Source organism: Microcaecilia unicolor, chromosome 1, assembly GCF_901765095.1.
Source record: "Microcaecilia unicolor chromosome 1, aMicUni1.1, whole genome shotgun sequence".
NCBI classification, from domain to species: Eukaryota; Metazoa; Chordata; class Amphibia; order Gymnophiona; family Siphonopidae; genus Microcaecilia; species Microcaecilia unicolor.
Window position 1 is genome coordinate 651,496,686 of NC_044031.1, and position 72,089 is coordinate 651,568,774.

At 46.3% G+C, this 72,089-nt stretch overlaps 2 protein-coding genes across 2 annotated transcripts in view; one reads left to right on the forward strand and one right to left on the reverse strand.

The window, feature by feature from the left end:
• The first annotated feature begins 12,922 nt into the window (after positions 1–12,922).
• LOC115460573 (solute carrier family 35 member E4-like) lies at positions 12,923–30,810 on the forward strand. Its single transcript, XM_030190342.1, has 2 exons — positions 12,923–13,974; positions 29,523–30,810. The coding sequence occupies exons 1-2, from the start codon at positions 13,386–13,388 to the stop codon at positions 29,936–29,938; spliced, it is 1,005 nt and encodes a 334-aa protein (XP_030046202.1). The 5' UTR covers positions 12,923–13,385; the 3' UTR covers positions 29,939–30,810.
• A 37,107-nt stretch (positions 30,811–67,917) lies between these two features.
• Positions 67,918–72,089, reverse strand: part of TMEM134 (transmembrane protein 134) — a 23,168-nt gene continuing 18,996 nt past the window's right edge. The window contains exons 6-7 of the mRNA XM_030185914.1: positions 70,737–70,790; positions 67,918–70,298 (exon numbers count right to left, since the gene is read on the reverse strand). Of these exons, the coding sequence (XP_030041774.1) occupies positions 70,216–70,298; positions 70,737–70,790 (137 nt within the window). The 3' untranslated portion in view covers positions 67,918–70,215. The remainder of the gene's footprint in view (positions 70,299–70,736; positions 70,791–72,089) is intronic.

Consider the following 72,089-nt stretch of genomic DNA (forward strand, 5'->3'; position numbering starts at 1 on the left):
CTAAGGTTATATATTCACATGTGTATATTTGAAAATATGAGCAAAGGTTTCTCTTCACATGATCTATCAGGTACAATCAGTACAGGGAATGTTTCTAACCTTTTTAGTTTATTCTACATCACAGCCAGTACGTGCAAAATGCTCTCTCTGGAATGAAATATTGGCTATGTGCAAAGCACAATTAACATATCTTTTCTAAATTCTTTAAAACATTAAACACATGAGTATTGTCTATTAATTTGCTACATTAAACACTGCTAAAGCAGATAAATATGGTAACCTTTTACCACACTCATTACCCATAAATAGTTTCTCTCTGGAAAAAAAAATGTTTCTCTCTGAAAAGTATTTCATGGCACTATACCATGACTCTGTTTTTGCTTATTTGGTCAATGATTAAGTAGATATTGTGGTATAGGATTGATAGGAATAATTATTTTCTTTTTGTGTATTATTATGATAATTGCATACAAATATGCCTTTCTTATTTCTAATGATAACAGTAGTATAGCAGTTCCATATTACCATTCTTGTTTCTGTATTAGAACTATCTGTCCTTCTATTATTGCTAATGATGCACTGTTCATAGTAAGTGATTTTAGTAATTACAGACCAATGCTGCAGTATGTTTCCAATGATTTATCCATACACACCCCTGAACTACCCTCTATGTCCAGCAATTTCTCCTCTCTCCCTGAGCCCTGCCCTCCCAATCCATGCCCATCCATGCTCCTCTGTCCCCTGCCCCCTCCATTCATCCCTTTCCAGCAATTCCCCTCTCTCCCTGAGCCCTGCCCTCCCAATCCATGCCCATCCATGCTCATCTGTCCCCTGCCCCCTCCATTCATCCCTTTCCAGCAATTCCCCTCTCTCCCTGAGCCCTGCCCTCCCAATCCATGCCCATCCATGCTCCTCTGTCCCCTGCCCCCTCCATTCATCCCTTTCCAGCAATTCCCCTCTCTCCCTGAGCCCTGTCCTCCCAATCCATGCCCATCCATGCTCCTCTGTCCCCTGCCCCCTCCATTCATCCCTTTCCAGCAATTCCCCTCTCTCCCTGAGCCCTGCCCTCCCAATCCATGCCCATCCATGCTCCTCTGTCACCTGCCCCCTCCATTCATCCCTATCCAGCAATTCCCCTCTCTCCCTGAGCCCTGCCCTCCCAATCCATGCCCATCCATGCTCCTCTGTCCACTGCCCCCTCCATTCATCCCTATCCAGCAATTCCCCTCTCTCCCTGAGCCCTGCCCTGCAATCCATATCCATCCATGCCCATCTGTCCCCTCCATTCATCCCTATCCAGCAATTTCCCTCTCTCCCTGAGCCCTGCCCTCCCAATCCATGGCCATCCATGCTCCTCTGTCACCTGCCCCCTCCATTCATCCCTATCCAGCAATTCCCCTCTCTCCCTGAGCCCTGCCCTGCAATCCATATCCATCCATGCCCATCTGTCCCCTCCATTCATCCCTATCCAGCAATTCCCCTCTCTCCCTGAGCCCTGCCCTCCCAATCCATGCCCATCCATGCTCCTCTGTCCACTGCCCCCTCCATTCATCCCTATCCAGCAATTCCCCTCTCTCCCTGGGCCCTGCCTTCCCAATCCATGCCCATCCATGCTCCTCTGTCCCCTGCCCCCTCCATTCATCCCTTTCCTGCAATTTCCCTCTCTCCCTGAGCCCTGCCCTCCCAATCCATGCCCATCCATGCTCCTCTGTCCCCTGCCCCCTCCATTAATCCCTATCCAGCAATTCCCCTCTCTCCCTTCCATGACCCCCCCTCGCATCCATGCTCCTCTCTCTCCTCTCGCTCCCATGTCCCAGCCTGGCCCGCCCTCTTCTCCCCCCCCCCCCTTCGCATCCATGCTCTCGTTTCTCCCCTGCCCTCCCGCTCCCATTGTTCAACTGCCCGCCCTCTTCTCTCCCCCCAACATCCCTTTTCTTTTTTTTCTTTTTAAATTTACCTCCGTGGCGGTTCCGGCATCGCAGCGTCAGGGAAGGAGGCGGCGCTCCCGACGTCTATCCTTCCCTTCGCTGTGTTCCGCCTTCTTCTGACGTCATCCTTGACATCAGAAGAAGGCGGAACACAGCAAAGGGAAGGCTAGAGACGTCGGGAGCGCCGCCTCCTTCCCTGACGCTGCGCTGCCGGAACCGCCACCACGGAGGTAAATTTAAAAAGAAAAGAAAAGGGATGTTGCGGGAGGGCGAGCGAGATGAGCATGGTGCGGCGGCGCCCCCCAGAGGGAAGCGCCCCCCTGCCATGCTTACCTCGCTTACCGTGTTAGCACGGCCCTGATTCACAGAGTATTTTCCTTGGAATGTCAAATGCTGAGAATAGTGACTGCATAGATTGTTTCACACCATTGTGGTGGTATAAATTGGTCAATTGCACACTCTCATGCTATTGATTTGGCTAGCATACTGGGTAAGATATCCTGTGGCATAAACTTGGGAGCAGCCTACGCCCCTGAACAGGTGACAAAAGAGCTGGTCTCTGGGGCATGGCAAGATGACACCTGTGTGGCTGAAGTCATATAAAGTGTACTTGCAAGCCTATTTTAAACCAGAGCAAAAGCCAGACTCTGCCACCTGACTGAATAGAAGCCTAATGAAACTGACCACAGAAAACTTAACCCAGATAGCCTAACTTTCAGTCATGAGCACTCCCCAGCTGTATCCCCATTCCCACCCCCAACTCATATTCAGGCCTTGACCTTCCCCCCCCCCCCAAGTTATAACCTCTCCCAAGACACACATCTTCTACTGTCTACAACCCCTCAATAACAGCCCCCCTCTCTGAGGCAGATACCCCTTTGCTCTCCCTTCCTCCTGAGGCACAGCCCCTCCAAGGCACATACTCCTTCAGCTCTTTCTCTTTCTCCCACCCCCACAGCACCCACCCAGACATCCCCTTCCCCGGGGGACTCCTGACAAGGGGCAAATTTTCCAATATTTTTCCTGTAAAAGTCAGTGAGGAGTAAAGCGGCTGTGTACTAGGCCTTCTCTTCCTCCTCCTCCTTCTCCTCCACCATGCTAGGAGACAGCGTAGAGCCCAACAGTTCAAATGCTGCAGTAGACCCCAAGAAGTAAAGAAGGAGAACATGGTCTAACATGCAGTCACTTTCCTCATCAGCTTCCCACAGGTAAGGCAAAATATAAGAAAGTTTTTGGCTGATATTCAAAACTATTTAAATGACCAGAAACAGCCATTGACCAATTGCATCGCTTGTTCAGGGCTATCCACCAATTTTCAGTGGTGCTTAACTGGTTATCAGCACTGAAAATGAGCAGTTAGTGCATAAGTGAAAACCAGCTATTTGGGGGTTATTCCAGGGGTAGAGTCAGTAGTTGGCCAGTTAAGTGCCAGTATTCAGCACTTAACCTGCCATGGTAATCGCATAAATGGAACCTCATAAAACACAGTCCTATCTTTTTGCACTAACCCATAAGTTCTAAATATCGACTTAAATGATGCTAGCGAGATCCGTATATACTGGATATGCAGTGCTGAATATCCAGGAATAACGTTGGCAGCGTTCAGCAAAATGTCCAAAGGAGTGAACATCACAGCTGTCACCTGGTGGTTTCTGTGAAGAAGGGAATACGGTACAAATTCTGCAGTGCACAGTGGTGCAAAATTCCCCCAGAATTATGCATATAAAAGGGAGAATTTGATTTTGCCAGATCTACTAATCTATGGATAACAAGAATGTAAGTGCTCTCCAGCCATAAGAACATTTGTATACCCATACTGAGTCAGACCAAAGATCCATCAAGCCCAGTATCCAGACCAATCCAGGTCATGAGTACTGAGCAAGATATCAAAAAATAGTAAGATTCTATTCTGCCGACCCCCAGGCTTAAGCCGTGGTTTTCCCCAGGTCTACCTTATGGACTATTCCTCCAGGAACTTGTCCAAGCCTTTACTAAACCCAGTTCTCTAACTGCTTTTACCACATCCTCCAGTAACTAAAGTGTGCATTGAGTGTCAGTGAAAATAATATTTTCTCCTGTTTGTTTTAAATGTGTTAGTAACTTCATGGCACTTGAAAGAGTAAACAATCAACTTGTGTTAACACGTTCGAAAGGACTCAGTATTTTATAGACCTCTATCACGTCTCCTCGCGGCCATCTCTTCTCCATCCTTAATATCTCTAGCCTTTCCTCATAGGGGAGTCATCCTAGCCCCTTAATCATTTTGGTCGCCCTTCTCTGTAACTTTTCTAATTCAGCTACATCTTTTCTGAGATGCGGCAATCAAAATTGCACACAATACTCAAGATACCGTTGAACTATGGAGCAATACAGAGGAATTATGATATTATTTTATTCTCTATTCCTTTTCTAATAACTCCCAATTTTCTGTTTGCTTTTTATATCCACTGCCGCACACTGAGCAGAAGATTCCAATGTATTGTCTGAGATGACGCCTAGATCCTTTTCCTGAACACTGACTCCTAGATAGTAATTTTCTAAGGAGGCGCCTACTTTTCTCTCTAAATTACTAGCATATATAGCAGAACCCATGCCTACAGTTCATGTGGTGCTGTAAATGCCTCCACCTTGGCATCAAAAGAACATGTGTAAATGATAAAATTTTAATATCGAAATGGGAAATCTATAAAAGGTGCCTAAATATAGACGCTGAGGGCCAAATTCTATATATTGCATCTGAAAAATCGGCGCCAATTAAAAACACACTTAGCGTGAATCTATAAAGAGTATGCTTCCTTTATAGATTCACGCTTAGCTTCCTTTATAGAGTCACGCTTAGCATTAAAGTGCACCTATATGTAGGCAATTGCAATTAGGCCTGCTATAAATCAAGCTTATATAATGGCGACTAAGTTAGGTGCACGTAGGTGTGATTCTGTATCAACGCACATAAAATCTGGGAATGCCCCCAGGAATGCCCCTAACCACACCCCCAAGTTGTTATGCACAGTAGGGTTTAGGCGTATTCCATTATAGAATCGAATATGTGCATAAATCCTAATTATTGACAATTAGTGCTGATAATTGGTTGTTAATTGCCAATGATCAGCATTGATTGGCTTGTTCAATTAAGTTGTGCGCACAATTTGGCCATGTGGCCAAATTAGGCATGCACAACTTTAGGTGCCTGTGAAGAAATGGTGTGCTTTAAGCCTGTAAAATGTATTAGATATTTTCCTGTCTTAAATATGTCTGAAGTGTATTTCTCCTGTTTATCCAGCAGATGGTGCATGTTTATGCTTAAAGCTGTTACAGAGGATTGACTTCTCTTTCTTTTATTTGGCCACACAGATATTAGGAAGTACCTGTAGTGATGTAACCAGTTGGACTTAGACATCATGTCGAAAATGCCCCTCCCTGTGCCTTTTTCTTCCTAGCTCCTCACATTTGGAATACTCTACCCCTTCCTCTCGACGTCTCTTTGCTACACTGAACTCTCTCCTCAAAGTACCTTCACCTCCAACTCCACCCCCCACCTTCGCGGAATATGTTTGGCCTGGGCCTCCAGGATGGTATTTTTGAACAGCGTCCACGCCTGTTGTACAGTTCTTACCCTCTCAGTTGCCCCCCTAAGAAAACACAAAACAACAATGAGAAGAAACAGTGGACTGGGAGGAATTCCTTAATATTTGTGCCTCATGCAGCCATACTGCTCGCACAACCTTGGTATGGTGCTGCTATTAGCCAGGCTTTAAGATGGCTAAACCTTAGTAAACTGGGCAGTTGCTAATAATCCCTCTGACTCTTATGCTTCTCAGTTTCTCTCTTTAGCATCCTCTTTCAATCTTCAACTGTGCTCCACTACCTCTACTCACCAGAATGGCCACGATCTTGTCTTCTTCTCCAACTGCTCACTCTCCAGTTTCTGCACCTCAGCTCTTCCCCTCTCTGACCATCATCTGATAACTTACACACTTAAACACCCCCCCCCCCCCCCAGTCCTGTCCAATCTTCACCAATACATTTAGGAATCTTCAGGATATTAACTCTTGCACTCTCTCCACCAGAGTTTCATCCCTCTTCTCAACCATTATGTTATCCAAGTCTGTCAATGAGGCTGCCTCTTCCTATAACACTATTCTATCCTCTGCTTTGGATACTCTTGCTTCTCCCATTCCCTGGCTGACCTCTAGATTTCGCTACTGTGCCCAATCTACTAAACGCCTTTGGCTGAAATCCTGTGCCCATGCTGACTTTCTACATTTCAAATTCTTGCTGACCTCCTTCCAGTCTGCTCTTTCACTTGCCAAACAGGACTACTACATCCACTCTCTTAGCTCAAACTCTCGACATCTCTTTGCTACACTGAACTCTCTCCTCAAAGTACCTTCACCTCCAACTCCACCCCCACCTTCACTTTCTCCCCAGACTCTGGCTGAGTACTTCCATGATAAGGTTCATAAAATTAACCTTGAGTTCTCATCCAAGTCACTTCCATCTCTCCTATTGTTATATCCTCAATCTTTCACTTTCCACTGTGACAGTTCCTGATGCCTTCAAAAATGCCATAGTTACACCACTCCTCAAAAAACCTTCATTGGACCCTACCTGTCCTTCCAACTATCACCCCATCTCCCTACTCCCTTTCTTATCCAAGATACTTGAACGTGCTATTCACTGGTGTTGTCTTGACTTTCTTTCATCTCAAGCTATTCTTGATCCACTTCAATCTGGCTTTCTTCCTCATCATTCAACTGAAACAGCCCTTGCTAAAGTCTCCAATGACCTGCTCCTGGCCAGATCCAAAAGTGTCTAGTCTATCCTCATCCTTCTCAGTCTATCTGCTGCTTTTGACACTGTTGATCACCACCTATTCCTTGATACGCTGTCCACACTTGGATTTCAGGGCTCTGTTCTTTCCTCATTTTTTTATCTCTCCCATCGCACTGTATACTGTGGTGGATCCAGTGGCGTACCAAGGGGGGGGGGCGGTGGGGGCGGTCCGCCCCGGGTGTCAGTGGGTGGGGGGGGTGATCCGCTTCGCTCCCGCTGCTCCCACTTTACCTTTAAAAAATATTTTTTGAAGCATCGTTGCAGGCAGCGCCTCACATCTGCCCTGCTCGTTGTAAAAGAGTAAATCTCTTCGCTTCGTCGTCGTCGGGCCTCACTATGTCCCGCCCTCCTCTGAGGTAATTTCCGTGAGGGCGAAACATAATGAGGCCCGATGACGACGAAGCGAAGAGATTTACTTCTTTTACAAGCAGGGCAGACGCGAGGCGCTGCCTGCAACAACACTTCAAAAAAATTTTTTAAAGGTAGGGTGGGAGCAGGAGAGTCGGGGTGGGGTGGGGTCCTCAGATGGGAGAGGGGTATTGTGGGGGTTCTCACATGGGGAGGGGAGGGGGTTTTCATATGGGAGAAGGGGACTGAGTGGGGAGGGGGTTCTCAGATGGGAGAGGGGTGTTGTGGGGGTTCTCACATGGGGAGGGGAGGGGGTTTTCATATGGGAGAAGGGGACTGAGTGGGGAGGGGGTTCTCAGATGGGAGAGGGGTGTTGTGAGGGTTCTCACATGGGGAGGGGAGGGGGTTTTCATATGGGAGAAGGGGACTGAGTGGGGAGGGGGTTCTCAGATGGGAGAGGGGTATTGTGGGGGTTTTCATATGGGAGAAGGGAACTGGAGTGGGGAGGGGCTCTCAGATGGGAGAGGAGTGTTGTGGGGGGTTCTCAGATTGGGAGGGGAGGGGGTTTTCATATGGGAGAAGGGGACTGGGGTGGGGAGGGGGTTCTCAGATGGGAGAGGGGTGGGGGTTCTCAGATGGGAGGAGGGGGCTCTCAAATGGGAGAAGGGGGCTAGAACTGGGGTCTGAGAAGGGGTAATGACGGAAAATGGGGCATGCGGATGAAGGGGGCTGAAACTGGGGACTGAAAGGAGGGTAGGTGGGATAAGGGGGCTAGTACTGGGACTGGGGGCTGAAAGGCAGCAGGGGCTGAAATTGTGTGGACTGGGAGCTGAAAAGGAGACAGGGAGAAGTGGCTGGGGCTGAAGCTCAGGACTGGTGAGAGAAAAGGGCTGGGGTTGAAACTGGGGGCTAAAAAGGGGACAGGGAGAAGTGGCTGGGGGCTAAAGCTCGGGACTGGTGGGAGAAAAGGACTGGGGCTGAAACTGGGGACTGGTGGGATAGTGGGGCTGGAACTGGGGGCTGAAAAAAAGGGGCAGAGAGAGGGGACAGATCCTGGATGGAAGGGGGAGGAGAGGGAGGGCAGACCCTGGATGGGTGGGAGAGGGAGGGCAAATGATGGATTGAAGGGGCAGAGAGAAAGGGCAGACAGTGGATGGAAGGGGGAGAGAGAGAGGGCAGACAGGGGCAGATGGTGGATGGAAGGGGCAGAGATAGAGGGCAGATGTAGATGGAAGGAGCAGGGAGAGAGGGCAGACATTGGATGGAGGGGACAGCAGAGAGGGCAGACACTGGATGGCAGAGAGAGAACAAAGACAGATGCTGGATGGAAGGAAGACAGTGAAAAGAAGATGAGGAAAGCAGAAACCAAAGACAACAAACTGTAAATAAAATATATATTTTTATTTTTATTTTTTTGCTTTAGGATAAAGTAGTATTGTAGCTGTGTTAATGTTTATAATAGAACATGTAAACAAAGTAATCTTTTTATTGGACTAATTTTAATACATTTTGGCTAACTTTCAGAGAACAAAACCCCCTTCCTCATGTCCGGATAGGATATTGTAACAGCACTATACTGTATTGACCTGAGGAAGGATGTTTTGGCCTCTAAAAGCTAAATGTATTAGTCCAATAAAATGGTATTATTTTATTTTCTATATTTGTTTTATTTCTATTTATTAATTTGTAAAGTGGTGATTGGTACTTGTTAGTTTTTTCAAATTTACATCTGCTGTCTTTATGCTTTGCACAGTACTAGGGGACATTTTCTGTTTCTGTGGTGTTGCATTGTATGCAGAGACTGGCATCTTGGGGGTTCAGTTTATTTTTTGTCTAAATAGAAAGGTTATTATTGCTTATTCTATAGTGGATTAGGGTGTATCTGTGTTTGTGAAAAAGACATGGCTTTCGGTTGGCATTGACTGTGCAAGATGGACGATCTGTGTTATTCTGCCTGGTTTCGTTTTACAGTAGGTGAATTGATGTTCTAGTGCTCACTGTAGTGTTTAAGATGCTTTCCTTTTCCTTGTGTGACTTGTAGAAATTACTGCTTATGGTATGCTAGAATTGCTCTATAGGTCCTGAGTGTTTTGTATTCTCGGCATGCCTAGTACTAGATTTTGGAGGGGGGGGGTGTTAAAAAATGACCGGCCCCGGGTGTCAACTACCCTAGGTACGCCACTGGGTGGATCCTCCTCCACTTCTATCCCACTGTCATTTAGTCAAGGATGACGTCAGAAGAAGGCGGAACACAGCGAAGGGAAGGCTAGACGTCGGGATCGCCGCCTCCTTCCCTGACGCTGCGCTGCCGGAACCACCACGGAGGTAAATTTAAAAAGAAAAGGGATGTTGGGGGGAGAGAAGAGGGTGGGCAGTTGAACAATGGGAGCGGGAGGGCAGGGGAGAAACGACAGCATGGATGCGAAGGGGGGGGGGGAGAAGAGGGCGGGCCAGGCTGGGACATGGGAGAGAGAGGAGCATGGATGCGAGGGGGGGGTCATGGAAGGGAGAGAGGGGAATTGCTGGAAAAGGATGAATGGATGGGGCAGGGGACAGAGGAGCATGGATGGGCATGGATTGGGAGGGCAGGGCTCAGGGAGAGAGGGGAATTGCTGGAAAAGGATGAATGGAGGGGGCAGGGGACAGATGAGCATGGATGGGCATGGATTGGGAGGGCAGGGCTCAGGGAGAGAGGGGAATTGCTGGATAGGGATGAATGGAGGGGACAGATGGGCATGGATGGATATGGATTGCAGGGCAGGGCTCAGGGAGAGAGTGGAATTGCTGGATAGGGATGAATGGAGGGGGCAGGTGACAGAGGAGCATGGATGGGCATGGATTGGGAGGGCAGGGCTCAGGGAGAGAGGGGAATTGCTGGAAAAGGATGAATGGAGGGGGCAGGGGACAGAGGAGCATGGATGGGCATGGATTGGGAGGGCAGGGCTCAGGGAGAGAGGAGAAATTGCTGGACATAGAGGGGAGGGAAGAGAGATGAAGGAGATGAAATGAGGGAAAAGGAAGAGAGGAGAAAAACTGCACATGGATGAAGAAAATAGGCAGAAGCTGAGGACCAGAAATGAAGAAGAAAGGAGGAAAGGAAAGAAATAAATGGAAAGGAAGCCCTTGAAACGGAGTTAAGAGGACAGATAGCAGCAGAATCAGATACTGGGCCAGCATGATCAGAAAAAGAAAGTCACCAGACAACAAAGGTAGAAAAAAAATCATTTTATTTTCATTTTAGTGTTTGGAATATGTCCACTTTGAGAATTTACATCTGCTATCTTATTTTGCAATGTATAGCAATTTCTTTCTAAGAATATTGCTGACAATTCCTGTCAGTGTGGCAAGTGGTGAGCGATCATTTTCACGGGGGGGGGGGGGCGCCGCCGCCGCCAACTGATAGGCTGCAGGGGGGGCGCCAACTGATAGGCTGCAGGGGGGCGCCAGAGACCCTAGGCACAGCCCTGCTCTGGAGCAAACATTTAGGTAATCTGACATATATACAACAGTATAACCATCAACATGTGGCACAATTGATCGTGAATTATTGATACCAACCCCAGTTACTTCCCTGTCACTTATCCCCTCAGCTTCAGCCCCTTTATGTCTTACTCTCATATTCAGGCTCCCACTTTCCTTTTTACCTTCCCTATTTCCACTCTTATTCATTTCCTTCAAAGATCCATCCACTTCCTTTGTCTCACACCCCCTTCATATCCCTCCCTCTCTTTTTCTCCTTCCCCCATCATCTTTGGCCTTTGCCTCTTCTCCCATACTTCATTCTCCAGTATGCTATCAATCAATGGGCAGACTTGTACGGTCTGTGCCAGAGCCGGTGGTTGGGAGGCGGGGCTGGTGGTTGGGAGGTGGGGATAGGGCTGGGCAGACTTATATGGTCTGTGCCCTGAAAAGCACAGGTACAAATCAAAGTAGGGTATACACAAAAAGTAGCAAATATGAGTTACTTGTTGGGCAGACTGGATGGACCGTGCAGGTCTTTTTCTGCCGTCATCTACTATGTTATATGTAATCTCCAGCTCCCTTCTCCCACCTGCCCCCTTTTTCAGCCCAGAGGCCCAGCTCCAAAATGTTGGATTGATGTTATGGTATTCTAATTTCTGCCATTGTGTTCTATAATAAAGATTACTACACCTAACAGGACTACCATGAAACAGGTTCAAAAATATATATACATTTAACAGCACCGAAATGTAAACAACACAGATCTACCTGTCAGCATAATACTAATGAAACTTGAATGGGATGTGTCGGCATTGTAGCACAGTTTCGTAAAGGGGAGGAATGTTAAATGCGTGGACAGTGTTGATTTGCAATCTTTTAAATCTGTCTGCTCTGTATTTAAAGATATCTGGTTAGTAGGGAGGTGGGAGAAAAAGACAAAATGTATTGTCATTTCAGTTGCATTTCATTCTGTTTTGCCAGATTGCCTTTATATGACTACTTGAATTTTGTTTGTTACTTTCGTTGCATTTGACAATAAAGATATTTCAAACATAAAATCCTAGATCTGCGGCATCATCTGCCTGTGTGTCAGGTAAATTTATTTCACTCTGTAGAGGCCGGATTGAAAAATAGGGTGATTGTGCATCCCGTCCTTGCAACGTCTGAGTTTTCTCTTATGGCAATGAAAATAAACATGATGGGACAATTTATTTAAAAATCGGGGAATATGAATAGAAAAAAAACTGGATCAATAAACAGCCAGGTCATCTCTTTTTTTTTTTTGCGGAAAGGTATTAATCCGCAAAAAAATCTTTTCCGGAGATGGGAAGGCAGTAGAACGAGAGGACATGAAATGAGATTGAAGGGGGGCAGACTCAAAAAAGATGTCAGGAAGTATTTTTTCACGGAGAGGGTGGTGGATGCTTGGAATGCCCTCCCGCGGGAGGTGGTGGAGATGAAAACGGTAACGGAATTCAAACATGCGTGGGATGTGCATAAAGGAATCCTGTGCAGTAGGAATGGATCCTCAGAAGCTTAGCCAAAATTGGGTGGCGGAGCAGGTGGGGGAAGAGAGGTTGGTATTTGGGAGGCGAGGATAGTGGAGGGCAGACTTATACGGTCTGTGCCAGAGCCGGAGATGGGAGGTGGGACTGGTGGTTGGGAGGCGGGAAATACTGCTGGGCAGACTTGTACGGTCTGTGCCCTGAAAAGGCAGGTACAAATCAAAGTAAGGTATACACATATGAGTTTATCTTGTTGGGCAGACTGGATGGACCATGCAGGTCTTTTTCTGCCGTCATCTACTATGTTACTATGAGGTGTATTTTCAAAGCACTTAGACTTACAAAGTTACATAGCAATCTATGGAACTTTGTAAGCTTAAGTGCTTTGAAAATGAGCACTTATGTTACTTTTTAAAGGGAACGCGAACTCAGACTTAATTTTCTAGGTCAGCAGCAACATGAAGATTAAGTTTAACAGCTGGAAGGTGGCATCCATGCAGCACATTGACATTGAGAGAGATCAGACCGTTACGTCAGGACCGATCCTGCGTAAATAAACCTGCCCTGACTTATGAAAATTTTGGTGTAAAATATAGATGAACTTAAAAAAAAAACAGAAATTTTTAATACGGTGATTTCTGCCTAGTAGAGCTGTGTCGCAGGCTGGGGTGGGGGTGTTCCGAATACGGGGGTCACAAGCTTCTCCCCTGGAGCTATATGACCAGAACGACAGGCTGTTTATTCCCTCCCCCCCCCCCCCCCCCAACCATTAGTCACCGCGCTCCGGCTGTTCTGATTGGCTCCGCCGGAGGCAGGTCACAGTGACGACAGCAGCCTGAAGGACAATGAAGAGAGGTGGAGGAGAGGGGAAGAGAGCCGTCAGGATCTGCGCCTGGTGATGCTACACTGACACTGGCAGAGGAATACAAGACATTAGTCATCATCCCGCAGAGCAGAGAGAAGGGCACCTTGTCACTTGCAGACACAGGTGCAGGACTGAGGTAGGGCTAGGGGACAGCCATGCACGGAAGAGCCAGCAGTGACGTGAGCTCAGCGCCCGATTTTCCATGATGGAGCTGGATCGTGGAGGACCCTGCACGTGATGAGAGGAGCCTGGCGAGAGGAGGGATGAGGAGCGCTGCCAATCCTCTGGGGCCCGCTTTGCAGCCCAGGTTCATTCTTTGCCCACGGACGCTGTGCAGCATGCCTTTACCCCAGCTTCGTGGGAGAGAGGGAGGGTCCACCTAAAAGTCACTGCTGCTCTACCGGGCTTCTTCTTCACCTGGAGGAAAGATGAGAAGAGTTTGCCATGGAGATGATAGAGATCACAACCCCCATTGATCCTGGCATTGGAGTTCACAGCAGCTGGAGGTGGTTACCTGTGGTGGTCTCAGCCACATCCCTGGTACTGAGTGGTGTGGGCATTGCCAGCTTAAATAAGTGGGTGTTTGTGGGCTGCGCCTTTCCCTTCCCCCTCTTCCTCTCTGCGTTACATATGTTGAGTGCCATCCTTTTCAATGCTGCACTGCTACGTCTGGGACTGGTGTGTGGCCGGCCTGGCTCGCCACCACCAGTTCGGGCACTGCCTCTGGCTGCTAAACGCCGGGTGTTTCTGCTCAGCCTGACTTTCTGTGCCAGCGTAGCCTGTGGGAACCTGGCGCTGAGGCATGCGGAAATAGCATTTGCCCAGGTTCTGTATGCTGCCAGCCCATTGGTGACCATGCTGCTATCACAGCTGCTGCAGCGCAGGGCTTATGCCGCCATGGAGTATGCTGCCATGCTGCCTGTTTGTCTTGGCGCATCTCTCAGTGTGCTTGGGGAGCTTAGATTCAACCAAATTGGCTGTATCTTCATCTGCATCACTATGGTCCTGAGAAGTGTCAAATCCATACAGCAAGGTAAGATGGAGTAGCCACGTTGGAACCGGAAGGCTACAGTGTCCCATAAACCAACAAGATAGTGACTGGGTATTCTCCAGCAAAGTTATAAGAGAAAACACAGCAAGCTATAACTTCTCAGAAATGAACCCAGTTGATGCTAGTAGGTTGGTGCTGGCCAGGAAGGAGGGCCTTAAGGACCTAGACTTACAGATGCTTTTGCAAAAGCTTGCTAATTTTAGTACCTGCTTAAATTATTAAAGTGTTGAGTGGTATGGCATAGGGTTTCCTAGAGAGGGGAGTGACAAGCTGGGTGTTGGTTTGCGTAACGGATTTTGTGTGCTTTTCCATTCAGGAACGTAGAGAACAATCACTCTGCTCCCTAATCCAGCACCTCTGTCGCTCCTGTGCCCAGGGCCATGCCTAGGGTCTCTGGTGCCCCCCCTGCAGACTATCAGTTGGCGCCCCCCCTCCCTCCATGTGGCACAAGATGCAAAGGAAATAGGAGCTGAAAGATGGAGTACATCTTTGTGGGATTGCCTATTTATTACCTTTAAAATTGACTAACACAGCAGCCACAGTATGTTACCCCCTGAAAGTGAAACTTGAAAGGGATATTGCACTTTTTGACAGCTTTAAGAAAAATACACTTATAGGCTTCTAAAATGGCAATATTAATCCCTTTGATTTTGTAAACTTTTATTGTTATAAAATGGATGCCCCCTCCACATGTAACCAGCTCATAAACATCCATTTCTCAATGTATTTCAGAACAGACTCTACATCAGCAGATCCTGTCCTAAAATACTAGTGGGACTTCAAATATCTCAACCTAGACATCTCAACTCCAGTTTACATGTCCTTTCTAAAATCCACTTTAATATACAGCAGTTACAGGTACAGTTTATTAAATTTGCTATACCGCTAGGCTTTCTACCACAGAAAGATCACAGCGGTGTACAATAATAAAAAACACAACACATAAAAGGAACTACAATGTTCACATAGAAAAGAAACAAGCAGAACAAAGCAATCATACAGATAGCAACAGTAACCAACAGTCTCACCGTTACCCAGGGCTTGACCCTCATCAACCTTCACGGAACGACACACCAAAAGCAAGAGTAAAATAATGTGCCTTCAATATCTGTTTAAATTGTTTCAGTGATTTTTCCATATTTATTTGGATTTTGCTCACACCTTTTCAATTGTAGCTCAAGGTGAGTTACATCCAGGTTCACTGGGTATTTCCCTGTCCCAGGAGGGCTGACAGTCTAGTTGGTACCTGAGGCAATGGAGGGCTAAGTGACTTGCCCAACATCACAAGGAGCAGCAGTGGGATATGAACTGGCTACCTCTGGCTGTCAAGCTTAATGCTCTAACCACTAGGCCACTCCTCCACATAAAAGGAAGTGTGTTCCAGAGGAATGGTGCCAAATAAAAACAGGCACTCTTCCTAATAGCCACAAGCCCCAGGATTCTATATATTGTGCAGAGATTTCCATGTGGCTACAACATGCAAATCAGCTCATTACCTATGTTTACATAGTTACATACTGTACACATATTTCAGAGAAGTGCTCTTTAGTTTTTTGAGATCTCAAAATGTAATTTCCAAAAGAATCCAGTTTAAGCATAAGTCTCAGCTGCTAGCTATGTATGGAAGCATGAGTGCTTCTAGAATATATATTTTAGAACCAGCTTCTGCTCTCTTTCACCATTCTGTGTGCATGCACTTTTTTTTTTACCATGTTTTTATTCAACATTTAAATCAGTAATAATTTGTACACTAAAGGAAAGTGAACTATATGGACTCCGACATGTTACTTTAATCTGCTTGCAGGGAGTACAGGAAAATGCCAGAGAAGCATTGCACATAGGGTAAAATTATGTATCATACCTGATAATTTTCTTTCCATTAATCATAGCTGATCAATCCACAGACTGGTGGGTTGTGTCCATCTACCAGCAGGTGGAGATAGAGAGCAATCCTTTTGCCTCCCTATATGTGGTCATGTGCTGCCGGAAACTCCTCATTATGTCGATATCAAAGCTCCATCCGCAGGACTCAGCACTTAGAGAATTACACCCACAAAGGGACACTCTGCCCAGCTCACCACCGCCGAAACGGGGGGGGGGGGGGGGGAATTAACCGAGCTCATCCCCACACAAGTGGGGGAGGGGAATCCGTCCAGCAGCTCATCCCCGCGGAGCGAGGGAGGGACACCACCCCGCCGATGCGGGGGGATCTGGCTTATCCTGCAACCACGGGAGGAGCTGACTGACCCTAACACCGCCGAAGCGGGAGGGGTACAAAGCTGCCCTACAGCCGCACGAAGCGGAAGGGAGCGCCGGCAGAATTTAGGTCTCAATCCAGCCCCGAAAAACGGAGGGGAGAGGAATGCAGCAGCTCACTGTAACACAAAATCGTCTCAACTCCTGAAGAATCCAATTGAAAAAACCTGAACACGAAGTCCTCCTGAACAGGAACTGAAGACTAAACTTGAACCTGAAATGCAACCGGAATAAAAACAGTACAGATATCTGGGAGGGGCTATGGATTGATCAGCTATGATTAATGGAAAGAAAATTATCAGGTATGATACATAATTTTACCTTCCATATCATCATGCTGATCAATCCATAGACTGGTGGGATGTACCGAAGCAGTACTCACCCAGGGCGGGACATAGAAATCCCTGACCGCAACACTGAAGCTCCAAACCGGGCCTCAACCCGAGCAGCCACAGCCAAGCGGTAATGCCTGGAGAAGGTATGAGCCGATGCCCAAGTTGCCGCCTTACAAATCTCTTCCAAGGAGACGGACCCGGCCTCTGCCATCGAGGCCGCCTGAGCTCTAGTGGAGTGAGCCTTCAGCCGGATAGGCGGCACCTTCCCCGCAGCCACATAAGCCGCTGCAATGGCTTCCTTGACCCATCTTGCCACTGTAGGCTTAGCAGCCTGCAGACCCTTACGAGGACCTGCAAACAGGACAAACAGATGATCCGACTAACGGAAATCATTGGTCACTTCCAAGTATCTGATGATGACTCGTCTCACATCTAGATATTTGAGAGCAGAGTACTCCTCTGGATAGTCCTCCCTACGAAAGGAGGGTAGAGAGAGCTGCTGATTCACATGGAAGCGAGAAACAATCTTGGGCAGGAAGGAAGGCACTGTGCGAATAGACACTCCTGCCTCAGTGAACTGCAGAAAGGGCTCTCGACAAGATAGCGCCTGGAGCTCAGAAACTTCTGGCTGAAGTGATAGCCACCAAAAAGACTGCTTTCAACGTCAGGTCTTTCAGAGATGCCCTCGACAAGGGTTCAAAAGGCGGCTTCTGCAAGGCTCTTAGCACCAGATTGAGATTCCACGCAGGTACCACTGAGTGCAGAGGAGGGCGCAGGTGATTAACTCCCTTGAGAAAGCGCACCACATTTGGCTGCGAAGCCAGGGAAGCACCCTTCAGGCGGCCCCTGAAGCAAGCCAGAGCCGCTACCTGGACTTTAAGGGAACTGAGCGACAGGCCTTTCTCCAGACCTTCTTGCAGGAACGCCAACACTGAAGAAATTGGAGCAGTGAAGGGAGAAAGTGAGCCTGCCTCACACCACGATGCAAAGGTACGCCAAACCCTGGCGTAAGCAGTAGAAGTAGAGCGCTTCCTCGCTCTCAGCATAGTGGCGATGACCTTGTCTGAGAAGCCCTTCTTCCTCAGACGCTGCCGCTCAATAGCCAGGCCGTAAGACCAAAGGGGGAGGGATCCTCCATCACCACGGGACCCTGATGCAACAGGCCCTGCTCCGCTGTCAGCCGCAGAGGGCCGTCCACTGAGAGCCTGATCAAGTCCGCATACCAGGGACGTCTGGGCCAGTCCGGACCCACCAGGATTACCCGGCCCGGATGCTTTGCCACCCGGTCTAGCACCCTGCCCAACATGGGCCAGGGCGGGAACACATAGAGAAGCTCCTGTGTCAGCCACTGTTGTAGAAGAGCATCTATTCCCAGAGATCGAGGGTCCCGTCCTCTGCTGAAAAAGCGCGGCACTTGGCAATTGGCCGATGACGCCATCAGAGCTAGGCTCGGCTGGCCCCAGCGCTTCGTGATGTCCAAGAACGCCTGAGCCGATAACTGCCACTCTCCGGGATCCAAGGTATGGCGACTGAGAAAGCCTTGACATTCATGACTCCGGCAATGTGGGCCGCCGACAGCTGTTCCAGTTTCGCTTCCGCCCACTGGTATAGATTCATGGCCTCCTTGGCTAGAGGGGCGCTCTTGGTACCTCCATGGCGATTGACATAGGCCACAGCCGTGGCATTGTCCGACAGGACCCGTACTGGCTTCAATGCCAGTACCGGGAGAAACTCCAAAAGCGCCAACCGAATGGCTCTGAGTTCCAGGAGGTTGATAGACCACTTTGCCTCTGCAGGAGACCAGAGCCCCTGCGCTGTCCTTCCCAAGCAGTGGGCTCCCCAGCCCATCAAAGAGGCGTCCGTCGTGACGAAAACCCACTCCGGGGTCACAAGAGGCATTCCTGCGGATGGCTTGTCTGGCCTCAGCCATCAGCTCAGCGCCTTGCGCACCGCTGGATCCAAGGGAAGGCTGGAGTCCATCGCTGCAGCAGAGAGAGCTGTATAGGTCTCATATGAGCCCTGGCCCAGGGCACTACTTCCATCGTGGCCATCATAGAGCCCAACAGCTGCACATAGTCCCAAGCCCGAAGAGGAGAGGCTACTAGGAACTGGTCCACCTGAGCCTGAAGCTTGACAATCCGATTGTCCAGCAGGAACACTCTGCCCACTTGGGTGTCGAAACGAACTCCCAGATATTCCAGGGACTGAGTCGGGCGCAGCTGGCTTTTCTCCCAGTTGATGATCCACCCCAGGGAGCTCAAAAGGGCAATCACCCGGTCTACAGCTCTTCCGCACTCTGCATAAGAGGGGGCTCGGATCAACCAGTCGTCCAGATAAGGATGGACTTGTACTCCTTCCTTTCGTAGGAAGGCCGCTATGACCACCATTACTTTGGAGAAGGTCCGCGGAGCAGTAGCCAACCCGAACGGGAGGGCTCTGAACTGGAAGTGTCGGCCCAGGACTGCAAAACGCAGAAAGCGTTGATGAGGAGGCCAGATGGGAATATGCAAGTAAGCTTCCTTGATGTCCAAGGATGCCAGGAACTCCCCTGCCTTCACTGCCGCTATAACAGAGCGGAGAGTCTCCATTCGGAAGTGCCGAACTTTCAAGGCCCGATTGACCCCTTTGAGGTCGAGGATAGGCCGTACAGAACCTCCTTTCTTTGGTACCACAAAAAGTAAATGGAGTAACATCCCTTGCCAAGCTGATCTTCTGGCACCGGAACGACCGCACCCAGGCGGATCAGATTGTCCAAAGTCTGCTGCACTGCCACAGCTTTGACCAGAGACTTGCAGGGAGAGTGCACAAACCCGTCTCTTAAGGGTCGGCAGAACTCTAGCTTGTAGCCGTCTCTGATGACTTCCAGCACCCAAGCGTCTGAAGTTACCCTGGTCCACTCGCCCAGAAACGAGGACAGGCGTCCTCCAATCTGCACTGGGCCATGGACCAGGGCCCCGTCATTGGGTACGAGACCCTGGGGGAGGACCGGAGGACGCACCTCCGGGACGGCGGTCTCTGCGAAAGGAATGCTGCTTGGGGGAGAAGTTCCTCTTGAAAGAAGAGGGGGTAGAGGAGCCCGACTTGCCCGGGCAATACCAACGGGCTTCCTGAAACCGTCCTTTGGCGGAACCAGGGCGAGCACCACTGGCCCGAGCCCTGACCTCTGGTAACCTCTTGCCCTTAGACGTGCCGAGATCGGTCACAATTTTGTCCAGCTTAACCCAAAAAAGCAGCTTGCCTTTAAAAGGCAACTTAGCCAGGCGAGACTTAGAGGCGTGGTCCACAGACCAATGCTTCAGCCAAAGCCAACGCTGCACAGAGACTGTCTGAGCCATACCTTTAGCTGAGGCTCTCAAGACATCATACAGCAAGTCTGCCAAATAAGCCAAGCCCGATTCCAGGGCCGGCCAATCAGCCCTCAAGGAAGGATCCGAGGGGGAAGCCCGCTGCACAATCGTCAGGCACGCCCTGGCCACATAGGAGCCGCAAACTGAGGCCTGCAAACTTAAAGCAGCCGCCTCGAAGGACGACCTTAAGGCTGCCTCCAATCTTCTGTCTTGGGCGTCCTTTAGGGCCGTGCCACCTTCCATCGGCAACGCCGTTTTCTTAGTCACCGCAGTGATTAAAGAATCCACGGTAGGCCAAAGAAAGGCCTCCCGTTCACCTTCAGGCAGAGGATAGAGGCGGGACATAACCCTAGCCACTTTGAGGCTCGCTTCTGGGACATCCCATTGAGCCGAAATCAAGGTGCGCATGGCCTCATGTACGTGGAAGGTTCTAGGCGGGCGCTTCGTCCCCAGCATAATGGCGGAGCCAACAGAGGCTGAGGGAGAGACGTCCTCCGGAGAGGAAATCTTCAAAATGCTCATGGCCTGCACTAACAGGTTGGGCAAATCCTCTGAGCGAAAGATCCACGCTGCAGAGGGGTCATCCGCTCCATCCGAGCGGGAATCCGTCTCCTCCAAGGAATCCCCAAAGGACCGTTGGGAGAACTCAGATACGCTGCCCTCATCTACATCAGAGGAGACCGAGTCCTCTAGGGCCTGGAAATCAACCCGAGGGCATTTGCTTCCGGAGGCCTCAACCCCTTTATCAGACAGGGGGGCAGGGGCAGCGTTTTGCATAAGAAAAGCCTGATGCAGCAGCAAAATGAACTCAGGGGAGAATCCCCCCGAACTGTGAACTTCTGCAGTTTGGGCCACGGCCCTAGCCGCATCCTCAACCGGCGCTCGCAAGAGCGGGGGAGAAACGTGCTGCGCATCCAAAATGGCGTCTGGCGCGAAACTCCGAGAAGGAGCCGCGCGGGAAGAACGGCGCTTAACTTTGGCCGCTTTCTTACCGTCGCCTGAATCAAGGGCGACCATAGTATTAACGTCTCCCAGCTCGAGGGCAGCCCAAGAAGAAGCCATCCGAGCTGAGTGGCCGGCCAACATGGAGTGGGCGAGCAGCGGGGGATGGGCGCTTATGGCGGGAAAAAACGCCGCACCGGAGGAAGAACCGGGACACTGACCGGACTCCATACTGATGCTCAACAAAGGCGATTCAGGCTTTGAAACCCCCGCATCCCCGCTAGACGCACACATGCGGTCCGGGGAGCGAATCTTCGCGCCCTCGCCCTCCGACGCCATAAGCCACGTGGAGACCGAACGGGGACCCCCCTGCCCGCTATAAAAAGATAAAATTACCTGCTTCTCGCTCCGAGCTGTAACGAACTGGTGTCCCAGAGAGCAGCTGCAATAAACGTTGAAATAAACGCCCTTAAAGGACGTCCACATTTTTTTTTTTAAATGGAGCCAGCGGGAGGGGGGAGAAAAGGAGGGACCTGGCACCACCAGGTTTGCACTTGCTCAAGAAGAGCCCTCAACCCCAGGTACTCAACAAAACCTAAAGATTAGGCTTGGAGACCTAGCCAGAGCTGCTGCTGTGTGTGACCACCACCTGCTGAGATAGAGAACATACTGAGGAGTTTCCGGCAGCACATGACCACATATAGGGAGGCAAAAGGATTGCTCTCTATCTCCACCTGCTGGTAGATGGACACAACCCACCAGTCTATGGATTGATCTGCATGATGATATGGAAGAGTCCATTATACAAAAGGATACACTGGGTCAAATACCCCAATCACCAAGTTAAAGACTACGCATGACGCCGGAGTCCGAATTTGGCCGGGGGAAGCGGGTGGCACAAAAAGCAGCTCCTTATACTAAACTAGTTCCACAAAACGTAACACTGTAGAAAGCAAAACCTCCAGTTTAACTGACTTCCTTTCCAAGTGCGATACAAAAGACTCGTGAAAGTTAACATTCTAAAATCTGCTAAGAACCATGAAACAGCAAACACCAAGCCTCTCACCACTTTGGGCAGCTCTTTATAGAAGCGTGCAACACTATCCACTGCTCCCTCCATGCTGCTTCAGCTAACAACAGTCTCCCTGTCCAGGGTTGCCAGGTGGAAAATTTTTTTCCAGCCTAAAGGAGCCCAAAATCCAGCCCAAAACCCGCCCAAACTCAAACCCCGCCCCTGACACCCCCGCCCCCGCGTCATCACCCCCGCCCCCGCCGTCATCAACCCCGCCCCCGCCGTCATCGGCCCCGCCTCCCCCGTCATCGGCCCCGCCTCCCCGTCACTAACCCCGCCTCCCCCGTCACTAACCCCGCCTCCCCCGTCACTAACCCCGCCTCCCACATCACTAACCCCGCCCAGAAACGTCATTAACCCCGCCCACCGCGGCCGAAAAAAGCCGGCGAAAAAACCGCCCCGAAGCCAAAAAGGAGCCCAAAAAACCGCAACCCGCCGCGGGCAAAAATTTCCCGCGGCGGGTCGCGGAAAACCGCCCAATTGGGCGGTAAAACCGCCCACCTGGCAACACTGTCCCTGTCTGACTGCCTCTCGCAGTCAGTCCTGCCCCTAGACAAAAGCCGCCTTCTCATTGGCAGGTGTCTGATGGCTTCTAATTCACTGCTAAAGACTCGAAGCAGATGGGAGATTCCAAGGAAGTTTGATTGAGAACAGGGGGCGGCGTGACATCAAAACTTTGAAGCCACTTAGGTTAGTCTATGTTTCCCCTTCCCGCGCAGCCGTCGTTCTGCGTACACTCAAACCAAACCTAGTTGCGGCTGCATCTACATTTTCGTTCTTTTTGTTGGTAGCAGGCGTCCTTGAAGGCAGGCGCCCCCCTGCGGTGCTTACCCCGCTTACTGAGTTGGCACGGCCCTGCCTGTGCCTCCCTTGTCTGCACTGTTTCACTCCCATGTTCTCTACAAATTAAATCCTGGATGTTCTACAAGTGATCTAGCTTATATGGCTGTCAAACCATCACTAGACAAAACAGTGCCCAGGACAAGGGTTACTTTAGGTGCCCCCATCCCTTTTGCGCTTGTATGTTTCAGGGGCGTATCTGGAATCCGGCGGTAGGGGGGGCCAGAGCCAGAGAGAGGGGGCACATTTTTGCCTCCCTCCCCACCCCGCCGCTGCCGCCGCCGCCGCCACTGCCACTGCCACTACTCTCCACCCCCCCCCCCCCCGCCGTCAACCCTCCCCCGCTGCTTACTTTTGCTGGCGGGGGGGCCCCAACCCCCGCCAGCCAAGGTCCGACCCGAAGTCTTCATATTTCGTCTTCCTCCTACTCCTCCGTGGCCATGCTGTAAGTAACGCTGCTGATTCGTTGAATCCAGTTCGGAGTCTGACATATGTGCAGGACGTCAGACTCACAGAAACAGAAGCCTGCGCGGCTGCGTTGCTGATCTGCAGGGGCAGGCTTCTACATGGAATGTTGCTTAGTGGAATAGCAACATTCCATCTAGAATCTCAAATAGTAGCAACAGAATCTCAAATAATTTATTTGGATTTTGCTCCCACCTTTTTCAGTAGTAGCTCAAGGTGAGTTACAGTCAGGTACTCTGGATATTTCTCTGTCCCAGGAGGGCTCACAATCTAAGTTCGTACCTGAGGCAATGGAGGGTTAAGTGACTCACCCAAGATCACAAAGAGCAGCAGTGGGATTTGAACTGGCCACCTCTGGATTGCAAGACCCGTGCTCTAACCACTAGGCCACTCCTCCACTTCTAAATGAGGGTGCAAGCTTTGAAGATTAACCTTGACTTGATTGGTAGCCAGTGTAGTATTTTGAGTAGTGGAGTTGCTCTTTCATATTTTGACTTCTTGAATATCAGTCTTGCTGCTGTGTTTTGGACAGTTTGCAGCAATTTTAGTGCATTTTCATTTTATTATTAACAATAATAATAATGATTTTACCCATCAAAATCCATGCTGCAGTCCCATAATGTATTGATAGGCCTTATCAGAAATCCAGAACTCACCTAAAATCTCTCTTGGAACTGGGTAACTTGGTAGCACTGCTACCTTTTTGTCTGCAGAGCAACAGGCGTGAAAATCCACACAAGCTTTTTCACTGGCTCACTTATAGGCCCTACAGCAGACAGGCTGTCTCCTTCCACCTGCACAGGCTTGCTGTTTGTAAGGAATCTGTGTGAAAGGCAGGGGTATAGCCACGGAGGAGGGGGGGGGGGGGCTCAGGGGCTTCCCCTACACACACACTTCAGGCTCTGGCCACCTCCAAAATTAAGCCCGGCTAGCAGTGGCGTAGCCAGACTGCCAATTTTGGGTGGGCCTGAACCCAAAGTGGGTGGGCACAAATTCCCCCCCCCCTCCCCCCCCCCCCCCAGCAAAATTTATTCACACTCAGATGCATTTGTCACACAGGGTAAAGTTCTGCTTTTCAGTGCGTCCAATTTCAGACAATTTATTTAATAGCCTAACACCCTTTTCAATGAGCTTTCAGAGGCCAAAACCTCCTGCCTCAGGTCAGTATAATGCTGTTACGGTATCCTCTCCTGACCTAAGGAAGGAAGTATTGGTCTCTGAAACTTTATTAACACCATATTACTTTATCCTAAATTAAAAATAAAATTATTTTCTTTACCTTTGTTGTATGGCCATTTACTTTTTCTCATTGTGTTGCTCCCAGTCTCTAGATTCTGCTTTCCTTCGTTTTTGCTTAACTCTTCTGTCAGGGTTTCCTGGCCATTTGTCATTTTTCTCTCCTTTTTCTTTGCTTTCTTCAATATTTTTCTGCCTCTCTCTGTGTCCAGATTTAATTCATTCTTACTATCCATTCTTTAATTTCCTTCATCTACTTATGGCTTTTCATCTTTTTCTCACCCTTGTTCTCCCCATGCCCCTTCCTCTTATTCTCCAATCTTTCACTACTCCCCCTTTCCATGCAGCAGCTCTCCTCTTTCTCTCCCCATCCTTCCAGTCTCTCCCCTCTGTCTCCCCATCCTTCCAATAGTCCCCCCTCTTTCTTTCTGCATCCTTCCATCGTGTCACCTCTTTCTCCCTACCCTTCCATCCAGCGTCTTCCCTCTTTCTCTCCCCATCCTTCCACCCATCTACCCTCTCTCCTGATCCTTCCATCTAATGTCTCTCTCCCTCCTTCTAACCAGTGTCTATCTCTCTACCCTTTTTCTCTTCAGTGTCCCTTCTCTCTCCACATCCTTCCAGTCTCTCCCCTTTTTCTCTGCATCCTTTCATCCATCTCCCCTCTTTCTCTGCCATCCTCCCATCTGTTTTCCCTCTTTCTCTGCCATCCTCCCATCTGTTTTCCCTCTTTCTCTTGCCATCCTCCCATCTGTTTTCCCTCTTTCTCTCCCCATCCTTCCATTTTCCCTCTTTCTCTGCCATCCTCCCATCTGTTTCCCTCTTTCTCTCCCCATCCTTCCATTTTCCCTCTTTCTCCCCATCCTGCCATCCATTTTCCCTCTCCCGATTCAGGCCCACCAGCCCCAGCTCCCATTGCCGGCCACTGCTGCTTTTCCTGATGAGCAGCAGGGCCGGCGCTACAAAAAGAAGAAGCGCTCAGCTGACTGAGCTGAGCGCCAATGCTAAGACTCGACGAGAAAAATTTTTTTTTTTTAAACGCGGCACCGCAGGCAGCCTCGAAGCATTGGCTGCTGGCTCTGCAGGCTCCGACGGGCGGAGCCTGCAGAGCCAGCAGCCAATGCTTCGAGGCTGCCTGCATTGCCACGTTTTTTTAAAAACATTTTTTCTCGTCGAGTCTTAGGGTTGGCGCTCAGCTCAGTCAGCTGAGCGCTTCTTCTTTTTGTAGCGCCGGCCCTGCTGCTCATCAGGAAAAGCAGCAGTGGCCGGCAATGGGAGCTGGGGCTGGCGCTGGGCGGGCCTGGGCTGAAATTGGGTGGGCCTGGGCCCACCCAGGCCCACCCGTAGCTACGCCCCTGCCGGCTAGCCAAAGTGATATTTTACCACAGTGTTTCCCAGGTCCAGTCCTGGAGTACTCTTTGCCAGTCAGGTTTTCGGGATATCCAAAATCAATGTGCATGAACTTGATTTACATACACTGTCTCCATTATATTTTTATTTATTTATTTGGATTTATTAACCACCTTTATGAAGATACAGTTTAACATAAAACTTATAATTTTGTTAACACCGTAACAATAGTATAATAACCAAGTATAATCGTAAATACAGTACAAGAGGTAAACTTGAAAACAGCAAATTGAAACCTAATAATAGGTCTGCAATTATATGCAAATCTCTTTCATTCTTGTTTGCTTAACTGCAGATCATTTTATTTTGTACATAATCAAGGGGGTGGAAAGAGAGTAAAACAGAGAGGTTATGGAGTAAAGGGGGAAAAAGATTCAGAAAAGAGGTAAGTTTTGAATGATTTCTTGAAGGCGGTGGTTGGTTGGTTCCTGATGTACAGAGGGAGTTCATTCCATAATTTGGGACCAAGATAACTGAAGGCAGAGTGTTGAGGCGGAGGGCGAGGGGGGGGGGGGGGTTCTTCAGCTGAATGGAAGAAACGTAGGGGGATGAGAAGCTTGTTAAGGTATGCGGGAGCTGAGGGAAAGCATGATTTGTAGACCAACAGGATGAGTTTGTATTTGACATGGGAAATAACGGAAAGCCAGCGTTCAGATTGGAGTTGGGGCTGACATGGTCAAACCTGTGTGCATTATGTAAAAGTTTGACTGCAGTTGATTGTATCAGCTTACCAAGGTAAACGCATGTGCTATTTTTACCGATCGATCTTTTAGGCAGTTTTCAAAGGGGAACAATGTGGGTATTTTTACTTTGACGCCATAAACCTCCTGTTACTGGAGGTGGCAGAGTGTGGAAAAAACATCAAATAAGCCTTTGAAAATCTTATAAACTCAGACGTACCTCTCTTTCATCCAGCGAAAAATATGCACCCGCATGTGCTTTTGGCTGCTGTGAGAGGGGCAGATTTTCACTTAATTATTCAGCTAAGCCCCTTCAAAACTTCTCATACTGTATAGGTTTATGTATTTCTTTGACAATGCTTCATTAGTTTTGCTCTTGAGCTCCGTTATGGATTGTTTGCTGTCTGATAGCATAGCCGATTGGCCTATGATGCCACTTTGAGGGCTTTGAATCCCACTTCTGATTTCTCTTATAGCTTCAAAGAAAGCTCTTGTAATTATTATGAGCTACAAAATCCTCGGGGACCATAAAACAGAGAGAGGGTGAAGTACTTTTGTGCATGAAAGAAGAATAGGATGTGGGGTTGATCATATGCGATGATCTCAAGGTGACCAAACTGGTAGAAAAGGCAACAGCGAAAGCTAGAAGGATGCTTGGGTGAATAGGGAGAGGAATGTCCAGTAGGAAAAAGAAAGTCATGATGACCCTGTGTAATAAGTCTCTGGTGAGACCTCATTTAAGGCCTCTTTTACCAAACCGTGCTATTGATTCCTGCATGGCAGTGCTGATGAGGCCTATTCAAACTGAATGGGCTTTGTCGGCGTTGCTGTGCCAGGAATCGCTAGCGCGGTTTGGTAAAAGAGGCCCTTAAGCTATGTGCCATGGGGTCATTTTTCGCCAGAGTCGCTATGCTCACATTAGCCCTCTCCTCAAGTCACTTCACTGGCTCCCTATCCGTTTCCGCATTCAATTCAAACTTCTCTTACTGACCTATAAGTGCATTCACTCTACCACTCCCCAGTACCTCTCCACTCTTCTCTCTCCCTACGCCCCCCCCCTCGGGTACTCCGTTCTGTGGATAAATCTCTCTTGTCTGTCCCCTTCTCCTCTACTGCTAATTCCAGACTCCGTTCCTTTTATCTCGCTGCACCTCACGCCTGGAATAGACTTCCCGAGCCTGTACGTCTAGCCCCGTCTTTGGCCGTTTTCAAATCCAGGCTAAAAGCCCACCTCTTTAACGCTGCTTTTGACTCCTAACCACTACTCACTTGCCCTGTACCCTTTTATCCCCACCTCTTTAATTCCCTTACCTCTTAGTTGTTCTGTCTGTTTGCCTGTCCTATTTAGATTGTGAGCTCTTTGAGCAGGGACTGTCTTTTCTTGTAAGGTGTACAGCGCTATAGAAATGCTAAGTAGTAGTAGTAGTAGTAGTACAGCGCTGCGTATGCTGCTGCATGCTGTAGAAGTGATAAATAGTAGTAGCAGTAGTTAAGCTACTGTGTACAGTTCTGGAAGCTGCACCTTCAAAAAGATATAAATCTGTTCAGGGAGTGTCTACTAAAATGGTCAGTGGTCTTTATCATAAAGCGTATAGGGACTGATTTAAAGATCTCAATAGGTATTCTATGGAAGAAAGGCCGGAGAGGGGAGATAAAATAGAGATATTTAAATGTCTCCATGGCATTGAAGTACAGAAGGTGAGTCTCTTTCAGTTGGGAGAGAAAGAGATTGTAGAGCTGAGCAATTGGTGGAAAGGGCAAACTGGATATGCCATGTGGTCTCTATCTACCATCATTTTACTATAGTTTAATTGGTTTTATTTTATTATCAGTTTTTAATTGATTCCTTTATGTACACTGCTTTGATGATGGTTATTAAAGGTGTTTAATCATAATTTACTTTTCTTGGAAGTGACAAGACTGCCTGTCATAAAACTTACCTACACACAGCTCTGCCAGTGCACCTTAGTCCTGCTTTGCACAAGTCCCTGCTAGTCCATTTCTGAACCCCACACACAGTTCTGCCAGTGCACCCCATTCCTGCCCTGCAGAACTTCCTGGCATTCTAGTTCTGAACCTGACACACAGCTCTGCCAGTGCATCCCAGTCCTGCCCTGCAAAACTTCCTGGTATTCTAGTTCTGAACCCCACACACAGCTCTGCCAGTGCACCTCATTCCTGCCCTGCAGAACTTCCTGGCATTCTAGTTCTGAACCTGACACACAGCTCTGCCAGTGCATCCCAGTCCTGCCCTGCAAAACTTCCTGGTATTCTAGTTCTGAACCCCACACACAGCTCTGCCAGTGCACCTCATTCCTGCCCTACAGCATTGCCTGGTAATTTAGTTCTCAGCCCCACACACAGTTCTGCCAGTGCACCTCATTCCTGCCCTGCAGCACTTCCTAGTATTCTAGTTCTGAACCTGACACACAGCTCTGCCAGTGCATCCCAGTCCTGTCCTGCAAAACTTCCTGGCATTCTAGTTCTGAACCTGACACACAGCTCTGCCAGTGCATCCCAGTCCTGCCCTGCAAAACTTCCTGGTATTCTAGTTCTGAACCCCACACACAGTTCTGCCAGTGCACCCCATTCCTGCCCTGCAGAACTTCCTGGCATTCTAGTTCTGAACCTGACACACAGCTCTGCCAGTGCATCCCAGTCCTGCCCTGCAAAACTTCCTGGTATTCTAGTTCTGAACCCCACACACAGCTCTGCCAGTGCACCTCATTCCTGCCCTACAGCACTGCCTGGTATTTTAGTTCTCAGCCCCCCACACAGTTCTGCCAGTGCACCTCATTCCTGCCCTGCAGCACTTCCTAGTATTCTAGTTGTCAACCCTACACTCATCTCTGTCAGTGCACCAAGGCTGGCTGATTGTCTGTCCTTAGAGGTGGAATGGTGGTACGGTGATAGCATTAACCCTTTCTCTCACCTTCTCTTTTCTTAGGCGTGTTGCTGCAGGAGGAAAATATTGACACCATCCTGCTGCTGTTCATCATGTCCCTCCCCAGCTTTCTTCTGCTTCTCTCCTGCACTCTCCTGTTTGAGAGTAGGGCACTCTGGGAACTGCTCACACAGGGCACCATTCAGCTTTGGATGTCACTGCTGCTCAGCTGCAGCAGCTCTGTCTTGTACAACCTGTCTGGCTTCTATGTGGTAAAGCATACCTCCGCCGTCACCCTGCACCTGCTGGGGAACCTGGTGGTGCTGGGAAATGTGCTCACCTCTCAGGCAGTCTTTGGGGGTCCTATCAGCAAGCTGGGAGTGGCAGGAACCATCCTGACCCTCGGTGGGGTCCTGGTGTATCAGAACTCAGATACCATGACACGCCTGGTGACCATGTGGAAAGCAAGATGGGGGTGATGACAGCACAAGTTAAAGGAGAGGGAAAAAAGCTATAAGATGCTCAAGGATACTGGGTATGTTAGGATGGCATAGTCAATCACTGTTACTGCCCTCTGACTGTGGGTATATCCATACAGAAGACACTGTCAGATAAAAGTGCCCAGCACTATTAGCTATTCAACCAGATTTACTCCCAAAAAGTACTTTTTAAATTATAAGCACACATTTTATATCAAGGGCAATGGAACTTCTTTTAGTTGGAAGTGCCAAACAAACCAATCTCCAGCCTCTCCCCTAAGTACTCTAGTTGCCAATGCTGTATTCAGCAAAATATTGGTTGAGTCATAACTCTAGTGGTCCACCTCCTTCCTCTGCCTGTGTTCTACAGTATATGGCAGCTGCTGTCATTGAGATTTTCCATTTTACATAAATTGCTCATTTATTCTGGAGTTCGCATTTCCTCCAAATTTAGTATCCTGCCAGAATAGCTAAATTTCTCCTGTTTTCCAAAGCTGGTTTTGAAGTTAGATGTTCCACATATCCTTTGGCTGCTCCTAGCAGTTAGAATTAAAAACTCTAGTGGTTAAATAATCTGTAGAAATCTTCCCTGCCTCACGTGACAGTCTCCTGGAAAACTGCATAGAGTTTCCTTTTCCCTCCAAGCTTCTCCTGTGTTAAAGAAATTCAGAATGAATGAACCACCCTGATTTTTTAGTCAGAGACTGTACTGCTGATGAGACCATGTACACTTTGTGAAATTCTGAGGTGTGTAACCTTTCTATGGACATAGGATGCGCTGAGATCTAGAAGTCACATTTCTCCTGGCCCAAAAACATTTTGATATAACATAAGCAGTAGCACAATACTTCATCTGAAAATAAAATCCATTTTTCTAACCTTTGTGTCTCTGCCTCCAGATTTAACTTTTCCTTGTTTTCTGCTGTCCTTTTTATGACTTTCCTCCTGCAGCTTTTTATTCTTTCCAACCCAGCAGAAGTTGGAAAGAATTATACAAATGGGGTTGAGAATGTGTGTTTCCGTCTGCCTATCTGGCGGCAAAATAACTCTCTTAAGGGGTCCTTTTACTAAGCTGCGGTAAGTGCTAGTGAACACTTACTGTGATATGCACTGAGATGTCCTGCATTAAGTACATACTACTACTACTACTTATCATTTCTATAGCGCTACTAGATGTACACAGCGCTGTACACTTGAACATTGTGCACTACTCGCGCACTAAAAAATATTTACATTTTTTTTGCAGAGGGGGTGTGTCTGATCATTTAGTGTGGGCTAATCATTTAGCGCATCTACATTATGGTGTGCTGATTAGTCAAGCAAAAGGAGGAGTAGGGTGGGCTGGCTGTTCCCCAAAAAAACCAAGGGGAACGTATATGCAGTTTTAAGTCTTTATTAAGAAGTCATCAGGCGGCTCAACACAACTGCTGTGTTTCAACGCCTAAGCGCCTGCCTCAGGAGTCTTGTAATTCCTCTAAATTATCGTGCAAAGGTAAAGCTTTTAAACAAAAGACAAAGCTCGAGAGATAAATGTCATAATCCAAAAGTCGATAGCGATACTTCCAAGGGCTGCTGCAGCAGTCTGAACGGAGTATTAAGAAGTCTGTCCTTCCTAATACTCCGTTCAGACTGCTGCAGCAGCCCTTGGAAGTATCACTATCGACTTCTGGATTATGACATTTGTCTCTCGAGCTTTGTCTTTTGTATAAAAGCTTTACCTTTGCACGATAATTTAGAGGAATCACAAGACTCCTGAGGCAGGCGCTTAGGCGTTGAAACACAGCAGTTGTGTTGAGCCGCTTGATGACTTCTTAATAAAGACTTAAAACTGCATATATGTTCCCCTTGGTTTTTGGGGGGGAAGAGCCAGCCCACCCTACTCCTCCTTTTGCTTGACTATTTCTCAAGTAGGGATTGAGTGTTCCTCCAGTTTTGTGGTCCTTTCTCATGCTAATTAGTGCAGAATTAGAGTTTGAGCAGTTACTGCCTACAAAATGGGTGTCAGTAAGTACTCATGCGCTAATTTATATTAATGGCCACACACTAATGGCAAGATTAGCATACAACCATTAATTCCAAAAAGAGAAAAGAAGCCATTTTACTGCTGCAGTAAAGTTTTTAAAAAGGAAAAGGGAACTTGATATACCACTTTTCTGAGGTTTTTGCAACTGCATTCAAAGTGGTTTACATATATTCAGGTACTTATTTTGTACCAGGGGCAATGGAGAGTTAAGTGACTTGCCCAGAGTCACAAGGAGCTACAGTGGGAATTGAACTCAGTTCCCCAGGATCAATGTCCACTGCACTAACCACTAGGCTACTCCTCCACTTAGCTTGTGGGAAAGACTCGTGTAAGGGCATGCTACAGCTACTTTTTACCATCGCTTAGTAAAATGACCCTATTAATATTTAACAGAAGGGGATGAAACTTAGTGTGCGGGAAAACTGGTTAAAAAAAACACCAATATAGAGGAGAGAAGTCTCCGCAGACCATACAGGGAAATCCAAAAGAGTGAAGGTGGCCAAAAATGGAGGCTTAACCACAGGTCCAAACAGAAGTCCTTTATTAACTGACCCAACACAGCTGTGTTTTGGCACAATGCTTGCATCAGGGATCCTAATTAGAAATAAACACACACACACATATATATATCTACTATAATAAAACTCACCCTCAACGTTCTGAGGACACTGACGTCACTGAAGCCAAGCCCTGACTTCCTTCAAAAAGGTTCGAAGGTTCGTGGTGGTGAAGCCACCAAAATCGCTCCGGGCACCGCCCTCGAGGGCGGAGCAATGGCAGAACAACGAAGGGGTTGGCCAGGGAGGGGGTGTGTTGGTGACGAAAACCTTTTCTAGCGCCCGTTTCATTTGCTCTGAAACAGGCCTCTTTTACTAGTATATATATAAAACTCACCCTCAGCATTCTATTGTCTGATGTCACTGAAGCCAAGGTTCGTAAGTTCGAAGCTCTGAAGCCATGCAAAACACAGTCTCGGGGCCCCGCCCTCGCGTCAAACGTTATGACATTGAGGGCGGAGCAATTCACTCACATCGACGGCAGCCAGGGCGGCGCAATGGCGTCACTGACGACGAAGGTGCGTTGGGTGGAGGGGCCAGAGGAAAGCCTTACTAGCGCCCATTTCATTGGCTCCAGAAACGGGCCTTTTTTTACTATATATATATACTAGTAAAAAAGGCCCGTTTCTGACACAAATGAAACGGGCGCTAGCAAGGTTTTCCTCGGAGTGTGTATGTTTGGGAGAGTGTATGTGAGAGTGACTGTTTGAGAGTCGGAGTGAAAGTGTGATTGTGTGAGAGAGAGCGTGAGTCTGGGTGTGAGTGTGTTTGTGAGAGAGTGTGTGTGTGAGAATGAGAGTGTGTGCAAGTGTGTATGTGAGACTGAGTGAGAGTGTGTGTGTGTGGGCGAGAGAGAGAGTGTGTGTGAGACACAGATTCTCTGTTTCAGTGAGTGTATGAGACCAAGCGAGTGTGTGAGTGACTGTGTGGCACATAGAGAGTGAATGTGATACAGTGTGAGACAGAGTGTGTGAGAGTGAGAAAGACATTGTATATGAGAGAGAGAGTGTGAGCCGTGCCCTCCCAATCCATGGCCATCTGTCCCCTGCCCCCTCCATTCATCCTTTTCCAGCAATTCCCCTCTGTCCGTGAGCCCTGCCCTCCCAATCCATGGCCATCCATGTTTGTCTGTCACCTGCCCCCTCCATTCATCCCTATCCAGCATTTCCCCTCTCTGCTTGAGGCCTGCCCTGCAATCCATATCCATCCATGCCCATCTGTCCCCTCCATTCATCCCTATGCAGCAATTCCCCTCTCCCTGAGTCCTGCCCTTCCAATCCATGCCCATCCATGCTCCTCTGTCACCTGGCCCCTCCATTTTTCCCTATCCAGCATTTCCCCTCTCTGCCTGAGGCCTGTCCTGCAATCCATATCCATCCATTGCCCATCTGTCCCCTCCATTCATCCCTATCCAGCAATTCCCCTCTCCCTGAGTCCTGCCCTTCCAATCCATGGCCATCCATGCTCCTCTGTCAACTGGCCCCTCCATTTTTCCCTATCCAGCATTTCCCCTCTCTGCCTGAGGCCTGCTCTGCAATCCATATCCATCCATGCCCATCTGTCCCCTCCATTCATCCCTATCCAGCAATTCCCCTCTCCCTGAGTCCTGCCCTTCCAATCCATGCCCATCCATGCTCCTCTGTCCCCTGCCGCCTCCATTCATCCTTTTCCAGCAAGTCCCCTCTCGCCCTTCCATGACCCCCCCCCCTCGCATCCATGCTACGCTCTCTCCCATGTCCCAGCCTGGCCCGCCCTCTTCTTCCCCCCCCCCCCTTCGCATCCATGCCCCCCCCCTTCGCATCCATGCCTCGCATCCATGCCCCCCCAGCCCTTCGCATCCATGCTTCCTTTTTTTTTTTTTTAATTCTTTTTAACTTTACCTCCGTGGCGGTTCGTGCAGCGAAGCGTCAGGGAAGGAGGCGGCGCTCCCGACGTCTAGCCTTCCCTTCGCTGTGTTAAGGCGGAACACAGCGAAGGGAAGGCTAGACGTCGGGAGCGCCGCCTCCTTCCCTGACGTTTCGCTTCCGGATTTGTTTGTTTTGTCGCGAGGGCGGGGCAGAGACGGCTGGCTGGCTTGAAGGCTTCACACCACGAATCCCCGAACCCTTCAGCCTCAGCCTGGGAGTGACGTCAGATGGCTTCAAGGCTTCAAGGCTTCAGGCTTCAGGCTTCAAGGCTTCAAGGCTTCAGACTTCCGGCTTCAAGCTTCCGGCTTCACAGAACGTTCACGGTGCGTTTTATTATATTAGATATATATATATATATATATAATTTATGCAAACAAAAATCAAGCTATAAATTAGAATAGATGCATTAAGATTATCTCTCTTCCCTTTCATTCATGTGCATTTCCTCCCTCTCTCTTCTTTTCCCTTCCCCTTCTTCCAGCATTGTCTCTGTGTCCCTGTTCGTTGTTGTTCCGTGTCCAGCATCACCATTCTGAGTCCCTGTCCTTATGCTGCCTCCCTAAACAGCGTCTGTTTGCTGTGTCTCTGTTCCCCTCTCTGTTCCTTTCTTCTGCATTCCCCACCCCAGGGCCAGCATCTGCCCCTTCCCTCCCCTGGTCCAGAATTTCTCCCTCCCTCCCTCTGTGGGTCTAGCACCTCTCCTCCTCTCTTCCCCCAACCCACAATTTTTCCTCAATCTTTCTTCTTCCTTTCTGTGTTCTTCTGCCGCTATCCTACTTCCACTCCAGACCTGGGTCAGTCTCCCCTCTGTTATTGCCCTTGTGGTTGCTGCTGCCTATCACTGCTGTACCTCCACTCAGCCTTGGGGCCTGCTGACTGCAGCAGCAATCAAAACACCAAACTGAGCAGGTGAACCTTTGTGTCCATGAGCTGTCAGCTCCTGAAAGCCCCACTTGCCCCTCTGACATATACTTTCTTTTCCCAGGGTTTGGGACCACCTTGGGTTTGAGCCTAAAGTTCTGATAGTCTCTGAATCTCTGCATACTGGAGGACTCAATCTGAAGAGAAAGGGAACTTTTGTTTTATGTGAAGGGGTACATTGTCAGTCCCAGGTGCTCTTGAGAATGGAACTTGGCTGTGACACAGGCACACTTGGAGCACAGTGTTTCTCAGGTAACTAAAAATGCAGCCACACCATCAGTGGATTCTTCCAAATTCTGCTGCTGTACCAAGGAAGATGTGTTATCATAGGTTATATGCATCTGCTGAAAGTTGGACATTTAGGTAAAAGAGGGCTTGGGAGCTGGCTCTGACCCACTCCCAGTGTATGTGTGTGTGGTGGTGGGGGTTTGGCAGACTGGGTGGCTGCCCAGGGTGGCAGCTTCAAGGGGAACAATAAAAAAAAACACTTAATTTGACGCCAAAGATAAAAACATCAATAAATGCTTCATGAGGTGTCAAAGATCTCCAGCAAAGGGGGAAAATATGCTGTGCTGCAAGAGGACTACTGGATACAGATCAGCAGACTCTGCACAATTAAGACCTTGACCCCACCTTCCTTCAAACAGAAGAACCGGTATGAAGACCTGGAAGTGGAGATGATGAGAAAATCCCAGCAGCAGGAGCAAATGAAGCTTGAAAACCCCAAAGTTGCTGAATTAGTGGCCACTAGATGCAAAGGTTAGTGGTGATTGGTGGTTCTCTCGTGAGGGGTACAAAGGTGTCTCATCTGAGAACCAGATATGATGGCCCAGGAGGTGTACCGTCTGCCTGGTGCCAAGATTTGAGATGTTACAGAAAGTTTGCTGAGACTCATCAAGCCTACTTACCATTATCCAATGCTACTTATCCTTGTTGGCATGAATGATACTGCTAGGTATCCCACCAAATGTATTGTGCTGCTCTGGTTTTACAGCCTGACTCACTAACACAGACTAAATCATTACTGTGGATTCTTTTGGATTCGTATTAGGTAAATGAGACTTTCATTACAGGTTCACTTTAAATGGAGAGTGTATAAGTCATTATTGTCTAAGATACACAATGATTAAGAAATATAACTGAAGAGAAACAATAATAAAGAAATATCACATCACTGGTCATGCATCACTACATCCAAGCAAAGCCAGGAGTCTCTTGACCAGGAGAAGCAATAATAAAGAAAGAAATATCACATACATACAGTACATACATACATACATACGTCACATCACTGGTCATTTATCACTATATCCAGGCTCTTGTCATCAACCTGGGGGGGCCCTTTTCAGCAAAGCCAGGAGTCTCTAGACCAGGAAATACAGTCCCCTGCACAGTGCATATGTTTACTCATAAGTGAGCTCCCAATTTTCTGAAAAGAGGCTTCCCTTTTTATTAGGCTTAGAACTCATTTTCACAGCTAAGGAAAATTACAGAATGCTTGAGAATTTCTCTGTTTAGGTAAACAAGCCATACAAAATATGCTTGAGAATGTGGGAATGTGGTCACATGTTTATCTGTCCAGGTAGCCAGCCTGAACTCAAAACATGCTCCACCTCCCCCTGCATATACCAAATTAATTAGAGCCATTCTTACATTCTTCCACATTCCAAATCATTTTCACACAAACAGAATTACTTTTAATCTAAAACACAGACCCAGAGTGCACTGTCAGTCACTCAGAGTTGAAAAGCAATCTTTAAAATCCTTCCATTACATGTATCAAAAGTGACTTCATAGCTTTGGGACAGAGGAAGAAGCAGGTGTTCAAGTAGTATTCTCGTCGATCCTCCCTGTTAGGGTAAAGGCCGAAGGAAAGAAGCCTGAATCGTGGAATACATAAGTATTGCCATACTGGGACAGACCAAAGGTCCATCAAGCCCAGCATCCTGTTTCCAACAGTGGTCAATCCAGGTCACAAATACCTGGCAAGATCCCAAAAAAGTACAAAACATTTTATGGTGCTTATCCCAGAAATAAGCAGTGGATTTTCCACAAGTCCATTTTAATAATGGTCTATGGGCTTTTCCTTTAGGAAGCCGTCCAAACCTTTTTTAAACCCCACTAAGCTAACCACCTTTACCACATTCTCTGGCAACAAATTCCAGAGTTTAATTTCACGTTGAGTGGAGATGAATGCATGACTGTGTAAATGGTGTCATCAAGAGCATTTCAGCTTTCTGGACCATGGGATGATTTTCAAAGAGCTAATGAGCAGAACTGGTGTCCACCTATGAAAAAAGGGATGAAGTGTCTTCCACACTGGCTGAACTATTGAAGAAGGCTTTAAACTAAAATCATTGGAAATAGGTGAACAAAGCCCCCAGGTAATAAAAAAAAATCTCAGGTAGGTACAACACTAAATATTTCTATAGAAATGGGGAAAAGGGCAATAATCTGGAAAGCTGTGTATATTAATGCCCATAGTATAGGAAATAAGATTCTGGATCTACAGGCTGCAATAGGGAAGGATGACTTGGATTTACTGGTGGTCATGGAGATGTGGTTCATGGAGATCCATGACTGGGGTATCTTTATACTGGGCTATAATTTATTCAGGAAGGACAGGATAGGGAAAAGGGAGGAGTGGCTTTATATGTTATAGAAAATATAAAGGCTCCAGAATTACAGGGTAAGGAAGAGACACTGGGCTAATCTGGAAAGAGATAATGGAAAATCTATTTACATTGGTGTGATATACAGGCCTCCACAGGTGGAAGTGATATAGATTTCATTAAAGACATTCACAATATAGCTCTGAAAGGGGAAGTACTACTAATATATGATTTCAATATGCCAGATGTTGATTGGGGTATCTCTGTTACGGTGTTGTCTAGAAATAGAGAGACCCTGTATTCTCTAAAGGGCTGTTCTAGCAGTTGGTAATGGAACCCATTCAGGATGGGGCCATACTGGATCTGGTGCTTACGAATGGGGAGAGTGTTTCTGATGATACAGTAGGTGATCATCTGGCATCCAGTGATCACTAAATGGTGTGATTCAATATTAACATACATGTTGAGAGGGTTTATTCAAAACTGAAGGTTCTAGATTTCAAAAGAATTAATTTTGTCAAGATGGGGGGAACACCTCAAGAAATTGTTAGCTGGTCGGGAACATCTGGGGGAAGCAGAAAAGCAATGGGCAAAACTAAGAAAAAACTATATTAAGAGCAACAAACTTTTTGTTAGGAAATGAAAATTGATATACTGTCTTTCTGAGGTTTTTGCAACTACATTCAAAGTGGTTTACATATATTCAGATACTTATTTTGTACTAGGGGCAATGGAGGATTAAGTGACTTGCCCAGAGTCACAAGGAGCTGCAGTGGGAATTGAACTCAGCTCCCCAGGACCAAAGTCCACTGTACTAACCACTAGGCTACTCCTCCTTCATAAAGAAGTTGTTTTTCCCAAAGGGGTTTGCTCTCCCCCCCCCCCCCCCCTTCGTAGAAACTAATTCTCTATATCTAAGAATCTTTTCTTACATTCTGTCTTTCTGTCTCTTCTTTCTCTCTGTTCTGTGACCTTTTCTTCCTCCTTTTTCTCTTCTTTATATAATTAGTCTAATTACTTATAATTACCAGAGGTACTGATGTTAGATTTTGAAAGTTTGTTATAACTTATCACTGATGTCTGATGCTGTGCTGGTGGGTGAATAATTAAAAGACTTTTAATTCTCTGATTCCTGTACAATTTTTCTATAATATTTTATAATATTTCATAAGTTGTTTAGAAAATAGCGAACCAAATGCGCAGCCTAGTACAAAGTTTAAAAGGTAAGAAAAAAGAGGTTAGCTTGCATAAACTAAAAGAGATTGCAGAAAGAGGAAGATAAACAAAAATACCTAAAATGCTAAGAGAAGCTGGTAAAGTTCTCAGGAAAGCAATGATGCAAATGAAAGAAAAATAGCAATTAAGGTAAAATGGGGGGGGGGGGGGGGGAAACAAGACATATTTTAGATGTGTTAGTGATAGGAAGACATGCAAAAGTGGCCTTGTGAGACTCAAGGGTGAAGGGGAGGAACTTGTAGAAGCTGATAAGGATAAAGTAGAATTGCTTAACAGATATTTCTGTTCAGATTCACAGAAGAAGGGCTGGGAGTAGGACTGCAGAAGACAAAGGCTAATAGCAATGGAGGTGTGGTAGTCCTTGACCAATTTTTAGAATTTTGTGGCCATGAGGAGCTAGCTTAACAAAAGATAGACAAAGTTATGGAGCTGGATGGGATACATCCAAAGGTTCTAGGAACATGGGGAAGTTTTCTTGGCTCCGCTGTCTATCCTTTTCAGTGCTTTTCTAGAGTCTGGAAATGTGTAGGATAGTGAGGTTTCTGGAATCCAGTGGATTGCAGGACCTGAGGATGCACGGTTTTACTAGAGTTAGGCATTGTGAGACAAATCTGATTAATTTCTTTGAATGGCCAAACGGATCTAGGGAGAGCTCTAGATGGGGTGCACTTAGATTTTAGCAAAGCCTTTGACATGGTTTCATGTAGGTGACTGATAATAATCTGAGTGCCCTTGGTATGGGCCTGTGTGGGAGGGGATGGGATATGAAGAGCACTCCCTCACTGGTGCAGTTTAGCCACCTTACAACATGTGGCAGTAATCTGCTGAGTCAGAGGGGCAGAGCTCAGACCAGGCTGGAGTTAAATGCCCTGAGGTTGAACAGATCAGGGAGGCCCTGAGGAAAGAGGTTTCCCAAGGACAGACCTTGAGGGAAATGGTTTCCAGAAGGTAAGGCATGGGCGTAGACTGGGGGGGGCGAGGGGGGCAATGCCCCCCCAAACGATGACGAGGCGCCGCCGTGCCAGTAGTTAAAAAAAAAAAAACAAGCAGGCATGCGCTCCTCTCCGTCCGCTTGGCTTCCCTGCCCTCTCTGTCTGCGTCCCGCCTTCCTCTGACGTCATTTCCTTTCAGGCGGGACGCAGACAGAGAGGGCAGGGAAGCCAAGCAGACGGAGAGGAGCGTGTCCATCTACCCCTCTCTCCGGCGCAGGCAGCTGTCTTTTCCAGCGTTCCTGGCAGCGGTAGCGTTGTACACGCTGCCTTCGGCTCTGCCCCGAAGCCTTCTCTTCAAGTTCCTGTTCCCGTATAGGTGGGAACAGAAACTTGAAGAGAAAGCTTCCGGGGCAGACCGAAGGCAGCATGTACATCGCTACCGCTGCCAGGAACGCTGGAAAAGACTGCTGCCTGCGCCGGAGGGAGGGAGGGAGGAAGAGAGGGGGGTAGGCTGAGTCACATCGCTACCGCTGCCAGGAACGCTGGAAAAGACTGCTGCCTGCGCCGGAGGGAGGGAGGGAGGAAGAGAGGGGGGTAGGCTGAGTCACGATCTTGGACCTCGCAGGGGGGGGGGGCAGCAGATGGACGATGGATGGGACTGGGAGGGGTGGGGAGCAGAGGGAAGGAGCAAGAGATGGTTGGGACTTGGAGGGGTGGGAGCAGAGGGAAGGACCAGGAGATGGATGGGACTGGAAGCGTTGGGAGCAGAGGGAAGGACCAGGAGATGGATTGGACTGGGAGGGGTGGGGAGCAGAAGGAAGGAGCAAGAGATGGATGGGACTGGGAGCATTGGGAGCAGAGGGAAGGACCAGGAGATGGATTGGACTGGGAGGGGTGGGGAGCAGAGGGAAGGAGCAAGAGATGGATGGGACTGGGAGCGTTGGGAGCAGAGGGAAGGAGCAAGAGATGGATGGGACTGGGAGGGAAGGGGAGCAGAGGGATGGACCAGGAGATGAATGGAATTGGGACAGGTCAGGCACAGCAGAGGGAAGGAGCAGAAGATGGATGGGATGGAGGGATGGTGAGCAGAGGGAAGGAACAGAAGATGGATGGGACTGGGAGGGGTGGGGAGCAGAGGGAAGGAGCAAGAGATGGATGGGACTCGGAGGGTGGGGAGCAGAGGGAAGCCTACTGGAAAGAAGACACTGCATAAAAAAGAAGACACTGGGACCAAAGCGAATAGAAAAACTAAATGATCAGACAACAAAGGTAGATAAAAGTATTTTATTCAGAATTTATTAATTGAAATATGTCAGCTTTTTGAAATGTGCATCTGTGATATTTTGCCTGTAAATTTCAATTCCTTCCTCCATATTAGCATATTCATTTGCATATTTATATATGCAAATGAATATGCTAATATGCTCCGCCCATCCTTTGCCCCCCCCCCCCCCCCCCCAAATGAAACAGTCAAACTACGCCTATGAGGTAAGGTCCTGAGGGCAAGGATCCTCCCAGCGTGTCCTATTGGCTGCAATACCTGGGGAGACCTGGGGTAGCAGAGTGACCCTCAGCAGACATTGCTACCCTGAGTTTACCAGAAGCAGAGGTTTCAGTAAGGTAGGAGACATTTCTTGGAACCTAAGTTAAGAGAGGCTAAGTTGAGCGGAATTGACTGGATGGAGGAGTGGCCTTGTGGTTACTTCATTGCTTAACAAGCCAATCAGTGCCAATAATTGGCTGCTAAAAACCAATTACTGGTGTTAATTGGTCTTAATTACAATTTACGTGCAAATCAGATTTTATAATGATCTGCACGTAACTCCTAACACATGTAAGTTTTGGTTGTGTGGCTAGTGCGTTTCAAAATTTTATGTTCGCAAATACAGAATTCAGCCAACTCGCATCTAATTTAGGCGCCGGCATTTGCTGGCACCTAAAGTTATGCCCCAAGTGCTATTCTATAAAGTGCTATAGAATAGTGTTCAGTGCGTAAAATTTTCAGCACCAATTTTTAGGCACCACTCATAGAATTTCCACCATTGTGTACAATTCTGGAGACCACACCTTCAAATGATTTAAACAAAATGGGAGTCAGTCCAGAGAGGACCGCTGAGAGGGGGAAGTGAGGGGCAAGATTCCCCTCCAAGGGGGACCCAGAACCAGAAGGCAGACCTGCCAAGTCTCCCGCATTTAGCGGGAGACTCCCGCTTTGGCGGGCCATCCCCCACACTCCCGCCAAAGTGGGAAAGTCTTCCACTGAGACACCACAATGGTTAAACAACTCATTCCTCCCGCTCGGCTCCCCCTTCCACCCGCTATTCATTTCCTGGCCACAACAACAAAGAAAAAGCAAGTGCGGGGCTGCAGCAGCCTTCAGGCATGTGCTGTTGGCTCTGCCGCTCCTCTCTCTGCCCCTGGAGTAGGAAGTTGACTTCCTGCTCCGGGGGCAGAGAGAGGAGCGGCAGAGCTGATAGCCCATACCTGAAGGCTGCTGTGGCCCTGCGCTTGCTTTTTTTTTGTTAGTTTTTTTTTTTTTGTCGCAGCCACCGCTGTCCAACAGGAGAAGCAGCAGTGGCCAGGAAATGGATATCGGGTGGAAGGGGGAGCAGGAGGTTGAATGGAGAGAGTGGAAAGATGGGGAGAGAAGGAGGGGACATGAAAAAGGGCTGGAGAGAGAGAGAAGGATGGGAAGAAAGAGGGGGGCTGAGAGCAGAAAGCAAGAAGACGCTGGAAGGATGGGTAGGGATAGAAGTAGGAGAGGCATTGAAGGATGGGGGAGAGAGAGTGGACGATGAATGGAAAAGGGTAGAGAGAGAGAGAGAGAGAGACAGTGGATGGAAAGAAGGGGATAGAGAGAGATACTGGATGGAAGGATCAGGAGGGGGTAGACATTGGATGGAAGGATTGGGAGAGGGGGTAGACGGATGGAAGGATGGGGAGAGAAAACGGGAAAACAGATGGAAGGATGGGGAGAGAAAGACGCTGGATGGAAGGATAGGGAGAGAGAGAGAGAGGGAAGACGCTGGATGGAAGGATAGGGAGAGAAAGAGGGGAGATGGATGAAAGGATGCAGAGAGAAAGGGGGAGAGACTGGAAGGATGTGGAGAGAGAGGGGACACTGAACAGAAAAGGGTAGAGAGATAGAGAGACACTGGATAAAAGGGGGGAGAGAGAGACACTAGTATAAAGTAATGTGGTAGTTGTGTTAAAAAAGGTTAATAAATGCAACTAAAGTACAAAATAGAAAATAAGGTGATACCTTCACTGGTTTTAAAACATTTTTGATTAGCTTTCAGAGACCAGCACTTCCTTCCTCAGGTCAGGTGAGGATATCATAACAGCATTACACTGACCTGACCTGAGCAAGAGGTTTTAGCCTCTGAAAGCTAATTGAAAAGGGTATTAGTCTATTAAATAAAATATTTTCTGAAATGGCCGTAGGTTTGAGGTGTACCGGGGGCGAAGCCATGCAGTGGATGGAGCCAATGCAAAGTGGGCGGGGCTGGTGCGTGTACTAAAATCTCCCTCTCAAAAATTGGGAGTTGGCAGCTCTGCAGAAGGTTGTGCTCCATCGGTCTGTCTCCTGCTCCTGTGTGTCGGGACCTGGGTTATTGTGTTAATGTGATAACCCGGGTCCTGAAACACAGGAGCAGGAAAGTGACATACCGAGGGAGGAGCGGGCACAGGAAGGAAAGGAGGCGAGGGGTGGCGACAACCCAAGTGGGGAGGTGTCAGACTTGTGAGTTCTTGTACCAAGTAGAACGCTGTTGAGCCCAGTACTTGAACCAGATTCTGCTTGGCGGCCAGACAACCCCGGATTTCACCTGTGCTGACCGCCGTTCCCCAGAGGTTGAGCCCCTAGGTGCGGGCAGCCTGCAGGACTTACGAGATGAAGCTGGAAGCGGGGTGGTGAACGTATTGGCCAGGCAGGCAGAAGGCAAGAGAATGATCCAGGTACAGGCAAAGTCAATAGGCAGGCAGCAGGCAGGGGAGGAATCCAGGTACAGGCAATGTCAATAGGCAAACAACAGGCAAGAGAGTAATCCAGGTACAGGCAAAGTCAGGAGACAGGCAGCAGGCAAGAGAGTAATCCAGGCACAGGTAAAGTCAATAGGCAGGCAGCAGGCAAGAGAGTAATCCAGGTACAGGCAAAGTCAGCAACGAGGGACAAAGTAGAGAAGAAGCAAACTACTGAGCAAGTAACACCTACCAAAGTAGAAGCCGAAGCATGGAGTCCAGGAAGAGCTCAGCTGATAATGTGCTGGCATCTGACATCAGCAGGAACCAGCAGGGAGAAGGAGCACAGCCATAGGACAAGAGCAGGAGGAGGAGGAACTGGAAGACCAATACGAGAGAAGCAAGGGAAGACAAAGAACGTTTCCACCAGAACTCAGCCAGCACACACAGCTGACAGGGAAAGGGAAGTCAGGCAGAGGGAGAGCAGACACAAGTGAGTGGAAGCAAAGCAATCAAGGAGCCTGCAACCACTGTCTCTCTGAACAAACCCAGAGAAGAACTACATACACACGGCTCAGGGCTGTGCCAGTCAAGTGTGCGTGTCAACGGGACCCCACGCAGCCCGAGGACGCCGCTTGCGTTGAGGTAGGGGACATGACAGGAGGTTGGTGGCTGTGGTGACCCTGCTCTGGGCCTGGCTCTGTTTCTCAGCAGCCCTGGTCCAAAGGGCGGCTTCTAAAATGGTCAGTGGTCTTTATGATAAACTGAAGAATTCAGAATACACAAAGTAAGACCTCAGTTGTGCATGTGGATCTTTGGCTTAATTGTCCTCCCTCACTAGACTTTACTCCCCTGCTTCACTTAAAGGAATGTATAGGACATGCTGGACATCAGGACTCACAGCACAGATCAGTGAAGTGAGTGAACGTGCCAGAGACCGGCGCTGAAGAAGACTAAGTCTGGCGGGGGTTGGGGGACCCCCATCAGCAAAGGCACCTTGTGGCAGCGGGGGGTCAAAGGTGGTGGGAGCGGCAGTGGGGGGAGGTCGAAAGTGGAGGGTGCCAGGAGTAAATCTGTGGGGGCCCATGCCCCCTGTGGCCCCACATAGCTACGCCCCTGCTTGTAACCTGGATTGGCCACTGTTGGAAACAGGATACTGGGCTTGATGGACCTTTGGTCTGTCCTAGTATGGCAATGCTTATGTTCTAAATCAAACTCACATCTTCCTGCATGGAGCCAGCAGGCCATCTCTTGGGAACAAGAGCATTGATTCAAAATATCTTGGGGTAGATATTCAGCTGGCGGCAGTGAGCATTTTGCTGACTGCTGCCGGAGTTATTCCTGGATATTCAATGCTGGGCAATGTCTGGGCTTCTGCATTTATGCGGAGCTGGGTAACACATAGCCGGTTAAATCAATATTCAGAACTTAACTGGCCATGGGTTACCCCATAAAGACAGAACTGTGTTTTATGCAGTTACCCTGGCTGGTTGAGTGCTGAATATCGGCACTTAACTACAGTAAGTGCTGACTCCACCCCAGAACACCCCCAAAATAGCCAGTTTTCACTTGGAAGCTAACCGCTAATTTTCAGCTGCAATAACCAGTTAAGTACTGCTGAAAATTAACAGATAGCCCCAAACAAGCGATTTAACTGGTCAGCCCCTCCCTCCGTTTTTCATTCCTCTCTCTCTCTCACTGTTCTTTCCTCATTTTAACTTTATTTCTCATTTTGTATTAGTCTGACTTTGACCAGTTTCTGTTCTTGTGCTGTCTGCCCTCATTGTCTTTTTTTATTCTTTCCAACCTAACAGAAATTGGAAAGAATTATACAAAGGGGCTCGAAAACTTAACAGAAAGAGATGAAACTTAGCATGTGAGAAAAACCACTACAAAGACATATCAAGTTCAAAAATGGGCCAAATTGGACTGGGGGTTCCAGGAAATAACCCCCTTCCCCCAAATGGTCTAATGCATTTTTCAACTTCTGCAGCATAGAAACCTTGGAACACTGCAGTTATGAAACTGCTCCTTTCAAACTTTCTCTCCTGTTCTAAACTCTTCCCAAACCCCAAACTGCCCTCACCCCTATAACTTCCCCCCAACTTCCCTAACCCCAAAAAGTATCCTCTCACAGCTTCTCATACCCTATAAACTACTCCTGTTCCGGCCCCAAAAACTATCCCATAACTGCCTCAACCCCAAGAAATACCCCAAGCAGGTGAATTGGAAAGACTATCATAAGCCATGTTCTACAAACTGTCCAACTCCAAAAACCACCCCTGCCAACTGCCATCTCCCCCTAAAACTACACCTCACAACTGTCCCACTGCCTCGCAACCTGGCCCACCCACTAAAACTACTCCCTACAACTGACCCATCACCTGCAATCTATTCTCACCCCAAAATCTACCCACCTGTAAATGCTCCACAATCTATTGCCCCACCCACAATTAGTTGCAGGTAAAGGAAAAGAGCATTTATTAAAGCTGATAGGTCAGGGGTCCTGATCCATTCCCAGGTAGGAGAAATGCAACATAAAACTAGTATGTAAATATAACAATGTCCTCGTATGGCCTGCTCCCTGGATGTGGAAGGATCGTCTGGAAAAACTGTCTATGCAAACCAAACACGTGGGTTTCAGTGACTCTTTGTCTAGTTCCAGCTCCAGCAGCAGGGAGACATCTGAAAGTTTTTTAGGTTCCAATCAAGGCAGCCGAACATTGAGCCGTCAAACAAGAAACAGAGGAGGGAGAAGCAATTATCAAACAAGATCCCAGAGAGGACCACATCGGAGGTAATTAATTTGTCTTCTAAATCTTTAACTAACATCGAAATCAAGTTACTATCAAGGGGCTTGTCATTTGTGCCAGCAGTGAATTATAATCCATTTCAGTTTAGGGTGGACCTTGAAAGGTTTTTGAGAACTGTTGAATAAAAGCATAAAAATGTAATAGAAAGCAGATGTTCTGCACATGATTAACAGTTTGTGGTATTCAGAGACTTGCACAGGGATGTTGTATAGTCAGATGCCAAAGAAAGCTATATAAGACCAATGAGAGATCTGTGCCTTTAAGCATTCTCTGACTGCTTTGTCTGAACATGCTTCCTGCATACCTCATAAAAGGTATGCGGTACAATTGTAAATAAACTTTTTATATTAAATCGTCTAGTCTTCTCTTCAAAGTGGCGAGCCAGCCAGGAGTAGGAGTAGGCCGCACACGAAAAAGAGAAGGCGAGACGATAAGTGTGTGTTGTTAATGAAGTTTTTTACAGGATTTTGAGAGAGCAAGCGTTGTTTAAGCCTAATTTCTGTGCTCCACTGATGTGGGATTGATCAAACTACTGACGTGGACATACAGGTGATAACTCCTGGGCTTGCTAAAAAGAGAAGACGCGTGAGTAAGCTTACACTGTGGCCTTATTACTGGTATATTTGTTTAGCTTTGTAGTTTTCTGTTTTGTATATTTTCTTGGTTTAGGTGCAGTAGTATATTTTTGTAGGTTGTGGCTCTATAGGAGAAATTGTAATAGTCAGAATAAAATGAAAGGGAAAGGGGCAGATAAGAAAGAAAAGCCTCCTGTGTATGCTATGTATTTAGATTTAGATAGTTCAAAAAAATGCTCCCCTTTGCAGCATGTCATAGAATTATTCCCATTAGAAAAAAAAACAGATTGAAAAAATACATGAGAAATGGGTCAAATATGAAGGAAAAGATTCTGTTTTGAGCTGGTCTCAGGATGGATCGTTTGATCGTCCAAAATTATTATCTCTCCTGAGCTATTTACAAGAAAATAAAAATAAAACTAGGCAGAAGAAAAGCTTAGAACAACATCTTACAATTTGGAATTTATTTTCTGTAGCAGCAGATCTTCTTCATGCAGATGTAGAAAAAATACAGCGAGAACAGGAAAATCAGCCTTTGGTTCAGCCTGAAGGTTGAGGAATGTCATCTGTTTTTGATTTCTCGGGTGTCTGGCTTTACAGGTTAAAAAGGTCAGGAAGAACTGAAATTTTTTTTTTGTTCCTTTTAAAAGATTGTTTTAGATTAGATTTAAATAAGTTCTTTGTCTTATAGGGAATTCTGATCTCTGTTTATTTTAAAATATGTGTTACTCTGTTTAATTAATAAGTTCTAGTTCTCTATGTGAAATGTTTTTGCAATTTAACTTTCTTTGACTCTTTTTTAAGTGAGATTCCTGCAGTGTTAAGAGATCATCTGGTTTGAATTAGTCACTAGCTAGTTCTGTGTGTAGGTTTAATAGAAGAGGTGATTTAAAATCTTTAATAACATCTGAACAATATGATTTGTCAGCAATTTGGTCACTATGCTTCAGAATGTTATCAGAATGCAGGAATGCCCCAAGTACAAATGCAGACGCAGCAAGGATTGATGCCACAAGTAGTAGGGATGCCTGTGAGTGCCCCGCAGACTGCAATACAGCAGCCGGCGATGCAATCACAGGGACCAGGGGCTGCAGTACAGAGACAGGGTACTGTAAATGCTTTTCCAACTTGGCAGAATACTCCAGACCAATGCTATTGACTGGAAGCAGACCAGTGTCAGGAGGAGGGAATGATTTTCAGGTTAGACACAAGGGAACCCTTTATTACATTGACAATTGGAAAATATGGAACTCCTGTGAGATTTTTGATAGATACAGGGGCGAGTACCTCTGTGTTGTGTGCAAAACCACAGGGAGTTAAGCTTTCAAATCAGTATAGAACAACAGTGGGATTTACGGGGATAGAACAAAGAAAAAGGCTAACGGAACCGACTCTGGTGCGCTTGGAATGCCAACCGCACGGTTCAAGGGAGGCTGTGGTACCCTTTTTAGTGGCACCTGATTGCCCAGTAAATTTGTGTGGTAGAGACTTATTGTCTCAATTAGGATTGTGTTTAGATTTTGGAAATAAAGAAATACCAAGTTTGCTCACCATGGTTCAACAGTTGAATAATGAAAATAAAGTAAGGGTTATGGAAGAATTACCACAACATATTTGGAGTACAAGTGATTCACCATATGGACTAGCCATAAATGCAAAACCCCATAAGATAGAATTAATAGAAGGGGCAAAGGGGCCGAAGCAAGACCCTTACCCCATACGACCTAAATTAGTATCCAAAACCCTGGAGCACATTGATAAATTATTGAAATGTGGTATTATTGAACCTTCAGTATCCCCGTACAATACCCCATTGTTTCCTGTCCCAAAAGGGGAAAACAATGTAAGGATAGTACATGATTTAAGAGAGCTAAATGAGGTTACAAAAAATCAATTTCCGATTTGTGCAAATCCTGCTACACTTTTGCACACTCAGAATATATATGCATATAACACTGTTATTGACTTGTCTAATGCATTCTTTTCAATACCTCTTCATCCAGAGTCTAGGGATTTGACGTCATTTATAGTACAGAATGAGGCATATAGGTGGACTAGGATGCCTCAAGGCTTTACTGATAGTCCATCGGTATTCTCAAAACAACTAATGATGGATTTAAAGGATTTCAGGAGTCAATTGCCTGACACGGTGTCATTGTTTGTCTATGTAGATGATATTCTACTGTCTGCTGAGACTGAAGCAGAATGTCTAGAATGGACTAGAAAATTATTTTTGTTATTAGGAGAGTTAGGATATAAATGTAACAGGGAAAAATGTGTTATAGCTCAGTCTACTGTCACCTTTTTAGGACAAAATGTTTCAGCAGAACATAAGGTCATTATACCGGAAGTTATATCTATTTTAAATGAGACTCCGGTACCGCAAACAGTTACCCAGTTACGTGCTGTTTTGGGAATGTTAAATTACTGCAGACAATGGATACCAAATTATACACAAAAAGTAATGAGACTGTATAAACATTTGAAACTGCCCGCAGCTACACCAAAGAATACACTAATTGTATTGGAAGAACAGGATAAGATGGTATTGGCTAAGATTGTGAGGGATTTATTATCTCCAGGACCGTTAGCAGTAATAGATATCCAATCACCTGTGCATTTGTGGGTAAAAGACATGGGAAATAGTTGGGCAGCTATGATTAATCAAAATAATGAAGTAAATACACCAGTAGCTTTTTTGTCAGGCTCTTTTAATCATGTGGAAAAAGGAATGAAAGAAATACCAAAGTTACTGACAGCTATAGTGGCTGCAGTAGGCAAGTGGAGAGCACAAATACCTTTTGTTCCTATTGTAATACATACCAACCACACGATTAAAACGCTGTTGAGCCCTAGCCAAACAGCATTGACAGCCACTAGATTTGGAAAATATCAAGCAGTACTTTTAGGACAAGATATAAGAATAATACCATTAACTAAAGAACAGAGAAATAAGATAGATCTGCTTTTTCCTGTCGATCAAGAGATTGAGATTGATACTATAGAAATCCCTACATTTCACTGTCTTACTTTTGAACCCTTATCTGATGGGTTAATATGGTTTACAGATGGAGCTTGTGAAAGGACTGTTGCAGGCTTTGCCTGCGTGCAGGTAGATGAGAATCTAAGAAAGATAATGCAAGTACAATATAAAACCCCTCCTGATCATACTGCACAGCATGCTGAACTTTTAGCCGTTATTACAGCCTTACAACACACTGATATGACTCAAAATGTCACTATATATACTGATAGTGGTTATGTTGCAAGTTCACTACAGTATCATATATTAAAATGGCAGCGTAGGGGGATGATAACCAGTGCAGGTAAAAATTTACAACATTACACATATTGGAAATTGCTGTTTGAAATTTTGGCAAGAAGGGAACGTGAAAGTAGAAAAACTGCAGTTGTGTGGACCCCGGCCCACACTGAAAAGCCAACCTTTGAAGCACTAGGTAATGCAATGGCTGATGCAGCAGCAACGGAGGTGGTTAAGCAAAGTGAAAAGATTTTGTATAATACTAGACAGACACAGGAAGGGCCACTTACGAATGTAGATAAGATTGAAATGTGGCAGCCAGAGGGACAGGAAAGTGAAAAATGGTTGAAGAGAGGATGTATGAAATTGGGAAGTGAATGGTTTAATGCAGAAGAAGGATTACCTTGTATGCCAATGAGCCAGGCGATTAAGGTATTGGCTGGTTGGCATGCAACCATGCATTGGAATAAGGAAACAATGAGACAACAGTTTGAACAAAGGTTTTGGACCTTGAAAATTGATAACTTGATTCAACAGGTTGTGCAAAATTGCATGGTATGTAATATTAACATACCTAAAAGAGGTCCTAAAATATCGCCTGGGACACTTCCAATACCAGAAGGCCCAGCAAAAGAATGGTATATTGATTTTACCGATATGATTGTTCCAGTGCAGGGAAAAAGGTATTTGTTAGTTTGGGTGGATGCTTTTTCAAGGTGGGTAGAAGCATTTCCATGTAAAAGGGAGACAGCACATGAAGTGGTACAATGCCTGGTAACTCATATTATGCCAAGACATGGGTGTCCATCTAGAATAATTTCTGATAACGGGACACATTTTAATAACAGTGTTTTGAAAGAAATGGCAACGATTATGGGTTTAACACACAGAAAAGTATCAGTGTATCGCCCCACCTCCAATGGTTTGGTGGAACGCTACAATGGTATTTTAAAAACTAAATTGAGAGTATTACTGAAGGCTTTAAACAAGCAGGTAAACCATATACCTGGCTTGATTTGTTACCATTAGCTTTGATGGTTATAAGGGCCCAACCTAATGGGCGTACTAAATTGACCCCATTCCAAATTCAGACAGGACGTCATTTCTTCCCGATGCAGACAGCAAGTACTGATAGCACAGCTCAGTACTGGCAAAAGCTACAACCTATGTTGAACCTGACAAGTGATATGATCCGAACAAATGTAGCATCACAGGCAGGGACTACTAATGATGTTTGTGCTTTTAAAGTAGGTGACCTAGTGCTACGAAAGAACTTTACACATAAAACATGGAAGGATCCTGTGTATGTAGGGCCTTTTGCTATCACGGCCCTTACTCAGACCGCTGCCTGTCTGGAAGGTCATACTTCTTGGATACATTTAGCAGATATTCGACGAATTAATAACATTGAAATGGACAAAGAATAAACAAACATCATGTCCCTAAACATGATGGTATTGGACTGTTGTTGTTTGTTAATGGACAATGAACACATATGATAATAGACTTGTTACAGTGGCCAAGATGTTGAATTTGACTGATTGTATCATATGTGCCCACTGACTGACATCATCCTTGTCCTTGCCAACTATGATATATGGGACTACAATGATAAAATCATGTCTGTTATCCCAATAATACCTGTGTAAGAGATGATGAAAACCTTCATTGGACAAATGAGACTATTTATAAGCAAGCCTTGCTTATGGACAAGTACCCACAGACATCATGTTGGTGTCTGATTAATAGTATGACAACTGAACACATTCCCCCGATAAAGTGCACTTACATGCAGAATGTTGTAACAACTGATTCAATGAATGTTATGCTTTTAATTTGTGTAATTTTTAATGCCACATCAACTAATGAGAAGTAAGAATGAATGACAGTGTATTCCCCTTTGATGAAGCTCACTGTCTGTATTCAAAGGAAATATAAATTTTGTACCCTAGTACAATTGAATCTGTTTAATGCAACATGTATTAGCATGTTTGCAAAGATGTGCCATGATGTTTTTAAAATAACAATGATAACTGAAATTCAGAATAAATAGAACTTTAATATGTCAGCCAAAAATATTGAAAAAGCGTGCAGAAACTGAATGCCACAAACAAGGGGGGAGGAGATTTAGAAAGGAGGTAAGAAAACAGACTGGAGCTGAAACAGATGTGTTGAGGCCTGGAATATCAGTCCTCAAAGGGAGGATGTTGAATAAAAGCATAAAAATGTTGAATAAAAGCATAAAAAAATTGGAGTGGAATGCTTCAAAAAAAAACATGCAGAGCTAGCTGTTTCAACACTAAAATCTCCTGGGACATGATGGGGCCCACATTAGCCAGAGGCAGGCTCCAGAAAGTCTGTGGGATAGAAGGTAGGGGGGTAATAGAAAGCAGATGTTCTGCACATGATTAACAGTTTGTGGTATTCAGAGACTTGCACAGGGATGTTGTATAGTCAGATGCCAAAGAAAGCTATATAAGACCAATGAGAGATCTGTGCCTTTAAGCATTCTCTGACTGCTTTGTCTGAACATGCTTCCTGCATACCTCATAAAAGGTATGCGGTACAATTGTAAATAAACTTTTTATATTAAATCGTCTAGTCTTCTCTTCAGAACCCTACAATTAAACATTTGTTTTGCGGATAGAACGAACACCAATGACTCATCGATCATAGCTCCTAAATCGACCTGGACTCCTCCCACTCTTTTGGATCCTCTCGTCAGCATTTCGCGCACTTGTTCTAAGAGATATGGATCAGCATTTTGACAAAGAACAGTGGCGTTTTCATGACAACTTGAGCAACGATGAAAGGAAGGTGCTTCATGATTTACGAGGAAGAACGGATTTGATTATTAAACAAGCTGATAAGGAGGGTGCGATAGTAGTATTAGATCGGGATGCTTATATTAATGAGATCAATAGGCAATTGTTGGATACCACTACCTATCAGAAACTTGACTATGACCCCACTAATGATCTTCAGAATACTATAAAACATCTGACTGAAGTAGGGATACAAGAAGGTTTCTTAACATCAAAGGAACACAAGTTTCTGAATAGGGAATACCCTACCAGACCGATCTTCTATGCATTACCCAAAATACAGTTTCTTCAAACGGCTCAATCCTCGAAGCTCTTTCTTCTTTTATTGATGTGATTTTGAAACCTTTCGTGAATGGCTACCCGTCTCACATCAAGGATAGTACACATTTTTTGACTATTTTGAAAGATCAACAGCACTTAATTAAAGAAGACATGCTTTTGGTAACATTAGATATCACAGCCTTATATACCGGTACATCAATTCCTCAATCTGAAGCTTTGGAAACTGTTCTTGAAATTTTGGAAAGCAGAATTAGACCACATAGAATTCCATCAGGTTTCATTTGTAAATCGGCTAAACTAGCTTTAACCAAAAATTATTTTCTTTTCAATGAAGAACTTTACTTACAGATATCAGGTATAGCTATGGGGGCTACTTTTGCTCCCTCCATAGCTAACTTATTCATGGCCAGATATGAGAAGATCTGGTTGGACAATTCTCCATATAAACATCACATTGCCATGTGGAGACGCTATATAGATGACATCTTTATGGTATGGCATGGAGATTCTCTGGCCCTAGAACAATTTGTGACTTGGTTGAATTCCTGTCATTCTAACATCAAATTCACATATGAATTTTCTACGTGCAATGTACATTTTTTGGATATTGATGTTTTCATTAATAATTGTGAATTTCATACGAAGATTTATAAAAAATATACGGACAGGAATACTTTTTTACAGTACCAAAGTTGTCATCCTGTAAGATTGAAAAATAGTTTGCCTTTTTCACAGTTTCTAAGATTTAGGAGGGTGTGTGATAATAAAGAGGACTTTAGAACCTGTGCGAGGAACTTTCAGAAGGATTTAAACTCACGAGGTTACCCGGATCAGGTAGTCAAGATTGCATACAAGAGAGCAAAACATAACAACAGGGATCTCTTGTTAAAAGGCTCTACAAGATTAAATAGTGATTCTAATGACATCAACACCTTTGTAATACAATTTCCCAAAGGTGGTGACGTCATGCATAGTATCATTAAACGCAATTGGACCGTTATGCAATCCCATCCTATTTTTCATAATCAAAGGGTCAGGGTAGCGTTCTCCAGAACACGTAATTTAAAAGAGATCATCAGTCCTGCTAACTTACCCGCTGTATTACAACAAGCACAGGAGGGGGGACATAGAAGATGTTACCATTGCAAAACATGCTCCATTACTCTAGAAATCAGGGAATTTCGGAACCCTATTGATGGCAAAACATATAAATTATACCATCAAACTGATTGCCAAACTACATATGTTGTTTACATTTTAATGTGCCCATGCAAGAAATTTTATGTGGGTAAGACTAAGCATAGGTTACACCAACGCATCACTGAACACCGATCTTGTATTAAATTGGCAAAAACCGGTGCTCCATTAGTAGCACATTGTTTGGAGAAAGGTCATTCTTTTGATTCTTTGTGTTGTTTTGCCATCGACCATGTCCCCCAGAATATTCGGAAGGGAGATAGGAATAAGGTTTTGATGAGGAAGGAACAGAAATGGATATTCATGTTATAGTCACTGGAACCACGGGGTTTAAATTCAATGATTGAATGGTCTGTGTTCCTTTAATTTCAATGTACCCTACTCCCTTTTACCATCACATGGGGAGTGGAGTTTATACTTTAAATAGGTGGATATAACTCTTGGTGAGTGCGTTCACTTCACTTCCGGTATCTTGGAGATCACGGACGCCATTGTTGAAGGTAGTGCCAGTGATTGTTTTATGTAATACTTTTGCTTATACTATCAAGTTTAAGTGATTGATGTGATTTTTTATGATTGTAGGCAGTAAGACTTGCTGATAGTTACTTGGCCCCCTGAGGAAGCTAATCACAATAGTGAAACGGTGAGCCCCGTTGGGCGAAGTTGTTAAAGCTAAGTAACACTATTATTCAAGCAGTTGCCTAAGTTGTTCTCAATGGGGTATATATAAGTCCCATTTAGAGCCTTTTACTTGCACGCAAGTGGAGCTTACTGACCAATGATAAGAACGGAATCAAGTGACTGCTGGCATTAAATATAAACATTATATGGTTGCCAAGCTTTGATTACTGAGATTGTTCTCTCCACTTTCAATAAGTTTATGAGGTGCAATTGTCTGGGTATCGCACTTGAATAAAGCATTTTTCAGCTTAGTACTAGTACTGCTCCTGTAGGGGCCACTGTGTACCTTACGGCTTCTCAGTCCAGCAGCACACTTTACTTGTCCTTGGCCTGGTTTCTCAAAGTTATCAGGGAAGTCTCTAGCAATTACTCAAGTCAAAATACAAAATCTGCAAGGTTCCCAGTGGAGCTTGGGTACCATCCAAGGCACCCGCTTCTCCCTTATCATCTTCATCTGTTTCACCTTCTTCCTCATTTCAATTATATCCAGCATCCAGCCCATCAGCTTCTGGGTCTGAAATCAGGCTTACTGATCATCCATATCAAATCCATCATGGTATCCTCGTCTGGCTCCTCTTCCTCCTTGACAGTCCCTCATCCTAGGGCTAAACCCAACAACCCATAAAGGTCTACGGGTACTGGAAGCTCAACTCCAGGGACTTGCCCTATTACCTGTGAGGCATTAGGGCTCACGGTTGGCTCATTCCAGTGAAACCTCCAGGAGATTCCCCACCAGTCAACCTGGGTTTGCACTCTAACTGGGATAGGTTATGACCACTGTGTGAACTGAGGCCCCCCTCTTGGAGTCATGGCAGCACCTCCATCCTGGCTCTTAGGGCATCCAGGCTCATTACACTTATGAGGGTCTCTCATAGTCACTTGCAAATCTATGTGAGCCATCGACCGGTTTCCTAAACCTTTTGGTAGGTCGGGTGTAAGTACCTCAGGTCGTATTCCAGCCACCGATGGTCTGGCCAGGCTTTCTGGCAGTGATTGTACATAACTACATAAGCATTGCCATACTGGGAAAGACCAAAGGTCCATCAAGCCCAGCATCCTGTTTTCAACAGTGGCCAATCCAGATCACAAATACCTGGCAAGGTCCCAAAAAAGTACAAAACATTTTATACTGCTTATCACTGCGGTACTGGCTCTTACTGCGCCTGCCGATGGGTTCCTGGAATCGCCCAACTTGGATTGTACTCCCTGTCACTCTCTTAGGGGTGCTTCCCCATGAGGAAGATGTCTAGAAAAGGTCCTCGGACCACTGCAGTCAGATGAACTTTTAGCAATAGGCAAAGTTTCTGCACAAGACTGGTATTACAGGAAACTAAGAGCTGAGTAGCTAAGACCTCCAGCTTCCTGCACATCTCCTGCTAGAATACTTCTGCCTGGATCAGCTGAACTTGGACTTCTGCCAGCTGTTTCTGCAGAACTCAGGTGATATGGTCCAGGGCTGCTGCTTGCCCCTGGTGTTCTTGCACTTGAAGTTGTAGTGCAGACTCATGTTAGGGCCATATCATAACTCCGCTGGGTTCCCATCAGTTGCCACTGCAGCTCTGAGTACTGCCACTGGGGTACTGCATATGCCAGCTCCAGGTGCAGCCATCTGACTTCACAGCTGGCCTTCTTGTATAGTTCCTCAGCCACCCGGGTAATCTTCCTTGCTTCCTGAAATTCCCCAAATAGTTCATCCACCTGTTTCTGTAACTGGGTGTTCTCTTCAGGTTGCAGTATGGTCCTTCCAGGACCCTTTTCCCAGGTTTTAGGTCCTAAACACTTGATTTCCTCAGCTTGCTGCTCAATGGTTTCGTGTAGCTCTCTTTCTTCTGTTTCAACAGTAATGCGGACAGCCTGCTGTCTCAGCTTTACTTCTAATCTCCTTCTGAGCATCACCCAGAGTTTGGAGGGACTCCTTCTCCTCCTGTAATCTTTGGATATACTTAGCTGCATGCTCAGAATCACCTTCCAATTCAGTGGTGGGCTTTTCCCGAGTCATTGTGCAAAGCTGAGGGTAGATTTGGAATCCCTATCGGTCAGCCCTGGAGGGAATCCTTTTCCTCTCATGAGTAATACACCATTGCTGATAGACAGTCTGGACTCTGACAGGTTACTGGGGTCTGATCTACTACAGCTCCTGGACAAAAAGGACAATGCACCATTGGGGATGGTGCATACCAATCTGGGTCCCCCTTCAAGCCTTCTCTTTGCTGGGCCCAGATGGTTTCAAAGGTTGGGAAATCTTGACCCAAAACAACTGGGTAAGGGATCCCAGGCACCACCATCACCTCCAGCTGGACTAGTTCACCCAGCGTTTGGAGGGAGACTTGAGCTATGGGGTACTGTTGCTGATCCCATGCACACAGGACAATGTCAGTTTTCATGGTTCGCTTGCATCATGTAACTATCCCCTCCGAACGAGGGTCCAAACACCACTGGAGTCTAACAGTGCTAGGTAGGGGTTCCCATCCAGGTGGACTTGCAGCACACATCTTCTGTTCAAAGGTTGGGAAGCTTCCTAAAATTGGTAATGGGTAATGTTACTACATTCACTTCTATGGCCTCCTTGTCCCATTCCTGGCAGGTTAGAGAGATGAGTTCCTGTAAAATTGTAAGAGGGTAATGTTACTACATTCACTTCTATGGTCTCCTTGTCCCATTCCTGACAGGTTAGAGAGATGGGTTCCTGTAAAAGAGGTAGCAGGGGTCGCTGGGTTCTTGATAAAGAGGGCCGCTCCTGTTCCAGCCCTCTTTCTGAGACTCCAAGCTGGAGGCCTCCACCAGGTCTTCAGCATTCTGGGTCCCTGTCTTCCTGAGACTTCCCACCCACTTTTTGTCCTTGGTCAAATTCTAGTTGAGCTTGATAAAAGGCTTTGGCTGCCTCCAAAGTGCTCTCTGGTGTCAACTTTGGGTGGCACCACACCCACTGATTCAATTGATGGGGATAGTCTCTCAGGAAATTGTTCGAGGACAACTCTTGCTATCTCCAGGCCAGTCTTGCCCTCTGGTTGGAGTCATCTCCAGGCTACTTCTTGAGCCAGTAGAAGAAACTCCATAACTTCTAGAAACCCCTTTGAAATCGCTGCCGGTAGGCCTCTTGATTGTAGCCTGCCATCTCCAGAATAGCAGCCTTTACTTCCACACAGGTTGATGTCTCACTGGAGTTAATGTCTTGAAACACAGTTTGGCTGCTACTGGTCAGTAAATCCCCAAATAAGCTGTCCATAGCAGATGGTTCTCTCAAAAAATGTCAGGAAATAGTCTGGGTCATCTTTTGGTACCATCTTTGGTAACACTGGGACTGGAATGTATAGTCTGGATATCTGTGTTGTTTGCATCACTTGAGCAAGCAATACAGACAAGGAGTTCTGTTGGACCTCCAGAGATCTCTGGGAAGCCTGTTGCTGTTCCCATTGCCTCTGCACCACTTGTTGTTGTAGCTGCTGCTGGCTATGAGTATATCTGTGGAACACCTGAAATAAATTACTGAATCTGCAGTAAGACTTGTGCAAACTTGTCCAGGCATACCTGTCTGAAAAGGGCGTGTGACCTTGTTATCTGGCTGCTGCAAGGACAAAGAAAGGTGAACAATGAAACAAGGACTCTCAGGTCAGGTCAATCTCAGACTCATTGGAACCTGAATTTGGGGATAATTCCCTAGAAATAATGTCACAAGACATTCCTGTGGCCTTTCAAGTTGCAACAAAGGACACCAGCCAATCAGTTGTTATGATCTTATCAAACCATCTGAAACAGAGCTGATAACAAAATAGTATAAAAGGCACCAGCTCAGCTCATCTGATCAGATCAGCCCATCTTCATCTATATCAACAACTTTCATCTGGTATCAACTCATCTCATCAATCACCAGAGCACTGCCTGTGAAGTCAAATGCCTGCTACTTCAGTTGTTCTGGAGAGACTAGCAACAATTACACATTGACCCTGGATTTTATATAACATACCTAGTGTTCTGCACTGAAATCCAAGTATATTCTATAACTATGTGTGTAACTTAATTGGCTTAACAAGCTAATCAGTGTTGATAAGTCTTAAACGAGTAATAATGAGCACTAATTGGCAATAATTAGAATTTATACACACAACTCGCTAAGTGTATTCTGTAATGCACTGCGCCTAAATTCTAGTGTGTGCAGCCAAAAAGGGGTGTGGTTATGGGCAGAAAAATGGGTATTTTATGGGCACGCCAAAATTTATGCACACTATTATAGATTATACCCCTTTGCGCCTAAATCTATGTGCCAGATGATTGCATTAACACGATAACTGGGTTGTCCAGGATATCATGTTAATGCAATCATCTGGGTTTCAGGACACAGGAGCAGTCAGACACAGAACGTAAGGGAGCGGGCGGCCTGAATGTAGCAAGGGGGGGGGGGGGTGGCGGCACCACGGTAGTCCAGGTGGGGGACAGTGGCCTTGTGCCAGGCCCGGCTTTATCTCTTAGTGGCCCTGACAAGTACAATACATTTTATGCTGCTTATCCAAGAAATATACAGTAGATTTTCCCCAGTCCATCTTAATAATGACTTATGGACTTTTCTTTTAGGAAGTTATCCAAACCTTTTTTTAAACCCAGCTAACTGCTTTTACTACATTCTCTGCCAATGAATTCCAGAGTATAATTACACGTTGATTGAAGAAATATATTATCCAATTTGTTTTAAATTTACTTCTTTGTGCCTTCATTGCATGCCCCCTAGTCCTAGTATTTTGGGAATCAGTAAACAAGCGATTCACATCTACCCATTCCACACCACTCATTAATTTATACACCTCTTTCATATCTGGAGCTCTCACCTAGTAAATCCATCACAGAGCATGGTATCAACAGAAACATTAGGCTATGCCAATGACTTGGGATTTACTAAAGGCATGGTTATTCCAGCAGGCATATTCCAGTGAGTGAGGCACCTCTTCTGGGAAGGAATGTGTATGATTGCCCGTTTTATTGTACACTATTTTTAATAGTATAGCTTTCTTGTACTATGTTTTACTTTCCTGATTATTGTGGTTCATTTCTATGCTTTTATTTGTAAACCACTTTGATCTGTCAGTCAGGTAAAGCAGTACATCAAGCCATGAATGAATAAATAATTGATGGGGCAAGCTTGTTCCCACTTGTTAGTGGCTGAAAGTGCTGCAAACGCAGTTGCCTGATATTCAGAGAAAAATACTGTCTGCTCTGACACTTCTACTAATCCCTGCCCCCCCTTCAAATAGTAAGAACCATTTGTAATACTTTAGCACTTCAAGCATGATTACAAAGAAGCCCACTTAAACCACCCAATCCAAATGATCATATTTAGCATTGATGCAGTGTACAAAGCTCATGAGGTCAGTGGCCCAGGCTCTATGAACTTACAATGGAAGGCTAGTTCTGTGTTCTCCCGCCAGCAAAATTCACAGCAACATTTCAGGTCCTATTGGCTCTGACGATTAAATATTGTGATAAAGTCACATCCAGGATAGTTGGGTTAAGGCAGCTTCAGTCTGAACTACAAGTCCCAGAAGGCATTGCAGGCAAGGAACCAGGGGGTGAGATGGGAAACCTGGACTAAACTCCTAGCTGCAATAAGGGAGGACGTGGGTGTAAGCTAGGAGGAGGTGTAGATTGGCTGCCACTAGGGGGAAAGAGAGATAGGAAACCCTGTGTGTAGGAGCTCCTCATTAGGCTCATGCTCAACTCAGCTGGTATGGGTGTGTAGAGAAGCTAATGAGAGGAGAATGATTGGTTGGCAGAAGCCAGGGATTGATTAGGCAGGTGGGAAGGAGTCTCAAGAGTTCAGGTCAGGGAGAGCAGCAAGGACGGGGAGAAGCAGTGGCAGGCTGAAAACCCTTGGGCAGGGAGGTCCCTAAAGTACTGAAGTCTGAGAGGCAGTTGCAGGCTGGAAACCCTTGGGCAGGGAGGTCCCTAAAGTACTGAAGCAGGCTGAGATTCCTTGGGTGAGAGGAAGTCCCAAAAGTATTGAATTCATTGTGAAGCTGATGCAGGGGAAAACCCTTGGGTAGAAGGAGTCCCTAAAATATTGAACTCTCCTGAATGTAAAGAGGATAGAAGGTAGAAAATGCTGCTGGGTTACTGAACTGTGATGATGAACTGAAAGAACTGTTTGTCTCGCAGTCTAAGCAATAAAGTTCATGACCTTCAGGCCCTGATGTTGGAGGCAGACGTGGATGTTTTTGCAATCACAGAGACGTGGCTAAATGGTTCCCATGAATGGGATGCAAACATACCAGGCTATAATCTATTTAGGAAGGATAGAGAGGGTCGTAAAGGTGGCGGAGTAGCTCTGTATGTGAGGAATGATATCACTGCGACTGAAATGACAGGGACCTGGGGAAAGGAAGAAGCGATATGGATCACCTTAAAAAGAGATGATAGAACCTCTGTCCACGTGCGTGTTGTCTACAGACCTCCGACACAATTGGAGGAATTAGATAAAGACCTGATCGCAGATATTCAAAAGTTGGGAAGAAAGAGAGAGGTGCTGTTGCTGGGAGATTTCAACCTGCCAGATGTAGATTGGAAGGTTCCGTCTGCGGAATCGGAAAGAAGTAGAGGGATCGTGGATGATTTCCAAAGTGTTTTGCTCAGACAAATGGTGATGGAACCCACGAGGGAGGGAGCGACACTGGATCTGGTGCTCACAAATGGGGATAGCGTGTCAAATATCCGAGTGGGTGCCCACCTGGGCAGCAGTGACCATCAAATGGTTTGGTTTGATATAACAGCTAAATTGGAGAGCGGCCACTCAAAACTCAAAGTCCTGGATTTCAAGCGTGCTGACTTTAGTAAAATGGGGGAATACCTGAGGAAGGAGATGATGGGCTGGGAGGAAGTACAAGAAGTGGAAGGACAGTGGTCCAGGCTGAAAGAAGCTATAAATAGGGCCACGAACCATATGTAAGGAGGGGTGACAAAAATTTCTTCAGGTATATTAGTGAAAGGAGAATGACTAAAAAGGGAATTGTGAGACTAAAAGATACTGCGAACCGCTATGTGGAAAATGATGAAGAAAAAGCAAATTTGCTAAATAGATACTTTTGTTCTGTTTTCACAGAAGAAAATCCTGGAGAAGGACCGCGATGGACTGGAAATAGTACAAATGAAAATGAAGTGGATAGAGCACCGTTCACGAAAGAAAGTGTGTATCAACAACTTGAAAAGCTAAAGGTGGACAAAGCCATGGGACAGGACGGGATCCACCCCAGGATATTGAGGGAGCTCAGAGAGGTTTTGGCGGGTCCTCTTAAAGATTTGTTTAATATATCCTTGCAGACAGGAAAGGTTCCGAGGGATTGGAGAACGGCAGAGGTGGTCCCTCTTCACAAAAGTGGTGATAGGGAAGAAGCTGGAAACTACAGGCCGGTAAGCCTCACTTTGGTTATTGGAAAAGTAATGGAAGCGATGCTGAAGGAAAGGATAGTGAATTTCCTGGAAGCCAATAAGTTGCAAGATCCGAGACAACATGGTTTTACGAAAGGGAAATCGTGCCAAACGAATCTCATTGAGTTCTTTGATTGGGTGACAGGAGAATTGAATCAGGGACGAGCTATGGACGTAATCTACTTAGATTTCAGCAAAGCTTTTGACACGGTTCCCCACAGGAGGCTCTTAAATAAACTGGATGGGCTGAAGATAGGACCTGAAGTGGTGAACTGGATTAGGGACTGGTTGACGGACAGATGCCAGAGGGTGGTGGTGAATGGAATTCGCTCGGAAGAGGGAAAGGTGAGTGCCTCAGAGATCGGTGCTGGGGCCAATTCTGTTCAATATATTTGTGAGTGACATTGCCGAAGGGTTAGAAGGTAAAGTTTGCCTATTTGCGGATGATACTAAGATCTGTAACAGAGTGGACACCCGGGAGGGAGTGGAAAACATGAAAAAGGATCTGAGGAAGCTAGAAGAATGGTCTAAGGTTTGGCAATTAAAATTAAATGCGAAGAAATGCAAAGTGATGCACTTAGGGAATAGAAATCCACGGGAGACGTATGTGTTAGGTGGGGAGAGTCTGATAGGTACGGGTGGAGAGAGGGATCTTGGGGTGATAGTATCTGAGGATTTGAAGGCGACGAAACAGTGTGACAAGGCGGTGGCTGTAGCTAGAAGGTTGTTAGGCTGTATAGAGAGAGGTGTGACCAGCAGAAGAAAGGGGGTGTTGATGCCCCTGTATAAGTCGTTGGTGAGGCCCCACCTGGAGTATTGTGTTCAGTTTTGGAGGCCGTATCTTGTTAAGGATGTAAAATGAATTGAAGTGGTGCAAAGAAAAGCTACGAGAATGGTATGGGATTTGCGCTACAAGACGTATGAGGAGAGACTTGCTGAACTAAACATGTATACTCTGGAGGAAAGGAGAAACAGGGGTGATATGATACAGACGTTCAAATATTTGAAAGGTATTAATCCGCAAACGAACCTTTTCCGGAGATGGGAAGATAGTAGAACGAGAGGACATGAAATGAGATTGAAGGGGGGCAGACTCAAGAAAAATGTCAGGAAGTATTTTTTCACGGAGAGAGTAGTGGATGCTTGGAATGCCCTCCCGCGGGAGGTGGTGGAAATGAAAAAGGTAACGGAATTCAAACGTGTGGGATACACATAAAGGAATCCTGTGCCGAAGGAATGGATCCTCAGGAGCTTAGTCGAGATCGGGAGGCGGGGCTGGTGGTTGGGAGGCGGGGATAGTGCTGGGCAGACTTATACGGTCTGTGCCAGAGCCAGTGGTGGGAAGCGGGACTGGTGGTTGGGAGGCGGGGATAGTGCTGGGCAGACTTGAACGGTCTGTGCCAGAGCCGGTGGTGGGAGGCAGGGCTGGTGGTTGGGCGGCGAGGATAGTGCTGGGCAGGCTTATACAATCTGTGCCAGAGCCGGTGGTTGGGAGGCGGGGATAGTGCTGGGCAGACTTATACGGTCTGTGCCCTGAAAAGCACAGGTACAAATCAAAGTAGGGTATACACAAAAAGTAGCAAATATGAGTTATCTTGTTGGGCAGACTGGATGGATCATGCAGGTCTTTTTCTGCCGTCATCTACTATGTTACTATGTCTTGGGAATTGAATTACTGTTTATTGTGCACTGGATAAAGAGCCCAGACTGGAGCCTGTAAGTCTGTATTGAATCCTGGTATGTGCTATGCTGCTGTTGGAACTGTGTACTAGAAACCTGCATGGAATAAAAGTCCTTAAGATTGAAGTTACTGATGGACATCTATTTCTTCATTGTGCCGGGAGCCTGTGGCTGGAGGAGATTGTTCTATCCTTGGCTGCACAAGAGAGGTACCTGGTTACAATATCCATTCCTAAATCCACATTACCTCATGCCATGTCTCAGCTAGGACTAACATGGATGATAAAAACAAAAGGCAAATGTAATAAGAAAATAAACAAACAGTCTTTAATGCAGCTGTTTCAAGGCGAAATATAGCCATTTCAGGCACAGATGTGTAAATCTCTGGGAGCCTTTGGATTTTATATAAAGACTGTTTATCTTCTTATTACGTCTGCCTTTTGCTTGTATTTTCCATGTTGGATTTCGTGGAACGCTTGCCTTGTTGTTTTCTCACCTCTCATCTGAGCTAAGACTAAGACCAGTAACCTTCTAGGTCAGAGGCAGCAGCACGATCTGATCAGCAAAAAGAAATCCTTGAGTTGCCCAGGGCACAGTAGCGCCCGTTCTCTCTCCTTCTCTTCCACCATTCTAAAGGCTCAATGCAGCAGGCTGGAATTAGGCTATTGGGTTCAGCATACTCTAGGGCTCATGGCTGGATGAGCACATTATACCAATTGCTTTAAGCAAACCCTGCCACATCGCTGCTGGATAACTACAGGTCTTTTCCTAAAGCACTAAAAACTTGGCATTATCCTTAATGTCAGAATCGTGGATATGCTAGAATAGGTGAAGGGTTTCATGTACTTTTTGATTTTAATAAGAGGTTAGTTTGAGATTAGTCAGAAAATAGGGAAAATGTTGATAACCAAGGAGGGCGAGAAAGGCAAGGTTTTGAATGGTGATTTTATTTGTGAACAGCTTTGATTGTTTTCATTAAGATGGAGAGGTGGTATCTAAAACCTTGTATAACTAAATAAATTAGAAATCTCTGAAAAAGGCACAGTTTTTTTTTTCATTCCCATTTCATGCATCTTGTTACTCTTAGCTGATTGTTTCTTAGCTTATGAATGATTATTGCAAGTGGTGTGCGTTTTGTGCCCCAGGGTACTAAAACAATGATGCAACAGAGGTGAAAGCGGTAAAGAAAGCAGTCAGGCCTGTCATCTCCAATCTCACACATACACACAGCCTAGTCTGGCCTAGATATTACCATTCACATCTCAGGCCCAGAGGCAAGTTGAATCACATTAGCGTTTAATTTTTAAAACAGATTAAACTATTAATTCAATCATTGGAATGAAAGGAAAAAAACTCCGAGGTAGTACTCGTAGCATTGTTATTCGTGTTGCTTGTTCAAGGAAGGCACTGTCTGTAAAATCACGCTTCAAGAATTCAAATGTGGCAGTTGTCCTGAGGTGCAGATTAGCAAGAGTGCTGTCATAGTTCTGGAAAGGACTGATTCAATTCAGCTACAATCAGATGCCTGATCCAGGCTGCCCCACCTGTGGTCTTCAGGACCCTTAAAGATGTTTACATTTCGGGCTAATTAAAATATTAGCTGACCGTGGTTACCTCTGTAAACTACACATAGTTATCGTGAGGCACCCAGCTGGGACACCTAATACCAGGCTGTCCAAACTTAGCCCCAAGGGCTACAATTCAGTCAGATTTTCAGGATTTGCCCACTGACTACACATGAGATCTATCTACATACAACAGAAATAGTACATGCAAATCAACTTCATACATATTCATTGTAGAAATCTTGAAAGGCCCACTGGGTTGTGGCCCTGGAGGTCTATGGTTGCCCACCTCTGCTTTAGGAATGCTAACCATTCTCCCTGATATTTAAACAAGCAAAAATCCACTGAAAAGGCAAGAATTTTACCACTGAACTAAAACAGAATTTCCATTAGTGCAAGCAGCTTTTGAGTTCTCTTCCTAATTGCATGCGCTTGCTACAACAGCAGTGCTCAACCCAGTCCATGACGTGAACCCAACCAGTCAGGTTTTCAGAATACCCACAATGAATATGCACGAAATAGATTTACATAGAGAGGCGGCAAATCAAGTAAATCAGTGTTATGTATATTCGTTGTAGAGATTCTGAAAACCTGCCTGTAGAACTGAGTTGAGAACCAATGCTCTGAACATGCACGTCCAACACTTATTTTAACAGATACTAATTAAAGTAATAAATATATCCCTACTTCTCTTATGAAAATAATTTACATAATTCCCTCTGCTATGGCCAGGAGCTCTTAGCATTGTACCATGACCAAACTACAGCCCATGGAAGATTGTCCCCTACTGAAAACGCAGCCTTGAGAGAACATCAGAGCATACTCATGGGCGGATGATCAAAAGCCCCGCGCTGTTCTAAACAGCGCTCTAAAAATAGCACTGGATCAGCGTGGGGCTTTACCGCACCTATGATCAGAGATAATTGCATGCAAATTTTAGCAAACAATTCTCTCTGATCATGGTAAGCGTGGAAGAATTGACCCCGAGCGCATCCTCCTGCACTTGTTCGACAGGTCCGTGCTATCAAAAGCACAGACCTGTCAAACACAGGGGCTGGAGGTCCATGGACCACCAGACCCAAACTACTCCTGTCCCGAGCCAAGAGAAACGGGGGCCAGTCCCTCCAACCCCTTCCCCCCCGACACAAGTGAGAGGGGGGCTGGAAATCTGGTGGGTCTCCAGCCCCCCCCCCCCCCACCTAACATCCCTCAGATGTCCCTGGTGGCCAAGTGGGCCGCGGGTCAATCCCCCCTACCTGGTGGTCTAGCGGCCCTTCTCCACCCCCTACCTTCAGTTGGAGCATGTGAAGCCCTGCCCAGCACATCCCAGGATGCACTGGGCAGGGCTGGGCGCCGCCATTTTCCAGGCGGCGCCAATGGAAGAGGAAGGTGGCCACCTCCCTCCTCCAACTGAAGGTATGGGGGGGAGGGGGATTGACCCGCGGTCCACTGGGCCACCAGGTACATCTGAGGATTGCTGGGGGGAGGGGTTAGGGGGGCTGGAGACCCACTGGATCTCCATGAACCTGTTGGGGGGGGGGGGGGACCGGAGGTCCACCGGCCCTCAAGCCCCCTGTTGCTGGGGGAGGGGGGAGGGGTTCCCGTGGAGGCTGCTGAATTGAGAGTAATGGGGGGCCTCCTATCATACAAATGCATGCTGGACAGGGCTTATCATTCCTCCCCAATGATCTGCAAACCATAACACCAGCTCAGAGCTGGCGCAGGGTTTGCTGTGGCCGGCGAGCCAATCTTTGGTGCACTAGTCGCTGATCATTGGGGATGAATAGGTTTAGCATGATACTTGCGCTACGAGCCTTGTTTTCCATGCATTTGTATGCTAGTTGCATTTAGAGCCCGCTAGCGCATTGTTTCACATGCTCGGGGGCTCTGATCATGAGGCAGTAGCAAACGCAGGCGATAGTATGGCACTAACAGCCTCTAGCGCCTGCATTTGCTTCTGATCATCGGCCCATCAATAACTAAAGGTCACTGCAACATCCTTTTCTAAAGTGTGCTGCCTGTTCTGAACTCTTCCAGCAAGGGGATGAAAGAAAACACAGGAAGAATCCTGGCTTAAGAATGAGTTTCATTCCCGTCATGATTAAGTGCACGACCAACTAAAGCCAGGATAATGCTTTTTCAATTGCACCTAGGTTTTCCCCACTGCAGAATTCAGATTTGCTAATCTGTGTTATCCAAAAACACAAACTTGATGACAGCTATAACTTTTTTTGAGGGTTTCTCTTCTCCATTCCTGTTCACTCTTTAAACCTACTCCTCACGGATCAATAGGACAGCAGAGTGCACTGACCAGATTGGCCCTCCAGGGTGGGGTGGGGTGGGGGTGGAAGGGGCTCAAAATTGGCCTAGGACTTAGAGACAGGATTAGCTTTGAGGAACTGGTCTCTCTCCTTCCCTTACAAGGCACATCAGGGAAGGTGTAAAGAACACAACCTAATTTGCTAGCAACGTTCTCAATTTTAGTTGTTTGGTAAGGCACCAGGAATTCTGTCTTTTAACAGGCAAAAATGGCTGCAGTTATCTTTTATGCTATATCTGGTTCAAGGCCAGATTAAACTGTAATGTTCACAAACACAGATTCCTCAGCAGCCAAGCTTTGCTCATAACACTCTGCAAAGTAAACATGACATTAGTGCACAATAAAATTTAGATAAGTCCTCATTCAACAGTCTGTTCATGCATCTTTCTTTCCCAAGGGCTCAGGGGCCTATATGTACATGAAAGGAAAACCAAAATAGCACTGACCCTGCAGAGAATGTAACTATACGCCTGCTAAGACAAGAGAGATTCCATTCAGGCAGGACATGAGCTCATGACGGCCAGAGACAGACATTTGCTACAGGAAACTCCTTCTGACATAAATCTGTTGTGTGTCCTGCAAAACTTACGATAGATCCTGCCTCTACGGCTGACAAAAGACAGCAGAGGTATCGAGACAGGGGATAAAACTACACAATAGTAAAAAGAGATATGTATTAAAGTGGCTTCCTTTGTATGAATATACATTTAAAGTGGCGTTCTTGTAAATCCATTTTGCAGAGCAGGCACTTTCACAGCTTGCAGAATAGGGCAGTTCTTGCTCAGTACGTAGAGTTACTCCGTAGTGTGTAGTATTATTTAGTCAATTTGCATCAGAAAAAGCTCTTCCAGTATAGTGAAGCCAGTGACGATGCAGAGAGGGAGAAAGAGAAGAAACCTGGAGACTTGCATCCCTTTTCTACCTCCCCTCTCTTTACACAAAAAAAAGACCTTCATCCTAAGGCAGTCACTGCCTTATCCATGTCAGTTAACACCATAAAATTCAGTGGCATCACCCCTCAGCTAGTTTACGATTGTTCGGTCAAGATGCTTGAATCTCTTCAACCTGACAAAAGTCCCCCTTCCTCAGAAACGGTACAAGCTTATTCTGGGAATGTGGAGGAGATACATTTGCAAACATTGATTCATAACTGAATTACTTTGCAGAGGCACTAAAAACTTCCTTAGAGTCTGGGAACGGAAAACAGCTTTGACTACTTTGTCATCTCAGTTGTCTTCTTACCCACAAAAGCTGGGAAATGAGGTACCTGGGTGAAAAAAGAACAGGACGCTACAGCTCAGGACCCAATTTCCAAGAAAAGATGGCTTATTCAACGCAGGCCGCACCAAGAACCAAAGAGCCACAATACAGCTTGCTTCAGTTGAGGCTGTGGGACCTTCAGAATAGAAAAGAGAGAGAGAGGGTCCACCTATGTCTCTATCCACAGACAACACAGAGTCCCACAGCAGGGAGATGGGAGGAAGATGGGGAGGAGAGATCTCTTCACAGCTTCCAAAGGTCATTTTTCAAAGTAAGGCAGGTAGAAGAACTGGAACCCCTTCCGGCCTTTCACAGCACAGTATATAAATATTACATGATACACTGTCAAGAGAAAAAATATAGGCAAATCAAAATACAGCTTCTAACAGTCCTCTGCTACCTCAAACCCTCTCAAAAACACAGTTCACCATTACAAAATTCCACAATCTTGCTGTAGGGGTGTCCCTGGTGTATCACCTTTTGTGCAACTGAGACCTATGACTAGGCCAGGAACCATCTTGTGAGGATAATACTGTCATGGCTGCCTGAATGTTTCCTGCTTTTCTACACTGCCTGCCAGCAAGAATACTGGCATTCCACAGAGAGAGCATCTGCACTTCATCTTTGGGTGTGAAGTTGGTAATAAGATAAGAAACGAGTTAAGGCTTGCGGGCCTCCTTGGTGCACTTGAAAGTCATGTTCACTCAGTCTTCCATTCCCGGAACCCAGCTCTGTTCCAACAGCGACCCGATGCCCTTGTGAACTGACTGTACATCTTACCTCCTGGGATGAGTAGTAAGAACCCTGGCACAAAACAGATGGCACTGGAGACACCTACAGAGTGCAAAAAGCACATTAGGTAAGTACCCAATAATCCACATTAATTCCTAAAGGATTTCAATCTTTTCAAGCATTAGCCACATTCTGGTAATTCATTTACTTTAAGGTAGCAATTTTCTCCAAACTCTTTAACACAATACGGAGCGGCTGAAGCTAAAGACACAGTGTCATAGCGTCTCTTCTCCCTTTCATGACTAATTGTTCCCTTTTATTACTTATTTAAAATTTCAGTTTTGTAAATCGCCAAAAGGTAAATCTAATTGGCTCTATATCAAAGCTAGAATAAATTAACTTGAATCTTATCTTGCTGTACCAGTTCCCTCACCCTACCCCTCAAATACTGCAGCTGCTGTCACAAGACTGGCTCTCCCCTTTTACTACAGCTTCACATGTGAGTGTTCTACAATATCAGGATCGTTTAGGCATGGAAAACCTGCACAGAGGTCGATATTCAAAGCAATTTAACTGGACAAAAAAAAAAGCTTATTGGTTAAATGGCTTGTGTGGGGCTATCCACTCACATTCAAGGCATTTACCCTGTTAGTGCCGCTAAATAACACCACAGACTGCTAAACTCAAAGCCAACTATTTTGCGGGCAGTCAGGAGGAGGAGTCTGCACTTTTGTGGGTTAAATGCTAATATTAAGCACTTAACTTCTAAGTTTAGCAGTTAAATTGGACCACATAAAAGTCAGTCCTATCCGGTGCTTTTTTTTGTAGTAAAAAAGGTGCCGGTACTCATTATGGGCGGGATCACCACATATGGCTCCACCCCTATTATAGCCACACCCCTTATACTAGCCATGTCGCATATAAACAGACATCATTGAAAATATTATACTAGTATAGGAGAAAAAAATGTTTTTTTTTCATTATAAATAATTTCTGTAAGTTGTTACAGCTCCAGTATACCCAGTGCAAAATAAGACAGCAGATGTAACTTCTCAAATTGGACATATTCCAAACACTAAAATGAAAATAAAATGATTTTTTTCTACCTTTGTTGTCTGGTGACTTTGTTTTTCTATCTATATTGGTCCCAGTCTCTGATTCTGCTGCTCTCTATCTGTTCTCTTAACTCTGTTTCCAGGGCTTCCTTTCCATTTATTTCTTTACTTTCCTCTTTTCTTCTTCATTTCTTACCCTACATCCATAAGTAAAAGCTGGGTCCTCCTCCCTGGAATTGACTGGAGGAGGTATAACATGAATCCAGCTTTTGCCTATTTTCTCCATCCATGTGCAGTTTTTCTCCTCTCTTCCCTTTCCCTCATCTCCATCCAGGTGTATCTTCTT

Coding starts and splice junctions, on each gene's coding strand:
- LOC115460573 (XM_030190342.1), top strand. CDS start 13,386: ATGGAGATGATAGAGATCACAACCCCCATTGATCCTGGCATTGGAGTT. Junction 13,975..29,522: donor TGTCAAATCCATACAGCAAG/GTAAGATGGAGT, acceptor CTCTTTTCTTAG/GCGTGTTGCTGCAGGAGGAA.